We start from the raw sequence: 72,089 nt of genomic DNA on the forward strand, positions 1-72,089 counted from the left end.
AATGAAGAATTCACATGCTAAATATCCAAGGAAACCAAGTGCAAAGGATGAACAAATGACTTGAAAGAATGCAAAATCTGTAGCAGAAAACAGTATATTTTGGTCCGACCGAAATCATAAAAAACTGTTTAGCAAGAAATCAGGATAATTCAGTCCGACCTAATCTAACTTCGGCCCAAATGAAGCACTTCTTCTGGAGTCACTCTGACCTAAATTTGAAAGATTTTATGCACAAGATTTTTCAGCATCAACTTCGGTCCAATCGAAGTCAACTTCGGTCTGACCAAAATCGTATAGAATTGTCCAACAAGAAAGTGTGATTTTCAATATTAATTTGGTCCAAACGAACCCATCGGTCTAACTGAAGCGTAATGTGGAAAAGTTACGGACTGTATAAATTAAGGCAGTTTCGCAATGGATTGTGAAAATTCCAAGTCGATGTGTAAGGTGGAACTTCACAACTATAAATAGGAATCCCTACGACGTTCCTAAGCATCATCTCAGGTTTAAGGAGTGGACCAAAAGGGTGGAGAGCCGCTGTCAAGTGTTTTTTTTTCTTCTTCCTTATTTATTTTTATGCTTTTCGTAAGAGTTCTTAATTCAATCATGTATATGGTTGGCTAAACCTCTTAGCCAGGGCTAAGAGGTGAAGCTTGTAGTGTGATTGGGATGTTTACTTTGCTTTGATCCATGTTTATATTGAACTTCATTTATTTCTAGTAGATTTTAAGGAATATTTTTAGTTTTTAATGGTTTGTTGTGACTCAAATTACAGTAGGCTTACAATATCTTTGAATATTAAGATTGATGGATTGGTAAATCCTATTGTTCGCCATTGTCTCCAGGGCATGGTTGGGTGATGGAATCCCTTCCAATCTCCACATTCCTCTTTCTTTGAGGCTAGATCAATGAGAAGTTCAGATACCTGATCATCACTCTTTCCAATTGGATAAGATAGGACTTTGGTACCAGTTGGATCTCTTGAATCAAGTAAGGTAGCATCCCAAGAGCTACAAGTGAAATCTTGGCACCATAGTTCCCACCTTTAAATCTATAAGTTTCAATTATCTTATTCAAAATTACTTTCTCAAATATTTCAGATTTAGATTTACATCTTCATCTAGTTTTATTTCTAGTTACTTTCAGAAACATACGAGTTTAGTCACTATGGATTCGACCTCGGTCTTACCGAGATTATTACTACATTGAGACCTTACACTTGGGTGTGAATAAGTTTTTGGCGATGTTGCCAGGGTCTACGGTTGTGTTTTTCTAAATTTAATTAGTTTTAGAATTATGTTAAAATAAGGAATTAACTTTCTGTTTTATTTTAGGCTAGGAATTTTTCTACTTTGTTTTTAGAAACTGTCTTTATTCTCTATTTTGTAGGAACCTAATCTAGCATCTTCTATCTGGTAACTTCGTCCTAACTCTCTTGCCTTTACTTCTTATTTACTATAGTTTTAAATTATTAGATTTTAGATTAGATTTAGTTACTTGAGGGCTTCGAGTGTTTCATGCCCAATTGGGTTTGTGACAATACTAGACGTCTCTTAAGTGAAGGAGGATTAGTCGAAGGGTTGCCTATCCATCACAGGATTAGACACTACTAGAGATCCTCAGAGTCAATAAAAGTGATGGATGCTAATCAACCTAAACCTCTAGTAGTGGAAGCCCGAGATGAGAATGAGGTGCATCATGCACCCCCACCCGCACTTTACGAGACTATTTACAACCGGCGGGGGTGAGCACACCTTCCTGTATGATTTTTCCAGAAAATATAGAAAATATAGATATCAAGCAAGGAGTGATCCAATTCCTTCCAAAGTTCCATGGACTCGAATATGAAAGTCCATATCCATACTCGAAAGAGTTTGATGAGATAATAGCCTCTTTATATTTTCCTGTCTCCGAGGACACGATCAGGCTAAATCTCTTTCCTTTCTCTTTAAAAGAAAAAGCTAAGACGTGGTTGCATTCACTACGTCATGATCTATTAGCAGATGGAATGACATGACAAGGGAGTACATAAATAAATTCTTCCCATATCATAAGACGAACACCATCAGAAAGTTGATCATGAACTTCGCCCAAAGGGAAGATGAAACATTCTTCCAATGTTGAGAGTGGTTCAAGGATCTTCTCGGTTCATACCCACAACACAGTTTTGAAATGTGGCGCATAAGGAATTTCTTCCATGAAGGACTGACATCTTCTATACGTCAATTCATCGAGATAATGTATACTGGGGAATTTATGAACAAAGATGTCGATGATGTGTGGGATTACTTTGACAAACTCACTGAAACTGCACAATCATGGGAGATCTCCCCAAGACCTAACACCACTTCTAAGCCTACTCAATCAAAGGAGAAAGGCAGAATATATCTTTTAAAAGAGGAAAACGATATAAATGCTAAAGTGGCCAATCTCACATGGAAACTCGAGGCCATGAAACTTAAGAAGGATAAGGTTAAGGAAGTTGTTTGCAGTATTTGTGCTTGCAATTTTCATACAACCGAAAATTGTCCAACAATACCTACTTTTCAAGAAATACTGAATGAGCAATCAAATGTCGTGAACAACTACCAAAGGCCTTTTAAAGGACTCACTTCATAAAAAAACAATTCAAGTTGGAGAAATCATCCAATGCATGTTTAGATTTCTTCCACCTTGTCCAATGCATGCTTAGTACCATCCACCTCATCCATCCACTGCCCATACCATACATCACCTTCCACCTCACTTTTAGCACCAATAAGATCTCATAAACTTGCCACATCATCTTGCCACCTTAACCCCCAATTCCCTATATAAGAGTAGGAGCTCTCTTGCACTTATTCTTTTCTTATACTTAGAAAATTTCTGAGATTTTAAAAGAGAGTGAGTGAGAGTGGGGCCAAGTGTGGCCCACCATTAATCAAAGAGGGAGTAGACCACACATCATCATCCAACCATCCATCCATTGAGGTGAGTCTACACCCCTCCTCTTATCCTCCTCATCCTCCTCTTTCTTCCTCTTTTTATATTCTTGATATGTGTGGGCCCCACTAGTGTGGAGTTCTTGTGTGCATGTATTTGTGGCTATGGTGGTCAACAAAGTGGCCCACGTCAGTATGGTCTACCATGATGAACATCATATCCACACCCTTCACATGTAATCCTTTTTTTTTAATCTAGATAGAAAGTTCTGAAAATCATATAAAATTAACCATGGTAAGATTAGAGTTAAAACTTGGAAATAATATGAACTACAGTATGAACTAACTTTGGACCAAATTTTGTAGTCATCCAACGGTCCAATCATCCGTAACATCAAGTTTACTTGGCTACTATCCAATAACACATGTAGGATTCCGATTTGCCTAAAAATTGAACTAGCTTTCCAACGGTATATAATAAGCCTTAATCTGAGTTCGGATAACTAAGATCTTTGCCTTATATGAAAGATGTATTTGGGAGCTTATTATGACTATTCTTGTATGGTCGATATCAGTGATTCCAACGGTTAGATGTATTTGATATTTATTCTTAACTTACTTAAGATAGTTGATAATCATATATATGGTCCTTATGGTTAGATTCTTTCATGATAAAATTTAGAAAATTGTGAACTAACAGATACTTTCATAAGGATAAATCTTAAATTGTTTCTTTTGCACTTTTTGTTTACTGAAAATTTTCAAGTACTTGACTATATTGCATGTAGGCCTTTTTGACACCTAGTGGTGGGCCCCACACTTTGTAGTTAACGGTCCCACTTTGAGGGGTGTTTAATCCTTATATAAGTGAGCTAGGATATCCCACCTTTTTGTTAAGAATGATTCCTAAGTGTTTGGAAATTGGGCCCTAAGTTGTGACAGACCTCATTACTGAAAATTGTCTTAGTATTTGTGTTTTGTAGCAAAATTGGGCTTCTGTAATGGACCACATGCTAGAGATATGAGTAAACCACCACTTGAAACCTTTAACCTACACTAAGGAATGGATAAATAATATTTTACTCGGGCTAAATCAAACCCCACATGATCAAGGAGTGGATCCCAAAATGTGGTCAGGCATGGTTGTGTAGAAAATCAAAGTACCTATATTTGGCCTTATACCAAATATTATGTGTACATAACCAGTTGGTCCCAACTTATACTTTTTAAGGTAGATATATAGTACTACCAAGGGCACTTGATGGAACACTGAAAGGTTGTCCCTTGTAATCTTGGGATATACTTAAAGTCAGGACAAAACTAATTTTGCACTATGTTTCTTGCACATTTCCTCCAAGTACCCATATTTGGGACATCACCGTAAATTGTATACACCAAACCAATGAGGATTGCCTTATACCTTTTAAAGCACATACATAGAGCTACCAGATGGGTCCTTCTTTTCACCAAATGTGGGTCCCACATGATCATAATCTTACTTGAAGATGACCAAAAACCAACATTTGCACAAAAATCTGTTTGATGTAAAATTTATATGAGGCCACGTTAGTGGGTCCACCACCTTCCCAAAACATTTATTATAGCACCTAAACTTTGAAAAATAACTCTCATATATTGTTAAGCTTAAAAACCTTAAGTAGGCCATCTAGTATGGGCCTTACCTTTCATGTAATGCAGTCCACTTGGCATGTTTTGTAAACGGGTGTTGTATAACTTGTAAAATATTTAGTGGATAGATCTTGTTGTCCAAATGTTCTCTTGAGACATAAGTGGGCTTGAGCCCATCTAAATGATACAACCCTAAGGCCCAAGCGGGCCCAACACTAAGAGAAATCATTTGGGAATGAGAAACCCATAATGGTAACCTTCCTTCAACCCGTTGGGTAGGCCTATTGCCTACTGGGCAATGTGATGTGTGCACTACCCCTAGTCAAGTGGGCCACATTTAGCGAGACCTATTTTCGAATGCATAAACTGGATAATTAGGCCTTTTCTTGGTTTATTGTGTATTTAGCTAGTGGGCCCAATATGATATATGACATGAAAGATGTTAGCATGTTATCCTTTATGTTTGAGATTGTGCATTGTTTCTAGTTGCTAGAATGTGTGGGGCCCACTTAGTTGTGAAACTAGATCCACACCATTGAAAGCATTATGGTTGGACATTTATGCGCTTGGGTTGGCCTATTGGTTCACCAAGTGGGACTCACACTTGACCTATACTACTCCATGCCTTGCATGTGGTTCAAGTCCAGTGTGGAAGTCGCACTAGGTAGGATGCACCTAGTAATAGGTGAGATGATGATACATGTGTTGTAACATGATAATAATGATTGCGAGTTGTTGGTTGAAATGATAGGTATAATTTAATGGATGGTGAATTAGAGCATATGCATTGATGATGGATGAATAATTATTTATAACACTTATGACATATTGTGACACCCCGTCTCTGTGGTCACATGTGGGCAGGCACACGTGGGTAGATGCTGATGTGTTGGGGCCTAGCTGGCCTGGGCGAGCTACCAGTGGTTGGCAGACTACTATTGTCACTCCCCAAACTTGAAAATCGGGCTCACAAAATTCCCAATCGCTGAATCCGGTATCGATAGCCTCCGTAGTACCCCATTCTTGGCTCCCAGTGTCCATACGCCAAATTCCAATCTTGGGATCCAACAAGGTGGATTTTCCATCACACTTTTATTTCGTAGTAAGCATAACCACAAGTTTACCCAAATCACAAAGGTAACATCAACATCACATATCCACTAATATAACCATTTGAATACAATGCTGAAAGGGAAAATACATATATCGAAAACCAAACTCCAAAAGATCACTGCACGCTCTAAGCTCAATGTTGCTACAACCTAACATCACCTGCACGCATCTATTGTGCATAAGCTTATAGAAAGCTCAGTGGGTGGTATAAGTGTGTGCACAAGGTAAGTGTCAAGTATTCAATACAATGCCATAATCATGCAATATCGTAAATACTCACAAGATCATGAATCATACGATATTAGAGTACGAAATACAGATCAACTATGCAAATAAGGAGTCATAAAGATCCAAATATTAGATGTCGAGGATGTAATGCAATATATAGTGTGAATGGAATGACCATGCTGGAGTGTAAAGTCAAGATGATAGTGCGTAGTATTACAGGCTATGGGGTCCATGAAAGGGCCGAGCTAAAAGTCCTAAAAGGGGGGGGGGGGGTGAATAGGACTATGCCAAATTAAAAAATTAATAGCGGAATTTAAACAAATAAATAAAGATAGCATATAAACAATTTCACAAAGTTGAAATAAATAACAACCTCAAATGCACAAGTATTGAGAGGTTGATACAGAAGTTGTTCTAAGGATAACCTTACACCAAAAACCAAAGGTTTATGGTAGGACAACCTGATTCCTAGAATGGTCCGTGTATCAAAAACTTAAACTAATACAGAGGAATAGAGAAATAAATAGCAAAGGAAATAACTAAGCTATTACAACATTCCCACACTTGCATAAAAGAAATTACAACATTCTCCACAAATGCATAAAGAGAAATTACAACATCCACAAAATGAAATATTCAATCAATCACCACAAGACTAGAAGTTATAGTGGTTCGTTTGTGTGTACACCAACTGTTTAGAAAAATAGCCACACAACTACTCCACTCTTAATATCCTCACGCAGTGGATATTATCGTTCACTATGAAATAGGTTTTTCAAGGTTCACCTAAAACCCTCACAATTGTGTCTTTCAAGTGGGCTTACATAATTAAAAAAACCTCACACTTTGAGTTTTCTAGATCACCTCAGATAAACCAAAATAGAGATTTTCCTGGCACAATCTCAAAAACCAAAATAGAAATTTACAGAACAGTAAATAAACTTATCTGGATATTCTCCTTTGATACAGCCTGATAGAACCAAATCGAAGTAGAAGCTCAACGTAGAAGTTCAATGTCCACACTCACTTATGAAATGATTTTAGATTTTAAATTGATTTTAAATTAAATTAAGTTAGGCTAGCTCGATTTGATTTTGATCCTAAGAAATGGGAATACTTCAATCTCTCTTTCAAATATGATTGGAATGTAGAATACAAAATCAAATGCAAAAAGCTAATTAAAGAGAATATGGAATAAGAATTAAATAGCTTAAGAATATCACTAACTTATCTCTTAGAGTGGCGTATTGATTTTGCTTGAATTGAATATCAAACTCTGAAATTTGTGCTCTATTTATAAGTACAGAAATTGCACTCTTGACTGGTCTTGAGGTTGGCATGACTGGTCGAAGTACCAACATTCTTTTAAAAATTTGGGCGCAATAAGATAAGGCCGTTCCACGACTAGTCGAAGGGCCTGCTCAATCGGTCGAGTGGCCTCCACGGCCGATCGAGTCCGGTCCACGACTGGTCATGTGGGACTCATTTTAGTTGCTGGACTTTGTGTCGAGCCTACAGGGCTAGTCGAACACTGTTCACACAACCAGTCGAGTAGTCTCCAGGACTGGTCGAGGCTTTAATAAAAAATCCTGAAAATAAGTAACAATTGTAAGACTGGTCGAGGATTTCTTGGACTGGTCGAGCCAGTGCTAGGACTAGTCGAACATAGTCTAAGACTAGTCGAGAAATACTCAATGTACTTATAAAGTGACCCAATTTAAATTATGTAATCAAAATGACCTATTTTAGGTCAATCTAGGGTCATTCATACCTTATACATGATGTATCAACATTGATGCTTCTTTTTCTTCAGTTGATAGTCGTTCTTTGAAGTTCATGAAGCTTGAACTTGAGCCTTTTGAAGCTTGAATATGACTAACATTGAAGCTTGAGCTTGAGGTTCAAGGTAAAGAACTTTGTCTTGACTTAGACGAAGCTTTGAAAACTTGAACTATTGAAGCATGAGAGATTGAATTCACACTTGGTGTTGTACTTGAACATAAACATGTGATCTTGTATTTGAAGTTCTTGACGTAAAGACGTTCGATCTTCTAAATGAGATACAATGTCTTAAATTTGTAGATGAGCTACACAAGACACAAATGCCAAGAGGTTTTAGCACTACAAAATTTGACAATAATATGAGCTAGAAAACATAACACTTACAATCTCCCCCTTTGTCAAATTTGTGACAAGACACACTTCATTCAAAATATGTGTAATATGCATAGTAAAGAATCATGCATCAATCATCAATTATCAAAATAAACCATTTACAACCTGGTTAAAGAATCATGCACAGTTATCTACTCCCCCATCAACACTCCCCCTTACAAAAAAAAATGGATGGCTACTATCCACAATTCACTATCCACATCCACAATCCCATATCATAAACATGATAACATTCTCCCCCTTTTTGACACAATATGACAAAGGAAGGAACAAATAAATGATAATAGAAGTAGATAAATAAGGAATAATAAGAAGAGTAATGAGGAATAAATGAACAAGGTAGACAAGATATTAAATCCATAAACAAGCATGGTTCTAGTATATCAACCATGTTCAACCACATAAAATAAAAGAAGTCCAATTATCATAAAAGTTATGACAAACCAGGTACCCAAATACTAATCAGAACCCGATGAAGGAGCAGGTATGGTAGGATCAAGTTTATGAAGTCCCTTGTTAAGGTGCCGAAGATACTTGCGCATATATTTGAATTACAAATCATAGGACACATTCATGTTTTCTGCCATCTTCTCAAGTGAGCGCAATCACGCATCAAAGTCAAATGGTTGATAATCAGGATCATCTGCTAAATTAGATTCGATCTCATCAAAAATATCATCCATATTGATGTCATCTGGAGGTAAATTGCCTTCTTCTTCATTCGTGGCATCAGCTCCACCAGCACCCACATTGACTTGACCAGGGGCCAACCTCAAATTCATCTTATTAATATTGGAGTTGTTAAATGGTAAGTGATGAATGGAGCTTCTCCTATAAGCACAGCCACTAAACTATGTGTGGCCAACACAATCATAAGATACGCAAAGGGAATGTCACTGTGTCCTGGATGGAGACAGAACTAAATGATACAATGACAAATCAAGGAAGGAAGACAAACAAATGAACCAGAGATGATGGAATGTAGAATACGGACCATGAATGTAGTGAGTTCAGTTTTGTTACCAGAACGGGGATAAACATTCGAAATGAATATCTTATGGACTTTGTATCTGGGTAATAAATACTTTGAGGCAAGGATATTTCCAGTAGTATTTCATTCCGCATCTATATTGCATAAATCTCTAGTAAGCATACGTTTCTCAGTTTTAGATGGTTTTACTACTAGAGTGCTAATGGGAATACCTTCATCATTGACAGGCAAATCCATTAAGCCAGAGATAGGGTGGCGATCGACATTGATTGTACCTTCTCTGGTTGAGATTGTGAAGGTCATATTTTTAGTGAAAAAATCAGTAATGCAAGCAAGCATACATAGCTTGCGTAATGCAGTATGTTATCCCATCCTACAGACTGAAGGAGAGGAAGGATAACAAACGGAGCTAGATGATCAACATTAACAAGTCATTCAATTATAACCATGCACAACCTAATATCTCACACATAAGTGGGATCATCTTCGGGTGACGAAAGGTGGTGCACTGTTATAAGAGTCGATCGAGAACTAGAAGGACCACGAGATCCTTTCTTCTTGTTTCTACCATCCATTTGCACCAAAGATTACAAAGAACAAAGAGCTTACAAAGGAGGTAGAGAGGGTTTTCAATAGATCAGATTTTGGAGTAGAAAATCCCAAAAACAACTATGAATCAAGAAATAAATCATACTAAAAATGAAATGGGAGTGCAAGGAACCTGATTCTACAAGGAAAATGAAAACAAAATACTAACCTTGAAGAAATAGATGATGGGTTCGACCGGTTGACTTAGAAGTCATTGGATAAGACACCCAAAGTGAGGAAAAAAGGATTTCCCCCTAAATAAAGCATCAAACCCGTGCTACACGGCTAGTCGAGTACATGCTCGGCCGGTCGTGCTATGACTGGTCGAGTATGTACTCGATTGGTTATGCATAGCCAAAAATATGTAATTTTCATTAAATTTAAAAATTTAAACATTTAAAATAATAAATATATACATAATGATACATAAATGCATGAATAATCAATTCAAATTGCACATACTAAGATCAAATTTCAATTTAGCAAACCTACTTTTATCGAGCGATTTTGTAAATATGTCAGCAAGTTGAGTCTTGGTCAGAATATATTCCAAAGAAATTGTCTTTTCTTTCACTAATTCACGAATGTAATGATATCTAATGTTAATGTGCTTGGTTCATGAATGTTGGATTAGATTTTTAGATATATTAATTGCACTGGAATTATCACAGTATAAAACCATAGTATCTTGTGCAATTCCATAATCACTTAGCATTCTTTTCATCCACACAAGCTGAGTTACCTACTGCAATGTATTTAGCCTTAGCAGTTGAGAGCGATACAGGACTTTGTTTCTTACTTTGCCAAGAAACTAAACAGTTCCCTATATAGAAACAACCACCATTGGTTGATTTTCGATCATTAATGTTACGAGCCCAATCAGCATCTGTGTACCCAGCTAATTACACACTAGTATCATATGGATACCAGAGACCAAGATTAACTGAACTAGCGAGATATCACATAATCTGCTTAACAGCAGTTAAATGTGACTCTTTAGGGTCAGATTGATATCTGGCGCAAATTTCTACGCTAAATGCAATATCAAGTCTACTTGCAGTTAAATAAAGCAAACTTCTAATCATACTGCTATATAGTTTAGGATCCACACTCTTACCTGTAGAGTCTTTTGAGAGTTTTAATGTAGTACTCATAGGAGTATCAAAATTTTTCTCACTCTTAAATCTGAACTTTTTAACTAAGTTCAGAGCATATTTGGTTTGAGATATAAAGAAACCATCAGGTTGTTGTTTAACTTGCAACCATAGAAAATAATTCAATTCTCCAACCTTGCTCATTTCAAACTTAGACTTCATAAGATCTACAAACTCAACTGTCATGTTAGCACAGGTAGATCCATAAATAATATCATCAACATAAATTTACACTATTAAAATGTGATCATTATATTTCTTTGCAAATAATGTCTTATCAGCACTTCCTATTGTAAAGTTATAACTTAGTAAAAACTTAGTCAAATTTTCATGCCATGCCCTGGGAGCTTGTTTCAAACCACAAAGCGACTTTTTTAGGCGGTATACATGATCAGCATTCTTAGGGTCTTCAAAACTCGTTGATTGTTCAACATACACTTCTTCATGTAAATCACCATTTAAAAAAGCACTCTTTACAACCATTTGGTATATTTTGAACTTTTTAAAGCATGCAATGGATGTAAATAGTCTGGTTGATTCAAGATGAGCTACTGGGGCAATGGTCTCATCATAATCGATGTGTTCAATTTGAGTGTACCCTTTTACAACCAGCCTAGCCTTGTTTCTAATAATATTACCAAGTTCATCAGACTTATTTTTAAAAATTCATTTAGTTCCGATGATGTGTTTATTTTTAGGTCTAGGAACTAAGTAACAAACATCATTTTTAACAAATTGATTGAGCTCTTCTTGCATCACAACTATCCAGTTTTCGTCAGTAAGAGCTTCTTTTAAGTTAGTCAATTCTATCTGAGATGTAAAGCACATGTAATTACACATATCTTTCAGTTGCTTACGAGTGCGCACACTAGTGAGAAGGTTTTTAAGAATATGATTAGTTGGATGGTCTTTAACAATCCTTAGTTCAGAGTTATTTTGACTTCATGAAGTATCTGGTTTATCAATTAAAAGTACTTCATCATTATCTGAACTTGAGACAGGTGTATTTAAGTGATCATTAATAACCACATTAATTGACTCTTAAATTACACCAGTCCTCTTATTAAGAACCCGATACGCTCGACTATTCAGATCATACCCTAAAAATATCCCTTCATCACTTTTGGTGTCAAACTTACTTAGATTTTCTCGGTCACATAAAATGCAGCATTTGTTATAAAAAACTCGAAAGTATTTGACAGTAGGCTTTTTATCAAACCACATTTCATAAGTTATTTTTCCATTTGATTTTCTAGTATAAACATGGTTAATTATATAACAAGCAGTATTTATGGCTTCTGCCCAAAGATTTTTAGGGAGCTTCATACTATTTAACATTACGCTTGTCATTCCTTAAAGCACTCTATTTTTTCTTTCTATGATACCATTTTGTTGTGGTGTTTTGGATGTAGAGAATTCATGTGATATTCTCTGATCACTGCAAAACCTCTCAAAACTGCTATTCTCAAATTCTGATCCATGATCACTACGGATCTTATAGACTTGAGATCCTTTTTCTGTTTGGATACGTCTAAGTACCCTTTTTTACTTCATCAAGAGTTTATGATTTGTCCCTTAAGAAGACTACCCACGTATATCTGGTAAAGTCAACAACAATTACCAGTATATACTTCTTATCACCTCGACCCTCCATTCTAGTTGGTCCAATAAGATCCATGCGGAGAAGTTCGAGCTGTTTATATGTGGTATTGGAGTTCACTTTTTTATAAGTACTCCTAGTTTGTTTGCCAATCCAGCATTCGCCACATATCTTATTAATTTTCTGTATTTTGGGTAAGCCTCTTACCAACTCTCTTTTGCTCAATCGATACAAGTTGTGGTAGTGTACATGTCCAAGGCGTTTATGCTATAACTCGGTCTCATCGGTATGGACCATGTAGTATGATAGATTAGATGAGCTAGAATCACTTACAATATGGCAATTTTCAGAAGTTCTATGACCAGTTAATATTACAGAACCATTTTCATTTAGAATTTCACATCTTTGGTTAGTAAATTTTATACTATAATTATTATTACATATTTGAGAGATGCACAACAAGTTATGTTTTAACCCTTCTACATATAAAATATTCTCAAATAAAGGGAGGTTAAAGAGTTGAACCGTACCTTGGCCAATAATTCTACAGTTGCTACCATCACTAAATGTGACTGAACCATCAGTCATATCTTTAAGATTGGTGAACAGACCTTTATCGCCTGTCATGTGTCTAGAGCAACCACTGTCTAAGTACCACTTTGAATAGCTTGAAGCTTTAAAAGCAGTGTGGGCAACCAAGCAAGTGACCTTAGGAACCCATTTCATTACAGACTTGGGTTTAAGAGTATAATTGGTCTTCTTGTGTTTGTAGTTGTTATAAGACAGACCCACTGAGTTAGATTTTAAGAGCTCCTTAAGTAAATCAACAATTTTATCAGCTCAAGGATTATGATTCTGATTTTTATAGTTGATATGGTTGCTTTTAGGTTTTAAGGTTTGAAAAGTCTTAACATTTTTAGAACAGTTTTGATTCAGACTTTTCCCTTTGGAGTTTGAAGACTCCCCTTTCACAAATTTAGGTGGAGTATTCTTATTTTTAGGAGGAATACTTTTGTCATAGTCCAATCCAGATCGGTTGCCATATTTTCTGGATCCAAATAAGAGTTTTTCTAACTTAGGATCACCTTGGGCATACCTCCATGTGTCTTTTAAACTCAAAAGTGAAGAGACTTCAAGTTTTAGTTTTTCATTTTCGGATTTTAAGTTTTCAACTTGGGAGGTTTTGAAATCTAAGTCACACTCAGTTTTTTCAAAACAGTCTGAAATATGAGATTTTTCTAAAATAAGATTATCAAAATTTTCTCTAAGTTTTAAAAACTTTTCTTTTTAAAGTTTTAGTTTTACAGCAATTTTACAATTTTCCTTGTATAGGGCATTATAAGCATCTTGAAGATCTTCTTCATTTTCATGATCACTATTCAGATTTTCTGCACTAGTTGAATCATCATGATTTGAAAAAGTGAACTTGGATAGATTCATAAGGGCTGTGACTTCATTAACCGACTCGGTTTCAGAATCTTCTGACTCAGAAGAGACTTCAGAGCTGGAAGATTCTTCCCAAGTAGCCAACATTCCTTTCCTTTTAGGTTTATCCTTTTTAGGACATTTGTTTGCTAAATGCTCATATTCATGGCAGTTGTAACATTGACTATCTTTTAAAGATTTCTAGTTTTTAGATTTAGATCTTTTCTTTTCAGTAAGTTTTTTTAAATCAACCCTCTTTTTACTTTTGAAAATCTTATAAAACTTTTTACCTAAAAGGGTCATATCATCTTTAAAATTTTATAAATTAGAATTATTACTATTTTCTTGAGAAATACATTTAGAACATTTAAGGGAGATCGATTTACCTTTAGGAGCTTTAAAAGCTAACTCATAAGTCTATAATGAGCCAACTAATTCTTCTACCCTCATATTATCCATATCACGAAGTTCATGGATCGCAGTCACCTTTGAATTGAACCGTTCAAGTAGTGAGCATAGTATCTTTGCACAGACTTTATTTTCTGGGATTCTATCACCGAGACCCCACATAGAGTTAACAATATCATTTAATCTTGTATAGAAGTCTATGAAAGTTTCACTTTCTTCCATACGTATTTCCTCAAATCTAGTTGTGAGGATTTGGACTTTACATTTCTTGGCAATTGTTGTTCCCTCGTGTGTCATTTCTAAAATATCCCAGGCTTACTTTGTAGTATCTTGGGATATAATTTTCTTGAATTCATCTGGTGATAGTGCACAAGTAATAGCATTTAGAGCATATGCATTGGCACTACTCTCACTTTTTTGAAGAGTTGTTTAAGAAAAATAAGGTGTGACTTTTATAGATTTGGATCTGTCGATAGCAATTACTTCAATGGTAGGAGGGGTCCAATTAGTCACTGTGGCTTACCACATGCTCTCATCCATGTATTTTAAGAAAATTCTCATCCTGGCTTTCCAATAGGTATAATTGGAGCCATCAAATGGTGGAGGCCTAGTGACTGAAAGGCTATCAAAATTTGACATCTCAAATAGCTCAAATCGATTGGCTTAGGAAATAAATCTAAAAGAAATAATAATTAAAGTGAGCTATTAGGCTCTGATACCACTTAAAAAGGCTGAGCTAAAAGTCCTATAGGGGGGGCGGTTGAATAGGACTATGTCAAATTAAAAAATTAACAGCGAAATTTAAACAAATAAATAAAGATAGCACATAAACAATTCCACAAAGCTGAAATGAATAACAACCTTAAATGCACAAGTATTGAGAGGTTGATACAGAAAGGACAACCTTATACCAAAAACCAAAGGTTTATGGCAGGACAACTTGATTCCTAGAACGGTCTGTGTATCAAAAACTTAAACTAATACAGAGGAATAAAGAAATAAATAGCAAAGGAAATAACCAAGCTATTACAACATTCCCACACTTGCATAAAAGAAATTACAACATTCTCCACGAATGCATAAAGGGAAATTACAACATCCACAAAATGAAATATTCAATTAATCACCACAAGACCAGAAGTTATAGTGGTTTGTTTGTGTGTATACCAACTGTTTAGAAAAACAGCCACACAACTACTCCACTCCTAATATCCTCACGCAGTGGATACTAGAATTCACTATGAAATAGGTTTTTCGAGGTTCACCTAAAACCCTCACAATCGTGTCTTTTAAGTGGGCTTACACAATTCAAAAAACCCCACACTCTGAGTTTTCTAGATCACCTCAGATAAACCAAAATAGAGATTTTCCTGGCACAATCTTAAAAACCAAAACAGAAAAGTAAATAAACTTATCTGGATATTCTCCTTTGATGCAGTCCGGTAGAACCAAATCAGAGTAAAAGTTCAACGTAGAAGTTCAATGTCCACACTCAGTTATGAAATGGTTATAGGTTTTAAATTGATTTTAAATTAAATCATGTTGGGCTAGCTCAATTTGATTTTGATTCTAAGAAATGGGAATACTTCAATCCCTCTTTCAAATATGATTGGAATGCAGAATACAAAATCAAATACAAAAAACCTAATTAAAGAGAATATAAAATAAGAACTAAATAGCTTAAGAATATCACTAACTTATCTCTCAGAGTGGCATATTGATTTTACTTGAATTGAATATCAAACTCTAAAATTCGTACTCTATTTATAAGTGCAGAAATCATACTCTCGACTGGTCCGGAGGTCGGCACGACTGGTTGAAGGACCAACAATCTTTTGAAATTTTGGGCATAATAAGATAAGGCCGTTCCACGACTGGTCGAATGGCCTGCTCAACCGGTCGAGTGGCCTCCACGACCGGTAGAGTCCTGTCTACGACTGGTCATGTGGGACTCATTTTAGTTGTTGGACTTTGAGTCGAGCCTACAGGATTGGTCGAGCACTGTTCACACGACCGATCGAGCAGTCTCCACGACTGGTCGAGGCTTTAACAAAAAATCTCGAAAATAAGTAACAACCTTAAGACTAGTCGAGGATTTATTGGATTGGTCAAGCCAGTGCTAGGACTAGTTGAAAATAGTTTAAGACTAGTCGAGAAATAGTCAATGTACTTATAAAGTGACCCAATTTAAATTATGTAATCAAAATGACCTATTCTAGGTCAATCTAGGGTCATTCATACCTTATACATGATGTATCAACATTGATGCTTCTTTTTCTTCAGTTGATAGTGATTCTTTAAAGTTCACGAAGCTTGCGATCTTGAAGCTTGAACTTGAGTCTTTTGAAGCTTGAATATGACTAACATTGAAGCTTGACCTTGAGGTTCAAAGTAAAGAACTTTGTCTTGACTTGGACGAAGCTTTGAAAACTTGAACTATTGAAGCATGAGAGATTGAATTCACACTTGGTGTTGTACTTGAACATGAACATGTAATCTTGCATTTGAAGTTCTTGACGTAAAGACCTTTGATCTTGTACATGAGATGCAATGTCTTTAATTTGTAGATGATCTATACATGACACAGATGCCAAGAGGTTTTGACACTACAAAATTTGACAATAATAGGAGTTAGAAAACATAGCACTTACAGTCTATCACAAGGGACTTCTATCCAAACCAGTCCCATACCTAATTTGGATAGTTAGACTCAATGTGGTAAACTCCTGATCTCATGTTAATTGTGTGCCCCAACTAAAATCCTGGCCATTACGAAGGTACACGTAACAAATAGTTGCGCACCACTAGCCCAAGTGGATAGTGAATGAATAAATAAATGAGTATGCAACTCCTATTCAATAAGTCCACATGTCAATACTGTTCATCTCTAAGATCATCATTGGGGTCTAGTATACTCTATACCAGCTTGTCGCCTCATCAAGCACACAACTGGATAAGTGGAAGAGACCTCACTATCCGATTGGCCATTAGTTAGTCAATATCTACCCGACACGTCGATAGCGGACCCATTCACTTGCTGGTCAAACTCAGCCTAGCTATTCCTACTCCCTCAGGCAGGTAAGGCCACACTCCTCTCAACTGACCACAATACAGTGGGAGATGCGGCCTACTAGTATACAGCCCTTATGCGCTCATATGTATCCACTCGATCTTGACGTGGGGCGTCCTCTGGTACCAATAGGGTTTAGGGATTTTTTTCTAGGGCCATCTATGGCGGCTTGATGCTAGTAACAGATTTTTGATGTCCCATCTAGCTATCCACGATATGCCTGTGGAGGCTACCACCCTGATGTCACTAGGGCATACAGTAATCACAACACTTAATGTAAGATGCATGAGTCATACTCTCCAGTCATGCATCAATCCCGCGCATACTGTGCGCTCATGTGAGACGATCTCCGCTTATCAGGGAGTCTCATAACAATCTACCCCGTGACATATGTAATGATCAACTACATCTCATAACAAACATGCAGATGATGCGTATGGGCATGTATCATGATGCTATGCTGTCACATACTCAAAATTGGTATCAATAACCGGCACCGACAATTGGCTTCGAAAATGTGGACGTTTAACCAACATTACCCCCAAGGAGTGGCCTTTATAGGGCCAAACATGTAGTGGGCTCATGGCCTCACACAAGAGTCTAATATACAATACCATGGGCCTCACTCAATAGCTTAATACACCTCAAGATAGGCCTCTCTCATGGGCCTAATATACATCACAATGGGCCTCATCATATAGACCTCATATTCATCACAATAGGCCTTAAACATGAGCTGAATACACATCACAATTGGCCTCAAATACAAGCCACATATACATCACATTGGGCCTCGACAATCAAAATCGGCCTCATCATTCGGCCTTGAAAATCAAAATCGGCCTCAACAATCAGCCTCGATAATCGGAACCGGCCTTAACAATAGGAATCAGCCTCAACAATCGGAATCAGCTGCAACAATCAGCCTCGACAAACGAAATCAGCTTCGACAATCGGAATCAGCCTCAATAATCAGAATCGGCCTCGACAATCGGAATCGGCTTCAACAATCGGAATCAGCCTCGATAATCAGAATCAGCCTCAGCAATCAGAATCAGCCTCGATTATCGAAATCAGCCTCGACAACTGGAATCGGCCTCGACAATCAGAATCAGCCTCGACAATCAGCCTTGATAATCAGAATCGGCCTCGACAATCGGAATTGACCTCGACAATCAAAATCAGCCTCGACAGTCGGCCTCAACAATCAGAATCGGCCTCAACAATCAGAATCGGCCTTGACAATTAAAATTATCCTCGACAATCGGCCTCGACAATTAGCCTTGACAATCAGAATCGGCCTCGATACTCGGAATCAGCCTCAACAATTAGCATTAACCACGATAATCAGAATTGGCATCAATAATCAGAATCGGCCTCGACAATCAGAATTGGCCTTAACAATTTGCCTCGACAATCGGAATCGGTAAGAATGGGCCTAACAAGGCCTAAGAGGAGGTCATAATGTGGGCATTCAACCATCATTACCCAACAATGTAGATATTTAACCAACATTACTCCTAAAGAGTGGCCCAACTAGAGCCAAATGTATCGTGGGCCCATGGCCTCATCATACGAGTAGAAAATACATCACAACGATCCTCAATGCATGGCTCAAAAATTATATCACAATGAGTCGCTCATACCGGCCTAATATACATCACAATGGGCTACGGCCCATGGGACCCGAATACATCACAATGGGCTATGACCCATGGGCCTCAATATACATCATGATGGGCCGTAACCCGTGGGCCTCAATATACATCAAGTGAGCCACGTATCTGGGCCTCGAATACATTAAATGGGCCACGCGACATGGGCCTAACTCACGTCACAATGGGCCACACGATAAGGTCCTAATACACATCATGATGGGCCTCCTGTACACCAAGTCGGGCCTCATCATATGGGCCTCATATATGCCAAGTGGGCCGCATTGACGGGCCGCACCAATGGGCCTCATACACATCAAGTGGCTCCATCAATAGGCCGCACTAGTGGGCCTCATGGACGGGCTACAAATTCATTGGGATCTGCCTCATGGATGGGCCATAAATACATTGAGGTAGGCCTTCAAGATGGCCACAAATACATTAAGGTGGGCCTCATCACATGGGCCGCCCCAAAAATTATTTCAATAGTTGTAGGTGTAATATGTGAATCACTGTACACTATTATTCCATGGGGTATATAGCTCACGAATGACGATCAACACTGTTCAAACATTGTCCAGGTAACTCAGTACCATCCAAACATTTCCCATGCAAATCAGCACTGTCCAAACATTGAATAGCACCGTCCAAACTCTGTCCAGCACCATCCAATACAATATGGACGGTGTGAATGAAATAAATACATCAGGGTGGGTCCCGCCCGCTGACAAGGAAAGACAGATGGGCGTGTGAATATACAACACGTCATAAAAGTGGGCCCTGCCCGTCAAGAATATAGATGGACGCCGTGGCTGTGAAGTACATCAAAGTAGGTCCCACCGTCAAATGGATGGTGAGAATATAACGCATACATCATGGTGGGCCACACCTGTCCAATAAACGAAATGGACAGCGTGACTGAAAATACATAGCATCAAGGTGTGCTCCACGGCAGACAGACGATGTGGAATACATTACATAATCAAGGTGGGTCCCACTTGCCCACACATGTCACACACATGGGGTGGGCCCACTCCATCAAACAGATGGACAGTATGAATAAAACACATACCCCAGGTGGAGTTCCACTGTCCTTTGCTGGTGGACGGTGTGGATATACTTCCCATACATCATGGTGGTTGGTGGGAGATATTCTAGCTAGTCCACTTCTGATCTAGGTGGGTCCCATGTGGGGCCCACCACATGCATACATATAATTATATATAATATCATATTATAAAAAAATGCAATGTCCAGAGGGTGAGAACGCCTAGGACAGACGGTTTGGATTTAAGCCATACATCAAGGTGGCTACTCAAAGCTCATGCCCGTCCCTGCAAATAGGATGGACGGTTCGGATGGAAATCATCCATCATGGAGGTCCACGTGCTACACTCAGCATGTCCCTAGGTGGCCCCACATCCCCTTTTAAAATAAAAGGACGGTGTGGATAGAACTCATCAGAGGTGGGGTCCCACGCAGTACCTATCTAACTAAGTCCAGCATCGTCCAGTACTATCTGGACAGTGTGGATTAATACATACATTCAAGGTAGTCCTCACAACACCGTCCAGATGGACGATGCATATAAAACATGCATCATGGTTGGGACCCACATGGATATGGCCCACCCGTTTGGGCATCAACTGCTATTGAGTGCTGTTGGACGGTCTGGATGACCCAAATATTAGGGTGGGCCCATGATCAGGTAAAACAGATGGACCTTTGGATGAAGCACATACATCAGCGAGACCCATAGAGTGGCGACGTCAATACAACAACTATATAGCTGGTGTGCGGCAGCCCAGCCAACCCACTTCCCACTGTTCAATCCCTGGATGGTGAGGATTCACATGCTGATATAAGGTGGGCCCCACACACTGCTATGGTGGGGTCCACGTCCAAATAGATGGACAGTATGATGAAACACATAAATCAAGTGGGCCACACAATCATTAAAAAAGGAGGGGAGAGAGAGAGAGAGAAATCGTTATGGGAGGGACCCCGCCACTATGGGTCCCTCTAAATATAATGCATACATCAAGTGGGTCCCATTACAAGTGGGCCCTAAATAAAAACCGAGATGATGAACACCCACCTTAAGATCCCTTCTTCCTTCTTCCATCAATGCATTCTATAGCTCTAAAGAATGTGATCAAATGGCTGAGATGATGCTTGGATGGTGGAGATGTGAGGTAGGAAGGTGGGCCACATTAAGCTCTCATGGAGGTTGGACAATTGCTTGCTTGAGAGAAATGAGAGAGATGAGAGATGTGACTGATGGGTGAGTGAGTGATGGGAGTACTTATGTAAGAGAGATAGTTGACTTTGGGGATGGGTAGTTGTACTTAGGGATGGGTGTGAGTGATGGCAGTGATGTGTACTTAATTGATATGATTGATGGGATTGATGTGATGGATTCTCTTGGGATTGTAAATGCACGGCGTTTTTCTCGAACTGAACGCGTGCCCACATCTCCTGGCCCGGGTATCGCTTCAGTGTACGAGATGTGACATCGGAACAGCGGCGACGGCGCTGTCGCTAGTGTATAAGTGTAGCATCCTGGAAAATTTTATGCAAGGACCCAAGCACCACCTCAATTAGGTTTCTCTTAGGACTTAAGCCTTTAGAAGTTAAATGTGAATTAACTAGCGCTAAACTCGATTGCCTGTGAAATTAGTACCAATCACTTTAAATTTGATCTGCAAGACCTAAAACCCGTAGAATCGTTAGCGCTATGTTACCCTGAAATCTAGGATTCAGCGCTAAATCCAGTTGCTCTCGGGAGTACTTGAAAACTTTGTATCAGACCTGGGCCGCACGTCAAAAGTCCGATAGTAATGATTTTAGACAATTATGATCACCTTGTTGGGCTTGACAATCACCTCAAAAATCAAGTCCAGATGATGTCCTGAGATGATTTACTTGAGTCCAGAGTAAGGAGTGTGAGAAAGGTGAAATTATTTAAAAATTAAATATGAATTTAAAAAATCTGAGTCGTGTCGCTTGCACACTGATTTTAAGCATTCTGACCCTTAGAATCTGACCCAAATTTACCCTCGGATCAGGGAAGATGGCTCATACATGTCAAAGTTCCTGTGGACCTGATCGAGTTTCGGTGACCGTTGAATTGAAATTGGTCCTCCATAAGCGATCTAGAGACCCGATCGGACTGAAAACTTAAGTTGCTTAAGATCCAATATTAGTAAGCTTAAGTCCGACCGCACGTGAAAAAGGGACCACCAGAAGTGCTCCGTTGGACCGAAATGGACCCGATTTGGTTATAACCTAAGTATACCTTGGCTCTGGGGCTATTTCCATCAATATTAGGCCTATATAAAGGCCTTAAACCCTCACTCTCAAATTCCATACGAATTTTCTAAACCCTAGCTAAGAGAGAGAGAGGGAAAGAGAGAAGTTGGTGAATCATCTTGAGATTCTTCCCAGTTACTCTGCGTACCTAATCCATCACATCTGAATCATTATTCCGGTGATTCTAAATTCATTCTTGGGTAAGTCAATCAAACCCTAACCTGTTTTGGAGCTTAGAATAGTCTAAGTGTTGATGTAGCTAATCTAATTCATGCCTTAGGTTATCTAGTCGCCGTTGACGAAGACTTATCATCTGAATCAGATCTGTTGCGCACTTTCTGGTTTAAGGTGCGGACTATATTCATAAAGGTTAAAGTTTTCAAGGCTTTCAATGTCGGTTAATGGTTTATTATTGTTGTGGGTGAAATTTCACATGCCAAATGCGATGTTTGTATTGCGTTTCTGATATATATGAACTATTTTGAGATTTGTATATTCCATGTAGATGTAGAAAGTATCGTATACGTATGCAATATGAGCATGTGGTTGCCATGATTAATTGTCGCATGTTTGTGTTAGTTGTATGTGTAACAACTCCTTGGCAAGAGGAATTGCCCTAATGTGAGCTATCACCAACATACGTCATGTATGTTGGAATATGTAGCCTAAGTGTTTGTAGAAATGTCTGAATGAATAAGTGTGTTATATATTGTACTTTTATGGGCGTTAAGAAGAGATTCTCAACTATCTTAATGATGTGTATGATTTCCTTCATGCAATCTATTTTCTTTGTCTGTTTAAGTTAGACGTTACTTACGTGTGAATTCGTGTTAAGTTGATATTCAACAAATGCTCACATGCTGTATGATTAGAATTGTTGATCCATTACTGTTCTGAATTGCTGGTATAAATATTTGTTATACTTGAATGTGTTTGGGACTATGAAATAGTCTAGGGAATGGGTAACAAACCATGAGTTCATGGCCGAGGTTGTTTTCACCACGTAGGACGTGTTTGACCCGAGTCGTATTAGGGTTGTCGGCAGTGGTTTGGGCACACGGAGTGTTTGCGCACTTCATGTCGTTCAACTCAACGTGTGCTTATGCTAGTCGAGCTCATCAAGTAACCTGATTTTCTCGGTGGATGTTCACCATGTATGGACGCTATTGTTTGAATCTAGGGTACCAAACTTACTAGTGCAATTCCGTTAACTATGGTACCTCGATCGGCTAAGACTCATGAGCCGAGCATGGTCGTATGGGACACCTGGTCGAGCTGTCGGCCTACACTGGGGTGATGAGCCTCCCCGTAGTGACCAGTGAGCAATTCAGATTCGTGAGATGATTATGATGGTATGGGACACTATATTCGTGCTATCGGCCTACATTGATTGGTGACGAGCCCTTTGTAGTGACCTCGAGCATACCTTGATACTGCATTGAGGCGACGTGCCTTAAGGTAGTAACTAAGGTATGATAGGCATGCATTGATTGGTGATGAGCCCTTTTGGAGCGACTTAGAACCACAATATCGTATGAGATTGTCTAGGACTGACGACCCTAGAATGGATTACCGTTTAGGAATTGATATAAGGAAGGTACCTTAGCTTCCCAATCCTGTTGTATGGAAAAAGACTATTAACAACTTGGTAATCATGTTCATGCATCGCATTGCATGTGCCTTGGCGTTGTGGAGCACTACGGGAGTTTGTCATGCGTACCATAAGATGAAGACGCTGAGGGAGTGCAGACGAGAGCATGCATCATTTCTACATAGATCCTTGCATTAACAAGAGCAATTAGAACATGTTTGATTGTATTGCCTTATCATTACTACTTGATTGAATTGATAATATGTTAACTTTTACTGTATAGTTCCACTGAGTTGATCACTCACTCTCAAATTCTGGGATGGTGTTTCAACACCAACCAGACTCTGTCTTAGATGCAGATGATGATGCAACTCCCGAGGCAGAGTAGGAGTATGAGGATGACGATGACGCATTTTCCTTTATGCAATTCTCAGGTGGGTTCATGTGAGTCGTGTCTTGAGCTACGGGAATTCTGGGTTTATTTTGTAATGGGTGATCTCATTTTGATACTTATATTTTGAAATAAACACTTGTAATTATGACCTGGCAGAGCATACTATCTCAGAGACTTATATATATGTGTGTGTGTGTGTGTGTGTGTGTTTCTTCAGTCTTTCGCTTGTAGATTTCACCTATCCCTGGATTATGTTTGTAGTTTAGCTTAATCTACTCCATGTTTTATGCACTCATATAGACAACATACATTCATCATTTCATATGTTGCATAAGTGATGTTTCTGAAACTCGGGAGCTGAGTTATGCTCGACCCCCGAATTTTAGGGCGTTACAACAAGTCTCGTGTTGAGCCGATTTTGGAATACAGGATATGACTCAGGGTCACGTGCAAACGCTGATAACAGATCGTAGGTCATCGAAATTTGACTGGGAGGACCACGGAAGCCTATGGAATAGTACGAGCTAGGATACAGGTCTCACAGCTCTCCCCTCCTAATAAAAATTTCATCCTCAAAATTTACTATTACGCAAGATAAATCAAGGGAAGAAAAAACTTTGACTTATACATATACTAATCAATGTCATACAAGGCATAATCAATTTATAAACAAATAGTGCTCTCTAGTCTGAACCTCGTGCCCTCAGGATACCTCATCAATTCCATGATGACCCCACTGATCCTCGAATTTTGGATCAGAAATAATCAAAACCGGAATACTATGGAGCCTCATAATCTCGACGGTAGAGAGATATATCAGAAAATTTCTAAGTTATTTGAACCTGGGAATCTAATCATTCTAAGTTCTCAACAATTATACAGTGAAGGGTAATTTTCAACAAATATGAGATGTTATCCTCAGGCATTCCCAAGTTATGCTATGATACCAACTTCTGTCACGCCCCAAACTCGAAAACTGGGCTCATAAAATTCATGATTACCAAATCCGGTGTCGACAGCCTCCGTAGTACTCCATTCTCGACTCCCAACATCCATACGCTAGATTCCAATCCTGGGATCCTACAAGGAGGATTTTTCATTGTACTTTTATTTCATAACAAGCATAACCACAAGTTTACCCAAATCACAAAGGTAACATCATCATCACATATCCATTAATGTAAACATTTGAAAACAATGCTGAAAGGGAAAATACATGTATCGAAAACAAAACTCCAGAAGACCGCTGTATGCACCAAGCTCAATGCTATTGCAACCCAACATCACCTGCACACATCTATAATGCATAAGCTTATAGAAAGCTTAGTGGGTGGTGTAAGTGTGTGCACAAGGTAAATGTCAAGTATTCAATACAATGCCATAATCATATAATATCGCAAATACTGTTAAGATCATGAATCATACAATATCAGAGTACGTAATACAGATCAACTATATAAATGAGGAGTCATAAAGAGCCAAATATCAGATGACGGGGATGTAATATAATATGCGGTGCGAATGGAATGATCATGCTGGAGTGTGAAGTCAGGATGACAGTATGTAGTATCGCAGGCTATGGGGTCCATCACAAGGGACTTCTAATCTAACTAGTCCCATACCTAATTTGGATAGTGAGACTTAATGTGGTAAACTCCTAATCTCAGGTTAGTTGCGCGCCCCAGCCAAAATCATGGACATTGTGAAGGTACACATAATAAATAGTTACACACCATCAGCCCAAGTGGATATTGAATGAATGAATGAATGGGTATGCAAGTCCTACTCAATAAGTCCATATATCAGTACTGTTCATCTCTGGGATCATCACCGGGGTCTAGTACACTCTACACCAGCTTGCCACCCCATCAAGTGTACAACTGGGTAAGTGGAAGAGAGCTCACTATCTGCCTGGCCAGTAGTTAGCCAATATCTACCCGGAACGTCGATAGCGGACCCATTCATGAGCTAGTCAAACTCGGCCTAGCTATGCTTACTGACTTAGGTAGGTAAGGCCACACCCCCTCCCAACTGACCACGACATAATGGGAGACATGGCCTACTGGTATATGGCCCCCATACGCTCATATTATCCACTCAGTCTCGACATTGGGGCGTCCTTTCGTACCAAGAGGGTTTAGGGATTTTCACCCAGGGCCATCTATGGTAGCTCGATCCACGATATGCCTGTGTAGGCTACAACCCTGATGTCGCTAGGGTGTACAATAATCACAACACATAATGCAACATGCATGAGTCATACAATCTAGTCATGCATCAATCCCGCACATATCGTGCGCTCATGTGAGATGATCTCCACCTATTAGGGATTCTCATAACAATCCGCCCAATGACATATGCAATAGTCAACCACATCTTATAACAAACATGCAGATGATGCAGATGTATCATAATAATATGTTGTCCCATACTCATAATCGGTATCAATAACCAGCACCGACAATTGGCCTTGATAATCGGCATCAACAATCGGCCTTGACAATGTGGACATTTAACCAGCATTGCCCCCAAGGAGTGGCCTTTATAGGGCCAAACATGTGGTGGGCTCATTGCCTCACGCAAGGGCCTAATATACAACACCATGGGCCTCACTCAAGAGCTTAATACACCTCACGATGGGCCTCTCTCAGGGGCTTAATATACATCACAATGGGCCTCATCACATAGACCTCATATTCATAACATTAGGCCTTAAACACGGGCTGAATACATATCACAATGGGCCTCAAATACGGGCTGCATATTGTTGAGGGTCAAATATTGTATGCTAAACTTTAGTTATTGCCTGGATTTACGAGCATGATACTGTTTAATGCCTTACTTTAATCGTGTTTTTGATGCAAGGTGTATTTAGGAGCTTGGACTGGAAAAGGGTACTAAAAGAATGGATTTAGTGCTCCAAAATCACCAAGGCAAGGAATAGACCCTAGGGGACTAGGATCGACAGATTTACATACCAGAGACCTGAGAAAATCGAGAAACTGAAGTTCAAGTGGCCCGAAATTGGTCCAGAATGCAAGATCACAGGGTTCAAACCATCCGTTCGACTTAAAACTTCATATATGGCCTGAGGGCCATAAATTAACTGTAAAAATCAAATTTGAACCGTTAGATCCTTGTGAAAGTAACCCAATGGACAGATCATCCCATAAAATGCTAATTTGGGGCCGCCTGGTATATGAAAATGCTCCAATTTTGTTCTCAACCCCTTAAATTATATGGAAAATAGGATGGACGGAGTGGATTCAGCGAAACATCATAGTGGACTTCACAAGTACACTACGCGTGCATAACGTGCACGTGCACAGGTCGTGCACCACTACGCCTAACGTCGGTCAGCACACGCTGACTGACCAGTTTCTTAAAACCCAAAAAAAGCCACAGCGGATGGACGTCCGTCAGTCGGTTTCACGCAGTGGGGCCCACACTTCATCCAGATCAGCCATCTGGACCATTAATATTGTACAGGGGGGGTATTAACCTCACCTAGGTGTCCTTCCTCCACCATGAAAGTAGACGTATGAAGATCTCAGCTGCACGTAAGATGAACGGTAGCACAGAAGATCGTATGGGCCACACCGATTTTATTTCAAAAACATTCCTTCCCGAATGGTTTTTTGAGAGCATTCCAATTAACAGAATGGATCCCTCATCTGATACAATCACTGGCCCATGAGTTTCACAGCGTCATACGTACAATGCTCTGTTACGAAACAGAACTGCATACGAACATGGGTGGGCCACCATTGTTGATCAGTTGGAAGATCCAAACCATCCATCATGTTGCTCGTCCAAAAATGCCCCGGGGTATGCTGTTCTTTTTGATAGAATTAAGGAAAATACCGTTTTCTTGGACTGTTTTCTTGACTGCGTAACAAAGCTTACGCAGGGAGTGCGTAAGACTTTCACACTGACTTCATGCGCCTGCTGCGTAAAACTTCTGCATGGAGTGCGAAAACTCTCCACCGACCTTGTTGACGTTTATAAAAGGGAGAGAGAAAAGGAACCAGGGATCATCATCCACGTCTGGGAAGCTGGGCATCAGATTCAAGGAGTTGCTGTGGACGTCAGTAAAAGGGAGAGAGAAAGGGAGAAATTTAGAGCTTTTCTTTGGTTTCAGTTAATGTTTATTTTCATATGATATTTGAGAGATCTAGTCCTATCATGTTGGGCTAAACCTCTTAGCTAGGGCTAAGAGGAGAAGCTTATAGGAGATGGGAGACTCTATTTTATGCCTTTAATTTAATTTATGAACTGAATTTGATATTAGTTTGATTATTAGGGGAATGTTTTTAGTTTTTAATGGTCTGTTGTGACTAAAATTATAATGGGTCTGCGATAGCTTGAGTATGTTCCTTTCCTTTTTATGTTTATGACGTTAGGAAGCCCTATTGTTCACCATCGTCTCCTGGGCATGGTCGGATGACGGTACCCTTCCTAACCTTCATATATTGTTGATTAGTTAGTAATTAGTTTAATTCTGTTGTTTACTTTGTCTCATAGGCATGGTTTGGTGATGGAATCCATTCTAATTCATATACCTTTTATCTCTTAAAAACTATATCAAAGGAAGTTCAGTCTTGATTTTCATGAAGATGGGACTCTAAGTTCAGTTGAGTTCTTGAAACAGGCATAAGATCTCCCTGATCTCTACAAGTGGATCTTCTAAATCCCTAGTTTCCTACCTCTAAATTTCTTAAGTTTTACATTAATACTTCACCATTATTCCTCAAATTATAATCAATTTAGATTTCATCTTAGTCTAGTTCTAATTCTACCTAGTTTCAGATAACGTACAGGTTTCAGTCCCTTGGGATTCGACCTCGGTCTCACCAAGTTTATTACTACATCACAACCCTATACTTGGAGAGTGAATAAGTTTTTGGTGCCGTTGCCGGGGATTGACGGTTACATTTTTTCTGAAATTAACTAGTTTTAGGATTAGTTTAAAATTAGGATTTTTCTAACTTTAAGTTTAGATTTTATTTTTTTTTCTAGAAACTAACCTGTTTTCCTATTTTGTAAGATCCTGACATAAACTTCTAAATTGGTAATCCATTTTTAATTCCTCTACTTTTTCTATTTTTAGAATTAGGGTTCAAGTTTTAGAAAATTTCTAATTCTAATATTTTTCTATTTTTAGGAAATAGTTTATTTTTAGAAACTTTCCTCTCTTGTTTTTAGAAACTAGGTTAGTTATTTCCCTTTTTAGAAATTCTTTCTAATTTTATTTTTAATAACTTTCTAATTCTAACTCTTTTAGAATCTAACTTTATTTGTTAATTTTTTTTTTAAAGAAATTTTCTACTTATAGACTTTCTGTTTAGAAACTAACCTTCCTATTTTGTAGGCTTTTAAGATAGAAATTTCTAATTCGGTAAGCTCTTTCTCTACTTTCTATTTTTTAGATCTCTTTTAGTAACTTACTTTCTAGTTTAAAACTTTCCTAATTTATTTTAGAAATTTTCACTTTCTTTTAAGAATTTCTTCTTTTAGAAACTAGTTTACTTCTATCTTTCTTTTTAAGGATTTTCTAATTTTAGACCTTCTCTTTAGAAACTGACTTGTTTTGTTTTCTTTTGCAGGTTTTTAACTTAAGGACTCCAATTTGGTAACTTCTTTCCAGCCCTCTCTTTCTTTCTAGATTTTCTTTTCCGTTCTTAGGATTAGGTTTCGAATTTGATTGAGGGCTACGAGTGTTTCATGCCCAAGTAGGCCCGTGACAACACTCGACGTCTCTTAACTGAAGGAGGATTGGTCAAGGGGTTGACTATCCATCGCAGGACTAGACACCACTCAAAATTCCCTAAGTTAATTGAAGTAATGGCTGAAAACCAACCTCTTCTACCCCAACCTAAGGTGGAGGACATTCAGGATGAGAATGAGGTGTATCAAGCACCCCCGCCTCGTACTTTACAAGATTATTTATAACCAGTGGGGGTGAGTATGCCCTCATGCATGATTTTTCCTGAAAATACAGGACATATGGACATCAAGTCAGAGGTTATCCAACTCCTTCCTAAGTTCCATGGGCTTGAATCTGAAGAACTATATCTTCATTTGAAAGAGTTTGATGAGATCATAGATACTTTATATTTTCAAAATGTGTCTGAAGACACAGTCAGGATGAAACTCTTTCCTTTTTCCTTGAAGGAGAAGGCTAAAACGTGGTTACATTCACTGCGTCCTAGATCCATTGGCACATGGAATAATATACAAAGGGAATTTATAAAGAAATTTTTTCCACATTATAAAACGATTATCCTTAGAAAAGTAATCATGAACTTCACCCAAAAGGAGGATGAAACATTTTACCAATGTTGGGAAAAGTTCAAGGATTTAGTCAGGTCATGCCCACAACACAGCTTTGAAACATGGCGCATTACAAATTTTTTCTATGATGGACTGACATCTTCCATGCGCCAAATGGTCGAGACAATGTGTAATGGAGAATTCATTAATAAAAATGTCGACGAGGTATGGGATTACCTCGATAGTCTTGCTGAAAAAACACAATCATGGGACTATTACCCAAAATCGAACACCATGTCTAGGCCGACTCAATCTAAGGAGAAAGGTGGATTGTATCTCTTGAAAGAAGAGGATGATCTCAAGTATAAAGTGACTACGCTCATAAGAAAATTTGAGGCCATGGAAGGAAAGAAGGATAAGGTTAATGAAAGTGTTTACGGCATCTGTGATTGCAACATTCACACAACTGAAAATTGTCCTACAATTCCTACCTTTCGAGAAGTGTTGAATGAACAATCCAATGCTATAAATACTTATCAAAGACCTTTTAATGGACCGACCTCTAATACGTACAATCCTGGTTGGAAAAATCATCCAAACTTTAGTTGGAGAAATGGACAAACTGCTACCCCTCAAGGTTTCTTCAATCAAATTCCAAATCAAAGGAAACCTCAAGAGGATCCAGTTTAAAAACATATTCGAGAACAAGAGCTACTTAATCAAAATTCGGCACAAGCATTTCATGATGTCCACACAGCATTAGGAATGCTTGCGTCGTGTATTCAAAGGATAGAGTCATAATTAACAAGTGGAGGGAAGGGGAAGCTTCCTGCTCAGCCTCTCCCCAATCCCAAACCGTAATATGAAATAAGTGACCCTAGCTCTTTAAATCAAATGAAGCACGCTAAATCCATCACCACTCTTAGGAGTGGGAAGATCATTGATAAAACTCTTCCGGTTAGGCCCGAAAAGCCTCAAGAACCAGAAGAGGACAACAATGATGGACCTAGTGATGCCCCATAAAAATTAGAACTGAAACTTCTAAAAAAGCCAATTGCTCCATTTCCCCAATGGTTGGTCACACTAAAACCTCTCTCTAAGTCTCAGGATATCCTAGAGGTGTTAAAACAAGTGAAAGTCAATATTCTTCTACTTGATATCATAAAACAGATACCTTCATATGCCAAATTCCTGAAAGACTTATGCACGACCAAACGACGGCAGAGTGTTTAAAAGATCTTCTTGACCGAGAAAGTGAGTGCCATCCTAAAGCAAGACGTGCCACAAAAATTCAAAGATCTCGGTAGCCCAACCATATCATGTGTAATCGGGGACCATCGAATTGATCATGCACTTCTTGACTTAGGAGCGAGCGTTAATCTGATTCCCTACTCGATATACAGATAGTTAGGTTTAGGGGAATTAAAACCCACCCTAACCACATTACAACTTGTCGATCGCTCTGTTCATGTACCAAGAGGGATAATTGAGGATGTGTTGGTCCAGGTTGATAGATTTTACTACCCTGTAGATTTTATCATCTTAGACACTGAACACATCAATAACATGAACACTCAGATTCCTGTGATTCTTGGTCGCCCATTCCTTACCACTTCAAACGTAATTATCAATTACAGGAATGGAGTCATGATTATGTCTTTTGGGAATATAACATTGGAGTCAAACATCTTTTTTAATAACGGTAGAAACTTAGAGGATGATGACAACTTCCATGACATTAACATGATTGACTCTTTCGTGGAAGATACGACACCTCTGACCTTATCCTCTGACCCTCTAAAGACATGCCTGGCCCACTCCCATGATTTTGATGATGACATGATTAGGGAGACGTGTGCCTTACTTGATACTGCACCGGTACTTGAAGTTAACAGGTAGAGGCCACAATATGAAGAGTTGCCCCAAACTGATGTAGTGCCTCTACCGTTTAACCTCAAGCCACCGAAGCTTGACCTAAAACCTTTGCCCTCTGATTTAAAATATGTCTATTTAGGTCAAAATGAGATATGCCTGGTGGTGATCTCTGCCCACCTGGAGAAAGAATGGGAGAGTATGCTCATATCTACTCTCATTGAGCATAAGGGAGCCCTTGGATGGACGATATCGGACCTCAAGGGAATCGACCCCTCGATTTGTACTCACCGCATATGTCTTGAGGATAATGTGAATACCGCTCGGCAATCACAACGTAGACTAAATCTAAACATAAGGGAAGCAGTTAAGGTCGAGGTTCTTAAACTATTGGATGTGGGTATCATATACCTCATATCTAATAGTCAATGGGTGAGTCGAACTCAAGTAGTTCCTAAGAAGTCCGGGATCACCATCGTAGCCAATGCCAATAATGAACTCGTGCCAACTAGAGTTACTACTGGTTGGAGAATGTGCATTGACTATAGGAAGCTGAATACCGTCACGAGGAAGGACCACTTTCCTTTGCCCTTCATTGATCAAATCTTGGAAAGGCTAGCTGGTCATTCCTATTATTGTTTCCTTGACGGGTATTCAGGCTACAATCAGATTGAAATCACCCCTGAGGATCAGGAAAAGACCACATTTACATGTCCCTACGACACCTTTACCTACAGAAGAATGCCATTTGGATTATGTAATGCCCCTGCCACCTTTCAGCGATGTATGATGAGTATCTTTTCTGACATGGTGGGGAAATATCTAGAGGTCTTCATGGAAGATTTTTCTATTTTCGGTTTATCTTTCAGCAGTGCTTAGAAAGTCTTAAATGTGTGCTGAAAAGATGTGAAGAGAAGAACTTAGTACTTAATTGGGATAAGTGTCATTTCATGGTTCATAAGGGAATTATCCTTGGATATATTATCTCGTCCAAAGGAATCGAGGTGGATAAGGCAAAAATTGATCTTATCTCTAACCTACCTCCACCCAAGAACATACAGGATGTACGATCCTTCTTAGGACACGCTGAGTTTTACAGAAGATTAATAAAGGACTTTACTCCCATCTCTCATCTTTTATGTAATCTACTTCAAAAGGATGCACCATACGAGTGGACTGAGCCATGTTAGGAAGCCTTCACTAAGCTTAAGGGCATGTTGACTAGTGCACCCATCATACAACCACCCGACTGGAGCCTTCCTTTTAAGCTTATGTATGATCCTTCTGATTATGCTCTTGGAGCAGTTCTAGGTCAGAGAAAAGATAGGAGGCTTACGCCATTCATTATACGAGTGGGACTCTAAATCCTACCCAAGTGAACTACTCGACTACGGAAAAGGAACTCTTAGCTATAGTGTTCGCCTTGGACAAATTTAGGTCCTACTTGATCGGATCCATGATCATTATCTACATAGATCATGTGACACTCAAGTATCTTCTTTCTAAGAATGATTCTAAGCCCCGCTTGATGAGATGGATCCTTCTACTCCAAGAATTTGATTTGAAAATTAAAGATAAAAAGGGAGTAGTGAACATAGTGGCCGATCACCTTTCTCGCCTTAATACCTCTGATTCCCTTGAGGTGACCCATATCAATGATATGTTACTTGATGAACAACTGTTCAGAGTCTCCTATTCACCTTGGTTTATTGATATCGCTAATTATCTTGCCACAGGTTCCATACCGACACATTGGATTGCACATAATAAGAAGCAATTCTTTACCAAGGTACGTAACTTTTTCTGAGACGATCCATATTTGTTTAAATATTGCCCAGACCAAATCCTGAGGAGATGTGTGCCAGACGATGAGCATCAAAGTGTCATCTGCTTTTGTCACTCACAAGCTTGTGGTGGTCACTTTTCTGCTAAAAAGATCACGGCCAAGATTCTACAGTGTGGCTTTTATTGGCCCACTATGTTCAAGGACACTTATGAGTTTCGCAAGGCTTGTGAGCATTGTAAAAAATTAGGAGCATTGTCCCGTCGTAATATGATGCCTTTGAATCTCATCCTTATCATTGAAGCCTTTGATTGTTGGGGCATTGCTTTCATGGGACCATTCTCCCAATCCTTTGAAAATTTGTATATTTTACTCGCTGTAGATTATGTCACTAAATGGGTCGAAGCAATTTCATGCTGAAACAATGACCATCGCACGGTCATTAAATTTTTAAAAGCAAACATCCTTTTACGGTTCGGAATGCCTCGATCCATCATTAGTGATGGGGGCTCACACTTTTATAATAGACCATTCGAGAGCCTAATGAAGAAATACGGTATCTCTCATAAGGTGAGTACCCCATACCATCCACAGACAAGTGGACAAGCTGAGATTTTCAATAGGGAGATCAAACATATCCTGGAGAAAATGGTTAACCCTGATCGTAAGGATTGGTCAACCCGATTGACCGATGCCTTATGGGCGTACTGTATTGCTTTTAAAACCCCTATTGGAACGTCTCCCTTTAGACTTATTTATGGGAAGGCTTGTCACTTACCTGTGGAGTTGGAACATAAAGCGTGCTAGGCGATCAAAAATCTAAATTTTAATCTAGACAACGCTGGCTCGCTACGCAAACTTTAGTTGAATGAACTTGAAGCAATTCAGAATGACGCATACGAGAACTCGAGAATTTACAGGGACAGGATGTAGGCGTTTCATGATCAACATATTCTACGAAAAACATTAACCCCATGTCAGAAAGTCCTTTTGTATGACCCTCTACTATATCTTTTTCCGGGTAAGCTTCGATCTCGTTGGACCGGCCCTTACATTGTTGTTACTGCTTATCCTCATGGAGTTGTTAAGATAAGAGATCCCGACAATGGCAAGGAGTTTAAAGTAAATGGACATCGATTAAAACCATTTGTCGAGAAATTTGATTCAAAGGACATGTCCATGCCTCTGACTGCTCCTGTTTACCAGGATTGATCTCCTAGTCTGATGGAGGTATAGGTAGGTTTATTGCTTTCATAGGACTAGGTTAGTTTGCTTCCTGCATTGCTTTAAGATAGTTGCTTTTGTTGGTTTCTCTCTTGTGCTAACTTGCTTTTACGCTGATATCTTTGGAACCTCTTGATTCTTTCGTCCAGGTACTATCTTTCCATGACTCCTCTTTTACTGTCGTTGTCCCATGTGCATTGCATACTTATTCCTTTTACATTGATGATAATGTAGCTTTCAGGTTGGGAGTGGGCGATTAGGTGACCTAATCAGTATTTTCTCGGTCTTGAGCAAAATTTGTGAATTGTGAAAATTTTGTGAATTGTGAAAAATTGTGAAAATTTTTAAAATTTTTCTGGAAATTCTTGTGAATTTGAAGTGATTTTGATGGCTATCATTGATCTAGAATTATAAGATATGGAGTGTTAGGGATTTATAACTCTTGGATTCAATTATCTGTTAGAATTCACAGTTAAGTTCGAACTGTTAATCCATGATTAGAAAAACATTAATTGAGTCATGATTTTACAAGACACATCTCGCTTGCACATTAAGGTTTCAGTTCGATATTGAATTGTAACTTGGTAGTCACTAAGCATGTAAGGAACCAGCCTGGAAAATTTGCCCAACATGATTAATTGAAGAAAAAAGAAAATACCTATGAAAAAAACAGATACCTTTGGAAAGGGTTGGGCGAATAATCTTCACCATAGGTTTGCTCCCAATAGGTGTAGATTTAATTCCCCATGGATGATATGTGAAAAGGGTTAGGCGTACAATCTCCACCATAGGTTTGCTCTCTATAGGTGCAGATTCGATTCCCCTCCCCCTTGATGGAAAAATCAAAAGCCAGAAGAATGAAAAAGAAGAACTGTAAGGCAGGTTCTGGTTTAGGTTTTGATTGTCCTAAATACTCTTTTGATTATCAATGTTATCATGGAAATTGACGATTGGATCTCTTAATGATGGTAAGTCAGGCTTACACTATACACATATGGATCTCAATGTTTAGAATTTTTCTCATTGATGGATCAATACTTTGAACTCGATTATGAAGTTTATCGTGTGCTTGAGTTTATGAGAATTAATTCCCAACATTCATGAACCTTAGAATTTTGGGATTTGGATAGTTTTTCAAAAATCGCTCGAGAAATTCTCCTATAATTCTCAACTTATTTTTCACATACTTTGCTTGGGACTAGCAAGATGCTAGTTGGGGGTTGTGTTGAGGGTCAAATATTGTATGCTAAACTTTAGTTATTGCCTGGATTTACGAGCATGATACTGTTTAACGCCTTGCTTTAATTGTGTTTTTGATGCAAGGTGTATTTAGGAGCTTGGACTGGAAAAGGGTACTAAAAGAATGGATTTAGCACTCCAGAATCACCAAGGCAAGGAACGGACCCTAGGGGACTAGGATCGACGGATTTACATGCCAGATACCCGAGAAAATCGAGAAACTGAAGTTCAAGTGGCCCGAAATTGGTCCAGAATGTAAGATCACAGGGTTCGAACCATCCGTTCGACTTGAAACTTCATATATGGCCTGAGGGCCATAAATTAACCATGAAAATCAAATTTGAACCATTAGATCCTTGTGAAAGTGACCCAATGGATAGATCGGCCCATAAACTGCTGATTTGGGGCCCACCTGGTATTTGGAAATGCTCCAATTTTGTTCTCAACCCCTTAAATTATATGGAAAACAGGATGGACGGAGCGGATTCAGCGAAACATCACAGTGGACCTCACATGTACACTGTGCGTGCACAACATGCACGTGCACAGGTCGTCCAGCACTACGCCTAAGGTCGGTCAGCACACGCTGACCGACCAGTTTCTTTAAACCCAAAAAAAGCCACAACGGACGGACGTCCGTCCGTTGGTTTCACGCAGTGTGGCCCACACTTCATCCAGATCAGCCATCTGGACCGTTAATATTGTACAGAGGGGGGTATTAACCTCACCTAGGTGTCCTTTCTCCACCATGAAAGTAGACGTATGAAGATCTCAGCCGCACGCAAGATGAATACATCACATTAGGCCTCATCAATTGGTCATCAATACATTACATTGGGCCATACCACCTGGGCCTCAAATACATCACAATGGGCCTCATCACTTGGGCCGTATGTACATCTCATCGGACCTCAAGCACGGGCCTCATATACAATAGGTGGGCCTTAGACACAACAGTGGGCCTCACACATACATCATATTAGGTCGTATTAAAGGGCCACACAAACATCACATTGGGCAGCACTTATGGGCCACACAAACATCACATTGGGCCGCACATATGGGCCACACAAACATCACATTGGGCCACATTTATGGGCCACACAAAAATCACATTGGGCCGCATCTCATGGGATTCCAATACATCAGGTGGGCCCTACACAGCCAGCAGGTGAGGTGGGCCCTACACCTAATAGATGGGCCCCTCCAAATGGTCGGCGTAGAAGTAGAATACAAACATTAAGTGGGTCACACGCCCCACGGGCGGTGTGGATGCATCATATTGAATCATGGTGGAGGTCCACATATGTTGGGCAGCGAGGACAAAATACATCTCAGTGGTCTACTGGACCGTTGAATGGCGCGGATGAAACACATCATAGTGGGCTTACCTGCCTTGGACATCGTCTTGCTAACAGACGATGTGGATGATGCACATGTGCCCGGAGGGTCCCACGTCCCAGTGGATGGTGGGAATAAAATACTTACATCATGTGGGTCCACACGCATACATCAGATGGGGTCCACACGTGTGGTTGAAACAAATACAACAAGTAGACCCCACAGCTACTGGACGGTTATCCAACAACGTCCACTGATGGACGGTGTGGATCAAAACACACATCAAGGTGGCGTCCAACAGATAAATGGTAAGATGAAACACCTATATCACAATGGACACACTGTCCTCAGCTGGACGGTGTGGATAATACATACATTAAAGGTGGGTCCCACATCCCACAAACGGAGGACAACTAGGATATTGAGCACATACATCAATGGTTGGCCCACATGGCACCGTTCGAATATGGATGGTGTGGATAAAGAATACATACATCAAGGTGGGACCCACATCCACACGTGCAGCACGTGTGGGGTGGGTCCCACACCCAAAAAAATGGACGGACGATCTGACATATAACATATACCTCTTCATCAGACCCACGGAGCATGTAGACCTCAATACATCAGCTACATCCCACCGTCCAAGGTCTGGATGGTGAGGATGATACACATACATCATTGTGGGGTCCACAACCCATGTCTAGGGACTGGACGTCCTGGATAAAACACTTACATCCGTGGGTCCCATGTCCCACATGTGGATAGCCCACATATATCAAGGTGGTCCATACAAATGGACTGTTGCGATAAAACACTCACCATGGTGGTCCCACGTACTAGATACATCAAGATGTGCTCCACCTAGGATTTGCATCTGCCTCATTCCCAGGCCCATGGCCCGAGAGGCCTGGATGGACGGCGTTGATAATACATCAAGGTGGGTTCACACTAGACTGGCTCACCATCCTTGAAGCAGGCTGATATTTGTGTTGTCTCTTTGTCCAGGCCCACTCGAAAACGGGGAGCAAGGTGGGCCCTGGGATGGACAACTGCGTGGATAAAAACATTCATCATGGTGGGCACCAAAAAAATAGGGAAGAGAGAGATAGAGATAGAGATGGAGAGAGAGAGATAGTGTAGTGGAGGGTCCCCGCCACTATGGGCCCCTCTTTGATTACAACACATACATCAAAAGGAGTCCTATCACAAGTGGGCCTTACATCAAAATCAAGATTTAATCCTATGAACACCCACTGATTTTGTTCCTTCTTGGCTCCTTGGAATGCTAAGCTTCTAAGCTTTCTCTTTGATGGTGGAAAATAAAGATTGAAGGGTGGAGATAGGAGGTTAGGGGGTAGTGTAAGGCCTGTATCCTAGACTGTACCATTCCGTATATTCCTACGATCCTTCCGGTCAAATTTCAGCAACCCGCGACCTATAACCAATGTTTGCGCTCGATCCTAAGCCGAGTCCTGCATATCTGAGTTGACTCGACCGAGACTTGTACCAGTGCGACCGCACCGTCAACGCGGTTCTGATGTCACGTCTCGCACGCTGAGGCGATACCCTGGCCAGGAGATGTGGGCTCGCGTTCAATTCGAGGAAAACGCCACCGATTCAAACCCCAAGAAAATATGTCCCATCAAATATCAAGTACACACCCCATCACTCACCCCCATCCCAAAGTACAACTACCCTCCCCAAAGTCAACTCTCCCCATCACCCATCACTCTCTCACCCATCCCTCCCTCTCTCTCTCTACATCACATCTCCCACCTCTCTTATCTCTCTTACCTCTCATTTCTCCCAAGTAACTCATGTCCTAACCTCCATGAGAGAGAGTTTGGTGTGGCCCACCTTCCCATCTCCCATCCCCACCATCCAAAGCCCACCTCAACCATTAAAAACGTCCCCTTGGAAGCTCTAGAGGTTATAGGCGGAAGAAGGAAGAGGAGATCTTGAGGTGGGTGCTTCTCTTTCTTTCTCTTTCTCATTTTTATGTGATGTGTGGCCCACTCCAATGGGCCCCACCTTGATGTATGTCTTATCGAAACCATCCAAGTCATGTGGACCCTACCTTACGGTGGTAGAAAAACACAAGTATCTAATGGATTCAAATCGAGTGGGCGAAGTTCATGTGGGACCCACCTTGATGAAATGTGAGCCACGTCCATGTAGGACCCACTATGATGCCCATGTATATCCATGCCATCCAGCCTCCCTAGACATTGGACATGCAGCAGGGAGCGGCTAACATGGAGTCTGTGTATTGATATGGGCGAGTACTAATAGCTAAAAAAAATCTTTGAAGTTAGGGGTAGGTTGCTCATGCAGGCCCCACCTGAATGTATGTAGATAATTCACGCCGTCCATTCTATTGCTCAGCTCATTTTAGGTGTTGAGCCAAAAAATGAGTCCAATCTGATAATTGAGCAGGCCATACCATAGGAAATATTGGTATTACCATTAAAACCTACATTGATTCTTCTATTCATCAAAAATACATCGTATATTAGTCTCATTTGGTCGATCAGGGGCAGTAGAATCTAATGGCCGGGTTAGATTTTTCAGATGCGGGCCCTATATGTGAAAATCCATGGAATAAAAAAATAAATAAATAAAAAGATTTTTTGCAGCAGTTAGCGCTACTGCTGTCAGAAGGCACGCAGGCAGCGCTTGCGCGCTGGCGGACGGACGGATGGGCTGGGACAACACGTCCAGCTCTGGGCCTCACCATGATGAGTATCGAACATCAAAATCGTGCATTTCATGGGGCCCCTTTTTAAGCAGTGGGCCCCCAAAAATCGGTCATGTACCGATGCTCAGGTGGCCCACACGGAGAAAACTGTGAGATTGAACGGCTGCCATTGAAACCTTTTAGTTGTCACTGAAGTTTTGGATCGTTAAGAAATTTGTTTTTCTAGTTCATTTGGGTCCGTGTGACCTTATTAATGGGTTGGATTGTAGGTAAACATTATGGTGGGCCCCATGTGGGACCCAATGATACATGTGTTTCATTCGCACCGTCCACAGTAGTGGACGGTGGAACCCACCACGGTGTATGTGTTCTCCCCACACCGTCCACACCCCTAGACGGTGGGACCCACCGTGATGTACATGTTCTATCCACTCCATCCAGCCATTGATCAGGTGGCCACGTCACAGGAAACAATGTTGATGAACCATCTGCCATTGAAACCCTTTCCACGTAAGGCTTGGGTCAATATGAAAATTTGTTTTTCCTTTCATCCAGGTTCATGTGACCTTATCAACAGGTTGGGTGGAAAATAAACATTTGGGTGGGCCCAGGTCCATGTGACCTTATTAACATTTGGATGTCAGATAAACATTCTGGTGGGCCCCATGTGGAACCCCTAATGGGGTATGTGTTTTATTCACACCGTCCACAACAGTGGACGGTGGGACCCAACAATGATGTATGTGTTTTTCGCACCATCCACAGTAGTGGACGATGGAACCCACCATGATTTATGTGTTTTATCCACACCGTCCACACCTGGACGGTGGGACCCACCAAGATGCATGTGTTGCATCTAAACCGTCCAACCATTTGGTCAGCTTGTCTTGCAGGCTTGAGAGTAAAAAATGAGGCAGATCTATCCGGATCAAGTGGACCATATAACAAAAAGTAGTGGGGATTGAATGTCTGCCTTTGAACCCTTTTGTTTCACAGAAGTTTTGGATCATTAGAAAATTTATTTCCTCTTAATCCAGGTCTTTGTGACCTTATGGCCAGAGGGGATAGAAAATAAATGATACAGTTGGCCTTGAGCATTTTAATGGTGGAAATCATTGTTACCACTTTTATTTGGAGTGCGGTCCAGTTGATTTTTTTGAGATGATTCATATATGTATATATATATATATATATTGATCTACTTGTGGCCATCTGTTGAGGCCCACCTTGATATTTATAAGGCCCATTTGAGGAGGCCCATCTTGATGTATTTGTGGCCTATTGTTGAGGCCCACTTTGATTTATATGAGGCCTATTAGTGCGGCCCATTGATGCAGCCCACTTTGATTTATATGAGGCCCATTAGTGCGGCCCATTAATGCAACCCACTTGATGTGTATGAGGCCCATTAGTGCGGCCCATTGATGCAACCCACTTGATGTGTATAAGGCCCATTAGTGCGGCCCATTGATGCAACCCACTTGACGTGTATGAGGCCCATTAGTGCAACCCATTGATGCAACCCACTTGATGTGTATGACGCCCATTAGTGCAGCCCATTGATGCAACCCACTTGATGTATATTGAGGCCTATGGTTACAACCCATTGGGTGTATTTAGGGCACATTTGATGAGGCCCGATGTAATGTATTTGGAGCTCATAGGTAGAGGTCCATTATGATGTATTTCTGAACCATTTGGCAAGGCCCATTGTGATGTATTTAAGGCCCATGGTTGAGGCCCAGTGTGATGTATGTATGACCCATTAAGTTGTGTATGAATCCCTTGTATGGGCCACTCCTTGGGAGAAATATTGCTTAAATGTCCACATTGATGGGCAATAATGGTTAAATATCCATATTGTGACCTTCCCTTAGGCATTGTTAGACTGATTATCGTGATCGATTACTGATTTCGATTGTCATGGCCGATTGCCGATTCCGACTGTCAAGGCCGAGTATCAAGGCCGATTCCGATTTGTCGAGGCCGATTTTAATTGGCAAGGCTGAGTAACAAGGCCGATTTTGACTGTCGAGGCCGATTCTGATTTATCGAGGCCGATTGTATAAGTCGATTTTGATTGGCGAGACCGATTGTTGAGGCCCAATGTGATGTGTGTGAGGCCTATGTGATGAGGCCCATTATGATGCATTCGAGGGTCAGGCGATATAGCCCATTGTAATGAATGTTAGGCCCATGTGAAAGGCCCATCGTGATATGTATTAAGCCCTTGAGTGAGGCCCATGGTGTTGTATATTTGGCCTTTGTTGTGGTCATGGGTCCACTATATGTTAAGATCAATGAGGACCATTCCTCAGGGCAATGTTGGTTAAAAGTCCACATTATCGAGGTCGATTGTTGATGTCGATTATTGATACCGATTATAAGTATGTGACGGCATAGCATCATGATACATGCCCATACGCATCATCTGCATGTTTGTTATGAGATGTGGTTGATCATTGCATATGTCATTGAGTGTGTTGTTATGAGACTCCCTGATAGGTGGAGGTTATCTCACATGAGTGCACAGTATGCACAGGATTAATGCATGATTGGATTGTATGACTCATGCATCTTGTATTATGATTACTGTACGCCCTAACGACATCAGTGCCGTAGCCTCCACAGACATATCGTGGATGGCTAGACGGGACACCGAAAATTTATTCTAGCATCGGGCCGTCATAGATGGCCCTAGGTGAAAATTCCTAAACCCTCTTGGTACCGGAGGACGCCCCAACGTCGAGACCGAGTGGGTACATGAGCGCCCGAGTACCGAATACTAGGAGGCCGCGTCTCCCACTGTGTCATGGTCAGTTGGGAGGGGGTGTGGCCTTACCCGCCTGAGAGCAGGGGGCATTCCTAAGCTGAGTTTGACCAACTCATGAATGGGCCTAATATCGATGTGCCGAATAGGTATTGACAGGCTATTGGCTAGGCGAATAGTGAGGTTTCTTACCCTCACTTGGACTGTGCGGCTGGGAGAACAGCAGTGCCATTTGGAGTGTACTAAACCCCGGTGATGATCCTAGAGATGAACCATACTGATATGTGGACTTAGTGAGTAGGAGTTGCATACTTATTCATTCATACATCATTCACTATCCACTCAGGCTGGTGGTGCGCAACTAATTATTACATGTACCTTCACAATGGCCAGGATTTTAGTTGGGGCGCACGTTAACCTGAGATCAGGAGTTTACCATATTGAGTCTGACTATCCAAATTAGGTATGGGACTAGTTTAGATAGAAGTCCATTGTGATGGACCCCATAACTTACGATACTACGTAATACCATCCCGACTTCACACTCCAGCATGGTCATTCCATTCACACTGCATGTTATATTACATTCGCGGCATATGGCAATTTGGGTTATTGTATTTCTACATTTATATGGTCTAGGTACGGCTGACGCTATTTGTGTTATTCATTAAGAATGTATATTGCATTGCATCCTCTGCATCTAATATTTGGCTCTCTATGACTCCTCGTTTGCATAATTGATTCATATTGTGTATTCTAATATTGTATGACTCATGGACTTGTCAGTATTTTTGCTTACTTTGTTATCATATGATTTGTGACCTTGTTAGTATATCTGTTTATTCTGATAATTCTTAATCTTGTCAGTATTTCTGCTTACTATGATAATTCATGATCTTTTCAGTATTTCTGCTTATTTCTGACGTTGTATGATTTATGGATTACCAGTATTTTTGGTATTGTATGACTATGGCATTGTATTGAATACTTGACACTTACCTTGTACACACACTTACACCACTCTCTAAGCTTTCTCTAAGCTTATGCATGATAGATGTGTGCAGGTGATGTTAGGTTGCAGCAGTGTTGAGCTTGGAGCGTAGAGTGGTTTTCTGGAGCTTGATTTTCGGTTTATGTATTTCCTTTTTAGCATTGTATTGAAATAATTATATTAGTGGATATGTGATGATGATGTTGCCTTTGTGAATTGGGTAATCTTGTTGTTATGCTTATTATGAGTTAAATGTACCAAAAAAAATCCTCCTTGTAGGATCCCAGAATCGGAATCTAGCATATGGACGCTAGGAACTGAAAATGGGGTACTACGGAGGCTGTCGGCACCATTTTCGATGATCGGGATTCCTGTGAATCCAATTTTTTGGTTTGGGGCATGACATGTAGGAAGTGGGCCACACCTATCTTCTCCTTGGGAGGCTTGGACGGTTGCTCTCTCTTGGTTGTTGGGAGTGAAGAGCGAAAATGAGAGAGAGGATGGGTTGTTGTAAGGGAGATGGGATGGAGGGTATGTGTTCTCTTGACTTTTGGTAAGAAATAAATGGCTAGGTATGGGTGTTGTTGACTTTTGGATGAGAGAGGGATGGGTAGGGTATGGGTTGGTACTTGACTTGATTAATGTGATGGATTGTAGAGATTCCCTTGGGATTTGCAACGCGTGGTGTTTTCCTCGAAATAAATGAGGGCTCACAACTCCTACCCTATAATCGCTCGGTGCGTAAGACGCGGTGTTAGAACTTTGGCAACGATGCATTCGTAAGGGTACAAGTCTCAGATCGAGTCAACTCGGGTTGACAAGGTGCGACTCAAGGTCATGCGCAAATGCCGACTATAGGTCGCGAGTCACTGAAATTTAATAGGGAGGATTGAAGAAGTCTAAAGAAGGGTACAGACTATGATATGGTCCTTAGAAAAATCAAGTTTTGTCACTAGACAAATTGGATACATTCTTCGATGACATGAAGGTTGTTCAATGACATCGAAGACTTATGCAGAATTATTGCGATGTGCATAAATTTGATGTGGTTTTGCGAATCTATGAAGATAACGTTATAAATATGGGTTCCCTATAGACTTTTTGGAATATCTAGGGTTTGGAGGAGTAGAGTAAAAGGGTAGGGTAGAGCTGCTTCCCAATGGTTTTTCTTCCCTTCTTCTTAGTTTTTAAGGCTTTCTTCTAGGGTTTTAGATCCAATCATGTCCATGGTGGGCTAAATCTCTTAGCTAGGGCTAAGAGGTGAAGCTTGTAGTGTGATGAGATGTTTCTCTTGCTTTGATTCATGTTTATAATAAACCTTCTTTGATTCTAATTTAATTTTAAAAGAATACTTTTAGTTTTTAATGGTTTATTGTGACTTAAATTATAGTAGATTTGCAATAGCTTTAAGTATCTTCTTTTACTTGTTTTGAGATTGTGGGATTGGTAAGTCCTATTGTTGGCCATCGTCCTATGGGTATGGTTTGGTGATGGAATCCTTTCGAACCTTTACAATTCTCCATCCTTTGAGAATTAGGTCAATGAAAGTTCAATTTGATCTTAATTGCTACATCTTCCAATTGGATAGGATAGGACTCCAATTCCAATTGTGTGACTTGAATAAAGTAAGACGGCTCCCTGATCTCTATAAGTGGATCCTTAGAAACCCTAGTTCCCACTTTTAAATTATTAAGTTTTTAAATTCATCATCTCAGAATTACTCTATACTTTCCTGATTTAGGTTAGATCTTTTCCTAGTTTTGATTCTAAATACTATCAAAATAAGTACACAAGATTAGTCCTTGAGGATTCGACCTCGGTCTCACCGATACTATTACTACATCATGACCCTATACTTGGGGTTGTGAACAAGTTTTTAACTTCGTTGTCAAGGACTAATGGTTGCATTTTTCTGAGATTAAATAGTTTTGGAATTAGTTTAAGATTAGGGTTTGTCTATTTTCTATTTTTAGGATTAGGGTTTTTCTAAATTATTTTAGAAACTAACTTAACTTTCCTGTTTTGTAGGATCCTAATATAGAAACTTCTAATTTTTCTTTCTTTCTTTCTTATAGATAAGGGTTTGTTTGTTGTTTTTAGAAACTTTCTCATTATAGGATTTTTTTTCTATTTTTAGAAACTTTCTAATTTTAGAATTTCTTTTTTTTTAGAAACTGATTTGTTTTGTTTTGTTTTACAGAATCCTAAATTAGGAACTTCCAATTTGGTAACTTCTTTATAATTCTCTTCCCTTCTTTTTTTCAGATTTTTTTTTCCTTCTTTCCCTTTTAGGTTTAGGTTAGAATCTGAAATTAAGGGCTACGAGTGTATAATGCCCTGAAAATCGGGGGTCAAGCAAAGCTCAATTCCCGAGTTCTAACGCATCACTTATGTAACATAGATAATGATAATTAATTATTGTCCATATTAGTGCATTAAACATGAGTGGGATTATACTAAAACAACATATCATACTCTAGAGATAATTAAATTAATCAATCGGAAGACTGAGATAGGTATATCAAATATGAAGGTGTTTCTCAATCCCCTGAGTATGAGTATGATACCAGGATGAATATATACATGTATGATTCTAAAATTTATAAAATATTAAAGTGTAACTGTCCAACTAATCCATGTAACCCTATAATCCCGTCGAATCAGAACAAGGTCTATAAAGACCCACCTGATAGCTGAACATAGAAGAATTTCTCCTCGTCGTCCATGATGTCCATTTCAGCTGCATAGACTCCGCCATTACCTACATCTACAACAGAGTCTGGTTGGTGTTTTAAAACACCATCCCAGGTGGGAATGAGTAGCTAATTCAATGGAACTATAAAGCAAAGGTTAACATGTTATCAATTCAGTCAAGTAGTAATGATAAAGCAATACATCAAACAGTCCTAGCTACTCTTATTAATGCGGGAATGATATGCATAATGATGGAAGCCCTCGCCTATACTCCCTCAGCGACATCATCTCATGGTCACACATGCTAAACTCCCACTATGCTCTTCCTCACCAAAGGCACATGCAATGCGGTGCATGGTCGTGTTAGCCAAGTTTTTAATTAGACTTATTCATACAGTAGATTCAGAAAGCTAAGGTACCTCCCTTTATATCACTTATCCAAACAATGATCTATCTAGTGTCATCAATCCTAGTTAACCACATATGATAGGCAAGTTATAGAGCAACATCACCCCTTGATTTAATAGCAGTGGATAGGCAAGTTTAATTGGTTATACTCGAGGTCACTCCACTAACGCCTTACTGACTGGAGCGCTATTTTCGAAGGGGATTCAGATCAGAAGGTACACCCAAACCTATGCTAGGACCGTAGCTAGGCTGCGCCGGTGTAGGTCGACAACTCAAATACAGTGTCCCATACGCCACCATATTTAGCTCACGAGTTTTGGGTTGCTCACTAGTCACTATGGGGAAGCTTGTCACCCTAGTGTAAGCCGACAGCTCGACCACGATGTCCCATACACCACCATGCCTGACTCATGAGTCTTAACGGATCATGGTACCATGGTTGAAACGGGTTTCCATTAGTAAGTGGTACCTTAGATTCAAGCAGTAGCGTCCATACATGGTAAACACACATTTTGCCAATCGGGTTATTTGACAAGTTTGATTGATACGAGCACATGCTAAATTAATGGACATGGAGTGCATAAGCACTCCTCGTGGCCTAACCATTTGCGACAATCACCATACGACTCGGAATCACCGAACGTATCCCTTGTGGTGAGACTAGTTCGACTACTCGATCACAAATAGTTACTGATTGCCAGGACTACGTAGTAGTCCCAATCACACATAAATGCAACAAGTAATCACATGTGATGGTCATAACAACATTTAACAACCAAATCATATATGATTCTCATTTGAACATTTTAACAAACATATTGAACATGTTATCATACATACGCATTTCATATATAAGTCACGTACTTGAAATTTAGGTTACTTGAAGGAATTTATACATATAGGTAAGGTAGTTGAGAATCCTATCTCAGCACCCTTAATAATCTCAATTTATCAAATAATTACTCATTTAGACATTTCATCAAACACTTAGCCTTCATAATACTATATATAGATTAAATTAGTTATAGCATATATTATGGCAAATCCTTTCACAAAGGAGTTGTCATCTACACAACAAATATGTATTCTAGATTAATAGTCATGGCAAGCATAAATCATAATCTCACTTTCATTCAAACATTTTAACAAACAAATGGAATGCATTTTATATTCACATAGTTCACACACACGTATAGTTTATCAAATACATTGTAACTAAGATCATATGGCAGTAATCAAGTCAGACATAAATCATTGCTGACATTGAAAGCCTTGAAAACCATAACCTAAACATTTATAGTCCGTACCTTTCATCGGAAAACTCATTTGGAACTCAGTTCGAATCCTACGCTTCCGTCTACAGAACAATTACTACCTAAATCATGAAACAGATTAGCTATTACGTCGATTACTTTATTTAGATTCTTAAATCAATATTATAGGCTTTCTTACCCAAATCGAAGTTGGAATTGATGGCATAGCGATGTTGGGGTGGCGATTGGGCGTATGAAGTCATAAGAGTGAATCCCAGTAACGATCTCCCTATCTCTCTCTCCTCTCCTCACTCTTTCCTCCTATTTTCTCTCCTCTCTTACCTAGGGTTTGAGAAAATCGTATGGAATGAGAGAGGGTGGTTTAGGGCATTATATAGGCCCAGAACTGATGTCAATGGCCCCAGGGCCATGATATAGTTAGGTTATAGCCAAAAGGTGGCTGTTTCGGGCCAACAGAGCGTATTTGGAGGTCCACTGTCATATATGGTCTGGAGAAAGTTCCCTGACAATGGATCTACACCAGGTTAAGATTTTTGTTCCATCAAATTAGTGGATCGATCGTGGAGGACCCATTTCAGTTCAACGGTCATCGTCACTCAATCAGGGCCACAAGTATAATGACATGTGTAGGAAAATTTTTCTGATCCAAGGGTATAGTTGGGTCAGAATCTGATGGTCTGAAATCTTAAATTTAGCCTACAAGCGAACGGCCCAATTCACTTAAGTTTTAGTTCATTTTCTAAAGATATTTGTGTTCCTTACACTCTTCGCTCCAAGCTCGAGTTGTGCGTTTATGAATACAATAACTCAATTCCTGTGATGGTTGTCAAACCTAATAACGCAGTCATAACCTTATAGTTTCATTGTAATCATACTTTCAACGCACGGTCCCGATCCGATACAGAATTTCAATGTGTTCCCGCGAGCAACTGGGTTTTGAGATTGCTCCTAAGTTTTCAAGTAATATTGAGTTAGTGATTTTAATGGTTTTGGGTCTTATAGTTTGTATAGAAAGTGGTTCAAGCCAAATTTATCGATTGATCAATTTATACTTAACTAAATTCTGCCCTAATTACGATAGAATAAGGTCGTAGGTTAGTTCTATATTCATTTTTAGCACTTTTACTTGGTATATTATTTTAATTATTTTTTTAGTAGTTCATCATCAAGTCTAATTTATCTCTACCAAATTTCATTAGATTTCATATTGTAGAAAATTCTAAAAATTCTAGAAGTAGCGGCTATCCGAACTAATATTTTTGGACAGTTCTCACATCAATCGAGATTCATATATATTAAAATTTTTATTATATTTTTCACTTATTTTTATATGAAACTAGACTTATCAAGCTTCAATTTGGATTTTGAATCACCTAAATTAGAGTTATAGCGAGCGAGATTTGACCTTTTGAAGTCGGTCGAAAACTGTAGAAAACTGCAGCGAGGGTGCACCGAATTTTTGGTGCACCGGCGATGCCTCGTGGTTGGCGCGATGGCATCGCGGTCTGCTGTCCTGTCTGGTGGTGGTTTCGCCACCCGATATTTGAAACAGGCATATCTCTCAATCCAGAATGAGTTACGTGATGTGCCATATATGAATTTGGGGTAGGAGAAGAAAATCTATCTAAATAACATATTTATTTTGTGAGATTCCATAAATTTAATGGTAAGTAACCAAATTTATTTATATATTTCCTATTTATAGTAAATTTTAGTTTAAGTATTGTACTTGTAACGCCCTGAAATTCGGGGGTCAAGCATAACTCAGCTCCCGAGTTTCAAAACATCACTTATGCAACATATGCAATGATGGATGTATGTTGTCTGTATGAGTGCATAAACTTGCACATATACACATTTATTTCTTTAAGTCTTCTGCTTACAACTTCCACTTATCCCTGGATTATGTTTGCAGTTTGGCTTATTCTATTCCATCTTTTATACACTCATACAGACAACATACATCCATCATTACATGTGTTGCATAAGTGATGTTTTGGAACTCGGGAGCTGAGTTATGCTCGATCCCCGAATTTCAGGGCATTACAGTTCTTCATCATTTAAACTTTAGGAATAGTGTTTCATATGAAAGCACTTAGAAAATTTTGAAGAATAAGGTAGTAAAAGGTGAGATTTTGAAGGAAGTGGGTTGAGAAGGGGATTTGTGACTTTGAGATTGAGTTCTGAGAAGTAAATAAGGTGTTATGATAGACCCATTACCCAAGGATGTCTAACTCCAAGTTGGCAAAAATTCGGGACGTTGCAGAGTGTTTCATGCCCAAGTGGGTCCATGACAACACTCAACACCTTTTGAGTGAAGGAGGATTAGTTAAGGGGTTATCTATCCATCATAAGATTAAACACCACTCGAGATTCTCAGAGTTAATTGAAGTGATGGCTACCAATCAACTGGTTAATCAACCTCAAACTCGGGTTGAGGAAGCCCGAGATGAGAATGAGGTGCATTAAGCACCCCCACCTCGTACTTTACGAGACTATTTACAACCGGCGGGGGTGAGTACACCTCCATGCATGGTTTTTCCATAAAATAAGGGACACATAGATATCAAGCCAGGGGTGATCCAACTCCTTCCAGAATTTCATGGGCTTAAATTTGAAGATCTGTATCTACACTTGAAAGAGTTTGATGAAATCATGGCCTCTATATTTTCCTAACGTGTCTGACGACACTGTCAGGCTGAAACTCTTTCCTTTTTCTTTAAAAGAGAAAGCTAAGACATGGTTGCATTCACTACATCCTCGATCTATTGGTAGATGGAATGACATGACAAGGGAGTTCATAAAGAAAAATTTCCCATACCATAAGACGAACACCCTTAGAAAGTGATCATGAACTTCACCCAAAAGGAAGATGAAACATTCTTCCAATGTTGGGAATAGTTCAAGAATTTTGTCAGTTCATGCCCACAACATGGTTTTGAAATGTGGTGCATCATGAATTTCTTCTATGATGGACTGACATCTTCCATGTGCCAATTGGTCGAGACAATGTGTAATGGGGAATTCATGAATAAAAGTGTTAATGATGTGTGGAATTATTTTAACAAGCTTGCTGAAAACACACAATCATGGGACATCTCCCCAAAATCAAGCACAACATCTAGGCCGACTCAATCCAAGGAGAGGAGCGGAATGTATCTTCTGAAAGAGGATGATGATATCAATGCTAAAGTGGATAATCTCACCAAAAAACTTGAGACTATGGAATTAAAGAAGGATAAGGGTAAGGAAATTATTTGCAGTATTTGTGTTTGTAACATTCACACAACTGAAATTTGCCCAACAATATCTACTTTTCAAGAGGTACTGAATGAGCAATCTAATGCCGTAAGTAATCACCAAAGACCTTTCAGTGGGCCCACCTCTAACACATACAATTCTAGCTGGAGAAATCATGTAAACTTCAGTTGGAGAAACGATCAAACTGCTACACTTCAAGGATTCCCTAATCAAATTTCAATTCAAGGGAAACCACAGGAGGATCCATTTTTAAAGCATGTTCAAAACTAAGAGCTTTTCAATCAAGGTATGTTACAAGTCTTTCAAGACCTCATAAAGGCTATACAAAGACTTGAAACTCAAAGTGCAATTCGGAACAAGGAGAGCCTTCCAGCTCAACCTCTTCCCAATCCAAAACCACAAGATGAAGTTAGTGACCCAAGCTCTTCAAATTAGATGGAGAAAGCTAAATCGATCCCCACTATTAGGAGTGGGAAGACCATTAACAAAACCATTCTGGTTAAGGTTGAAAAGCCTAAGGACTCAGAAGAGGACAATAATGATAGATCTACTCATGCCCCATAAGAGTTAGAACCAGAACCTCGAGGGAAGCCGATTGCCCCATTTCTCCAATGGTTGATTGCACCAGAACCTCTCTTTTACTCTCAGGACATTCTAGAGGTGTCGAAATAAGTGAAGGTCAATATTCCTCTACTTGATGCCATAAAAAAAATACTTTCATATGCTAAATTTCTAAAAGACTTACGTACGACCAAAAGACGGCAAAATATTCAAAAGAAATCTTTTTAACTGAAAAAGTGAGTGATATGCTAAAGCAAGATGTACCACAGAAATACAAAGTTCCCGGTAACCCAACCTTCGCTTATGCAATTGGGAACTACCGAATTGAGCATGCACTTCTTGACTTAGGAGTGAGTGTAAATCTGATTCCTTACTTAGTCTACGAACAACTAGGTTTGGGTGAATTAAAATCTACCCGAACCACATACAACTTGCTGATCACTCAGTTCATGTACCGAGAGAGATAATTGAGGAGTGTTGGTCTAGGTTGACAAATTCTACTTTCCGTTAGATTTTATCATGTTAGATACTTAACCCATCATAGACATGAGCACTCAAATTCCTATCATTCTTGGTCGCCCATTCCTTGCCACATCAAATGTAATCATTAATTGTAGGAATGGAGTCATGAGTTTGTCTTTTGGAAATATGACATTGGAGTTGAATATCTTTTTCAATACGGGCAAACAAGTAGAGAATGATGATGATGCCCACGATGTTAAATTGATTGATTCTATCATGGAAGATAAAATACTTCTGACCTTATCCTCTGACCCTTTAGAGACGTGCCTGACCCACTCCCATAATTTTGATGATGATATGATTAGTGAGATGGGGACCATGCTTGATACTGTGTCAGTACTTGAGGTTAACTGGTGGAGGCCATAAATCAAAAAATTGCACCAAACTGATGTAGTGCCTCTACTATTTTACCTCAAGGCACCGAAGCTTGACCTAAATCCTTTACCCTCTCATTTGAAATATATCTATTTAGGTCAAGATGAGATATACCTGGTAGTCATTTCTTCCCACCTGGAGCAAGAACAAGAGAGTATGCTCATTTATACTCTCATTGAGTGTAAGGGAGCCCTTGGATGGTCGATTGTAGATTTCAAGGTAATTGAACCTTTGATTTATACTCACCGCATTCATCTTGAGGATAATGCAAAGACCTCTCGACAAGTACAACATACAGTAAATCTAAACATGAGGGAATTGGTTAAGGTCGAGGTTCTTAAGCTATTGGATGTGGGTATCATATAGCCTATATCTGATAGCCAATGGGTGAGTCCAACTAAGGTGGTTCCCAAGAAGTCTAGAATCACCATAATAATCAATGCTAATAATGAAGCTGTGCCAAATAGAGTTACTACTGGTTGGAGAATGTACATTGACTACAGGAAGTTGAATACCATCCCGAGGAAGGACCACTTTCCCTTGCCCTTCATCGATCAAATCTTGGAAATGCTAGCTAGTCATTCCTTGTAACGACCTTGGAATTTTTGTGCTAATCTTTCCTTAAGTAGTTGTTTTGGAGTAATTAGCGCTTTACTCGATTGCTTGTGAAATCCGCATCAATCACTTTAAATTGTATCTGCATGGCTCAAAACGTGTAGATTAGTGAGCGCTACGTTACTCTGAAATCTGGGATCCATCGCTAAATCCAGTTGTTCTGGGGAATTTTTGGAAGATCTGGATCGGACCTAGACCGCGCGTCGAAAGTCCGATGGCGATGATCTTAGGCTGTTGCGGTCACCGAGTTAGGCTTGATCTTCACCTCGAAAATCAAGTCGATCTGATGTTCTGGGTCGATTTGCTTGAGCTCGGAGTGAAGAGTGTGAGAACGGTTGGAATTTAATAAGCTTTTTATGAAATCTGAGTCGTGTCGCTTGCGCGACGATTTTAAGCATTCTGACCGTTGGATTCTGATCCAATTTCGCCCTCTAATCAGGATGGTTGGCCCAAGCATATCCTAGTGCTTGTGGACCTGATCGAGTTTCCGTGACCGTTGAATTGAGTGTGGTCCGCCACGGCTGATCTGAAGAGCCGGTCGGTATGAAATCTCAGCTTGACCTAGATCCATGGTCAATGAGCTTAAGTCCGACCTTTCGTGGTTATAGGCCCACCAAAAGTGCTTCGTTGGATCGAGAAAGGCGTGCTTTGGTTATAACTTAAGTATACCTTGACCCTGGGGTTAGTTCCATCATTTTAAGGCCTATATATAGTCCTCAAACCCTAGCTCTCATTTCCATACGATTTTCTCTAACCCTAGCTTGGAAAGAGAGTGGAAAAGAGAGAGAAAGTGAGAGAGATAAGTTGGTGAATCATCTTGATTCTTCCTTGTTCTTCTTCATCTTCGAACCTTCACTTTGAATCGTTCTTCCGACGATTCCGAGTTCCTTTGGGGTAAGTTAACCTAACCCTAACCTGTGTTAGAGTTTAGATTAGACTTGGTGTTGTTGTATCTCATTTCTATCCTTATTTTAGGGTATTCTAGCGCCGTTGACGAAGACAACTCGTCTAAATCAGCTCGGCGGTTCTTTCTTCGCTTAAGGTGCAGACTTTAAGTGTATAGGTTATGGTTTTCAAGGCTTTCAATCCCAATTAGTGATTTATTCTTGCTATGGATGAGATTTCACATGCCAAATGTTATGTTTACATTGCTTTCCTGATATGCATGTGCTATATTGAGATTTGTGTATTCTAAGTGTATTTATAAAGTACCGTATACGTATAAAATACGCACTTGTGTTTGCCATGATTATTTATCATGTATGTATGCTAGATGCATGTATGATGACTCCTTGGTAAAAGGAATTGTCTAAGTGCATGTATTTCAACATGCGTCATGTATGTTGTTCCATGTATGCTAAGTGTTTGTAGAAATGCATGAATGATCTAAGTGTAACTTATTATGCTTGTTGGGGGCGTTGAGAAGTGATTCTCAATACTCCTATGGATGCGCATGTTTTCCTTTATGCAGTTACATTCCAAGTTATTTAAATTCAAGCATCTCCTATGCTTACATTTATGTTAAGTTGATATTCTTCAGATGTGTATGTACCATGATTTGAGTTGTTGTTCCATTACTGTTTTACATTCCATATGAATATCTATAGTTGTGTAAAGTGTTTGGGACTATGCCTTAGTCCAGGAAATCGGTAATTGACCCTATATACATGGTTGAGATTGCTTTCGCCATGTAGGACTATTAGACGAACCCGAGTTGTATTAGAGTTGTCGGCAGTGGTTTGGCCACGCGGAGTGTTTGCGCACTCTATGTCGCTCAATTCGACGTGCGCTCGTGCTAGTCGAGTTCGTCAAGTAACTCGATTGTCTGATGTATGTTAACCATGTATGGACGCTACTGCTTGAATCTAGGGTACCGAACTTACCAGTGAAATCCTAATAACCATGGTACCTGATCCGCTAAGACTCATGAGCCGAACATGGTGGTATGGGACACCGTGGTCGAGCTGTCGGCCTACGCTGGGGTGACGAGCCTCCCCGTAGTGACCAGTGAGCAACTAAACTCGTGAGCCGATTATGGTGGTATGGGACACTATATTCGTGCTGTCGGCCTACATTGATTGGTGACGAGCCCTTTGTAGTGACCTCGAGCATACCTGGATACTGCAAGGAGGTGACGAGCCAAATTGTGGTAGTAAAGGCATGAAAGGCGTGCATTGATTGGTGACGAGCCCTTTGCTACGACCTCAAATGTATGATCGTATGAGACATCTAGGATTGACGACCCTAGTATGGATCACTGTTTGGATGGTGATATGAGGAAGGTATCTTAGCTTCCCAATCCTGTTGTGTGAATTGGACTAATAACAACTTGGTAATCATATCCATGCACCGCATTTGCATGTGCTTTGTAGATGTGGCGCACTTTGAGGCGATGTCATGCGTAACGTAAGATGAAGACACTGAGGGTGTACGCGTGAGGGCACGCATCATATTGCATTCATACTTGCATTAACAAGAGTACTTAGGATTTAATTACTTATCCTGCTTTATCATTACTGTTTGATTGAACTGATAACATGTTAACCAGTGCCTTATTGTTCCACTGAGTTGATCACTCACTCCCACGTTTCTGGGGCGGTGTTACACACCCACCAGACTCTGTCTTAGGCCCTGATGTTGCAGATGTGGATGCGACATCTGAGCCAGAGCGGGAGCTGGATGACGACGAGGCTGCCTTCTCCTATATGCAGTTTTCAGACGGGTTCTAGCGAGCCTCGGTCTGATGCGCGGGATCTCTAGGATTATTGTGGGATCTGAAATGATGTAATTTGATACTTATAATTTTGTTAAATAACACTTTTACATGATCTGGTTGTATATGTAATTCAGGGATTTACACTTGTACACATTTTACTATAAGTCTTCCGCTTGCTTTATTCACTTGTCCCTGAATCATATCTGTGTTTTGGCTTAATCTATTTCATGTTTTATGCACTAATACAGTCAACATACATTCATCATTAAATATGTTGCATAAGTGATGTTTTGGAACTCGGGAGCTGAGTTATGCTCGACCCCCGAATTTCAGGGCGTTACATTCCTATTACTATTTCCTTGACGGATATTCGGGCTACAATCAGATCAAAATATCCCTTGAAGACCAAGAAAAGACCACGTTCACATGTCCTTTTGGCACCTTTGCTTATCGAAGGATGCTATTCAGACTGTGTAATGCCCCCGCCACCTTTCAACGATGCATGTTAAGTATTTTTTTGACATGTTGGGACAATATTTAGAGGTCTTCATGACGACTTCCCTATCTTAGGTCCATCTTTCAGTGATTACTTGAAAAATCTTAAATGTGTGCTAAAAAGATGTGAATAAAAGAATTTGGTACTCAATTGGGAGAAGTTTTATTTCATGGTTCATAAGGGAATAGTCCTTAAACATATCATTTCATCTAAAGGAATTGAGGTAAATATAGCTAAAATTGATCTTATCTCTACCTTAACCCCACCCAAAAGCATACGGGTGTGCGATCCTTTTTAAGACACGCTGGATTTTATAGAAGATTCATAAAGGACTTTTGTCACATCTCTTATCCTTTATGTAATCTACTTTAAAAGGATATTCCATATGAGTGGACTGAGCAGTGCAAAGAAGCTTTTGCTAAGCTTAAGGACATATTGACTACCACACCTATTATACAACCACCCGATTGGAACATTCCTTTTAAACTTATATATTATACATCTAACTATGCTATTGGGGCAGTTTTAGGCTAGAGAAAAGAAAAGAAGCCCTACGTTATTCATTACGCAAGTAGAACTCTAAATTCTGTCGAAGTGAATTACTCTATTATGGAAAAAGAACTCTTAGCTGTAGTATTTGCTTTGAATAAATTTAGCTCTTCCTTAATCGGATCTAAGATCATTATCTACATTGATCATGCGACACTCAAGTATCTTCTTTCAAAGAATGATGTTAAGCATCGCTTGATAAGATGGATCTCCTATTCCAAGAATTTAATTTGAAAATAAACGATAAAAAGGGAGTAGAAAACGTAGTCGCTGACCACCTTTCGAGATTTAACCTACCTGATTCCCTTGAGACGACACCCATAAACGATATGTTCCCTAATGAACAATTGTTTAAAGTCTCCCATTCACCTTGGTTTGCTGATATTGCTAATTATCTTGCCACAGTTTTCACACCGACACATTGGACTATGCAAGATAATAAGAATTTTTTTGCTGAGGTGCGTATATTCTTTTGGGATGATCCTTATTTATTTAAATATTGCCCAAATCAGATTTTAAGGAGATGTGTACTAGGCAATGAACACTAGAGTGCCACCTCCTTTTATTCTCAAGCCTGTGGTGGTCACTTTTCTGCTAAAAGGACCACGACCAAAATTCTACAGTGTGGCTTTTATTGGCTCACCATGTTCAAGGACACTCGTGAGCTTTGCAAAGCTTGTGAGCATTGTCAGAAGTTAGGAGCATTGTCCCATAGAAATATGATGCCTTTAAACCCCATTTTGATTATTGAAGCATTTGATTGTTAGAGCATCGATTTCATGGGACCATTCCCTCGATCTCATTGAAATTTATACATTCTATTAGTCATAGATTATGTCTTTAAATGGGTCGAAGACATCCCGTGCTAGAACAATAACCATCAGAGTCATTAAATTCTTAAAAGAAAACATTATTTCCGGGCTCGGAACGCCTCGGGCTATCATTAGTGATGGAGGCTTACATTTTTGTAATAGGCCATTCACAAACTTAATGAAGAAATATGGCATCTCTCACAAGGTAAACACTCCATGCCACCCACAGACAAGTGGATAAGCTAAGATTTCTAATAGGGAGATTAAACACATCTTGGAAAAGACAGTTAACCGTGACCGTAAGGATTGGTCAATTCGATTAACTGATGCTTTATGGGCTTACCATACCACATTTAAAACTCTTATCGAAATGTCTCCCTTTAGACTTGTCTATGGAAAATCTTGTCACTTACCTGTGGAGTTGGAATATAGATCCTACTGGGCTATTAAGAATCTAATTTTGATTTGGACAACACTGGCTCGCTTCGTAAGCTACAATTGAACGAACTTGAGGAGATCTGGAATGACGCCTACGAGAACTCGAGAATTTATAAGGATAGGATGAAGGTGTTCTATGATAAGAATATCTTTCGAAAATCGTTCTTAACTTGTCAGAAAGTCCTTTTGTACAATTCTTGATTACATCATCTTTTTTTCCAGGAAAGTTCCAATCTCGTTGGTCCGGCCCTTTCACTATTACAAATGTCTATCCTCATGGGGCTGTTGAGATAGAGAATTCGAATAATGACAATATGTTTAAAGTGAATGGACATCGTTTAAAACCATTTGTGAAGAAATTAGATTCAGGGGACATGTCCATACCTCTGACTGATCCTGTGTACCAAGATCGATCTCCCAGTCTGATGGAGGTATAGTTAGGTTTATTGCTTTCATGTTATGTTTATAATAGTTTGCTTTATGCTATTAAGGATAGTTTGCTTATACTCTTTTGAATTATGTTTTATGCTAACCCATTTTATGCTAAGAGTCTTAAAAAAGCTTCAAATTCATTCCTCCAAGTATTATCTTTCCATCACCATTCCATTTCTTTTCATTGCCTCATATGCACTACATGCTTCTTTCTTTTACATTGAGGAAAATGTAGATTTTTTGTATGGGGTGTGGGGGATTAGGTAAACTAATCAGTGTTTCCTCAGTTTTAAGTAAAAATTTTGAAAATTTTCAAAGTTTCAAGTTGAAATCTATTTGGAAAACAAGAAATTGTGCATTTAAGAATACTTTGAGTATGATAAGAAGTGAGATTAGATTTTAAATTGTTGAAGCTTGATCATCTAAGTAAAATATCCATCATAGTTCTTACATTCGAATTGATTAAGAAAAATCTTGAATATCATGTTAATCTAAACCACAAGACACATTTAATTCGCTTTCTTGGAGTGTGCTTGAGTTTCTAATAGTCAGTATGTGGATCGTTGTTAAATATTAAAAATCTAGTCAGGAGAATTTTATCCACCTTAAAAAATGAAAAGCCAGTTAAAAAATAGGAGATCGATAAAAAGCTCATAAAGAATGAAGAATCACAACACCTCTCAGGGGAAAGGAAAATGTCTTTGAAGAGGATGTAATATCTAAAAAAGGAGGAATAAATAATAGTGACTGTTGATATAAAATAAAAAACTAGAAAAGGAATGAAAAGGGGGATAGGTTTAGAATCAGTACTTGAGTTTTCAACTAAGCTTACTATGGCGAACATGACTAACATTACAAAATAAAAAGTAGCCTTCCGAGAAGTAAATTAATTTTCACAAAGCACATTGGAAAATTTGATATTTGAACATCCATTCTGATTTAATTAATAAAGAACCTATTTGATTAATTACATAGTTGATTTGGCTCTAAATTTTTAAGATCTTATTATCTCATTTAATTCTACTTATTCATACTTGATTGCACAAACAATTGTTTTCTAAAAAAGGATTTTGACCATGAGATTGAAGATTATTTATTGTATATTTTTCCCGAGACTAGCAAAATGCTGGTTGGGAATTGTGTTGAGGGTCAAATATTGCATATTATCCCCCATTTATATCTTGGTTTTATGAGCATGATAATACTTAATGGTATATTTTATACATGTTTGTGTTGCAAGGTGAATCTTAGAGCTTAGATTGAAAAGACTATTAAAAGTATGGATTTAATGCTCAAGAATCATCAAGCAAAGAGTGGATCTTTGGATACCAAGATTGAAGATTTCAATACCCCAAGATTCAAGAAAATTAAGTGGAAAAGGAAGGAAGTGCAGAAATTGGTGCGGAAATTAGTGCAGAAATTGATAGGATTTGAGCTTAGATGTCATCGAAAGTCTTAGATGACATCAAAGCTAGCCTTCGATGACATTGAAGGCTAGTCGATGACATCGAAGAATTGCAGAAAAATTGAGTTTGGTTGCTAGACAAACTGGATGCAATCTTTAATGACATCGAAGCCAGTCTTCAATAACATTGAACACAGATGACATCAAAGAATTACAGGAAAATCAAGCTTTGTCGCTGGACAAATCAGATACATTCTTCGAAGGTTGTTTAATGACATCGAAGACTTACGTAGAATTATTGCGGAGTGTGTAAATTTGATGCAGTTTTGAGAATCTATGCGGACAAGGCTATAAATATGGGTACCCTATGGACTTTTTGGGATAGTAGGGTTTGGAGGAGCAGAGAAAAAGAGCAGAGCCACTTCCTAAGAGTTCTTCTTCCCTTCTTCTTACTTTTTAATGCTTTCTTCCATGGTTAAATCTCTTAACTAGGGCTAAGAGGTGAAGCTTGTAGCGTGATGGGATGTTTCTCTTGCTTTGATTCATGTTTATGATGAACCTTCTTCGATTCTAATTTAATTTTAAAGGAATACTTTTAGCTTTTAATGGTTTATTGTGACTTAAATTACAATAGATCTTAAATAGCTTTGAGTATCTTCTTTTACTTGTTTTGAGATTGTGGGATTGGTAAGTCCTGTTGTTGGCCATCATCCCATGTGCATGGTTTGGTGATGGAATCCTTTCCAACCTTCACAATTCTCCATCCGTTGGGAATTAGGTTAATGAAAGTTCAAATTGATCTTAATCACTATATCTTCCAATTGGATAGGATAGGACTCCAAAAACTTGACTTCTTCCTTTTAGAAGTCGCATTTTCAGTATTGAGCAAACAACTGATTCTTCCTGAAAGTATCAAAGACTGCTCGTAGGTGCTCTTCGTGATCCTTTCGACTCTTGAGTATATCAAAATGTCATCTATAAATATGATGACGAACTGGTATAGATACGGCCGAAACACCTAGTTCATGAGGTCCATGAACACTGCCGGTGCGTTCGTATGTTCGAACAACATCACGAGAAATTCATAGTGCCCAAAACTGGTCCTGAATGTTGTTTGCTGCACGTCCTCATCCCTGACGCGCAATTGATGAATTCAGGCTGTAAGTCAATCTTTGAGAAATATTGTTCCCCTTTTAACTGGTCGAACAGATCATCTATCTCGGGCAAGTGATCTTGTTCTTCACTATCACCTGGTTCAACCTGCGGCAATCAATACACAATCCAACAACCTGTCTTTCTTCTTTACAAACAATACCGTTGCTCCCCAACGGGATACACTAGGCCATATAAAACCTGCATCCAACAGATTATCGAGCTGTCTCCTCAACTCCTCTATTTCACATGGAGGCATGCGATACATCAGTAGAGAAATGAGTGTCACACCTGGAATAAGATCAATAGTAAAGTCGATCTTATGCTGAGGAGGTAGTCCAAGTATTATCCTGAACATGTCTGTGAAATCTTGGACTACATGTGTGCCCCCAAGTGTCGGACCGTTAATATTCTCCAAAAAGGAAGCATAACAACTAATGCGATAGGTCCAACTGGCCTGCACTGAGAAAGTAAAGGTCGTACCCTTAGGTGCATGTACTATCACCAATCTGGTATCGCAATCAATATATGCCTTCATTTCGGTGAGCCAATCCATGTTAAGGATGACATCGTAATGATGCAGTAGAGTGACAATCAGGTTAATGCACACTGTTCTGCTCCCTATGTCTATCAGGCAACCTTTACAACACCTAGTAGCATCAGAGTAAGTCCCTATCACGGTAAGGACTCTCACCCCAACCATAGGGGTACTGTTCAACCCCAAATGCTTGACTGTAAAGCAAGATACTATAGAGATGGTGGACCCGCTGTCCACCAATAGGAATACAGGTGTACCTTATATGTGGGCAATGGCTTCAAAGGCTAAAGGTAATGCAGTTGCTGCCTAAGATGCACCAGCTGCTAGTGCATGTACACGTGCCTAATGAGGACGATTTGGTTACACTACCATAGGTCGTTGAGGCAGCCTATTTTGAGGTACAGATGGTCGATAAATTGGTTGTACTGGCGGTGCTTATCGTAGAGGTGGAGCGGCTATAACCTGTGGTGGCTGGCAATTGATCTTCTAAGGTGGCATGAAACCATTGTCCCTCATCTTAGTAAAATAATATGTATCTGAATGGCTTATCCTCTTACAATAGGTGCACCACATATTTGATCGCATAGGCTGTGTTGGTCGAGCCATAAGCCTAAGATGTGAGTCTGCACGTGACTTCTTATTGTGGAACGGTTGGTTCAGTAAATCAGGTTGAGGCCTCGGGGCCATGGGTGTACGTGTGCGAGATAGCCTGTCCCCATCCTGCTCAGCTCGCAGGGACATGTCCACTAGCTCAGCATAGTTGGGGATGCCAACACAACACATCTTCGTGCGAATATCGGGCCGCAAACCATCTAAGAAGCACCACATCTTTATCAGCTCATTTGCTAGGATCAAAGGAGCGAATCTGGCTAGCTCCATAAACTTGTTCTCATATTTCGACAAGGTCATTCCTCTCCGTCGAAGGAGAAGAAACTCACCCTCCTTTTCATTACGGTATGTGAGGGGGAAGTACTTCCAATGGAAGCGAGTCTCAAATGCCTCCCATGTCCACACCTGTCCTGAAGGAACTGTTTGTAGGACACTGTCCCACCATAGACTAGCCTCCGTCTTAAACATATATGTGACCAACTCAACCTGCTCTGCCTCAGTGCAGTACAGTGGCTTCAACATCTTAGAGATGCGATCTAGCCAGTATTCGGCTTCCTTGAGCCTATGAGTGCCTACAAAGGTGGTAGGTCGGAAGAGGTGGAAGGGTTCAAATAGACCGTTGGTATTCATGTTTCAGCAGGCTCCACAGGTGGTGCAAGCGGGACCATATTCATGTTCTGGGCAATGGCCCTCACAATAGTAGCGAAAAACTATTGCTGCTGTTACATCAAAAGTATTATTGCTCCATCCTATTAGGAGGAGCCGATTATGGTACATGTGGTGTCGATGTGGACGCATGGTTCTATTTAGGAACTGGTGGTGTATAAGGTGTTCTCCCATTTGTGGGGCCAGTGGCCGGTTGAGAATCCATAATAGTCTCGTGATTCATGCCCAATAGGGTCCGTCTGGCTATCGTTCAGGGGAGGTGCCTCGTCAATCGTTCCGCCAAGTGCAAGATGTGTGATATTCTGAGTGTTTTTCGGAGGCATTCCCTATCTACAACATAGGGTGCAACAGGTGTAAGATTTTGAATAATAATACTCAATTTTTTAAAGCATTCTACACATTCAAAATTAAAAGAAGCTTCATGCATTTCATTTAACTAAAATTGTCACAATACATGAGATGTAGTCTTACATGGATCATGACAGAAGATGCATGTGAGCTAATCGAACCAAATCTTTAAACACTAAGAAAACCAACACACAACTAAGCCTACCCTACCAAGGCTATTATAAAGGAAAACAAGAAACAAGGAAAATCTAAAGACACCTACAACATATGACTAGTCGTTCGACTCTAGTGATGGTGGAGGAGCACCCTTGTCTTTTATAGAGCACAAGAGGGTCTTCAGAGTGCAAGATATCCTCTTAAATTTCTATTTCAGATAGGCCTGATTCTCCTTGACCTCTTGTCTCAGGGTGGCCTGGTTCTCTTCAATCTGAGCCATGCGGGCATCTAAGGCGGCCGGATCATGGCGGTCATCATGTGTAGCAGTAGGAGGCTCCCTACCCGCATCCTGGGCCTCCTCTTCTTCCTCTTCCTGCTCTTCCTCATCACTTCCCTCTTCATCACTGCCTTCCCCCACACTTCCTTCCTCTATTTCATCTTCCTCCTCTTCTTCATTACTTTCTTCCTTTTCCTCTATCTCATCCCCATAATATCGAGTCGGGCTTGGCGTTGTTGCGGGCCAATTCCCATGTTGTTGAGCGTAGTGTTATTAATGAAGTGGATCGGCGCAAGCTCATCCATGTTAAGTCTATAGCCAAAATTACGAGCAATCTTGCATATAAGTCGTCTGAATGGGAGCAAAGTATCTCCCCTAACAGAGTGTGTGGTCTGAATTATCTATAACAGGGCGAACATAGGTAGACACAGCTTGTCTCCTTGCTCGACTCTATATAGGAAGTCCACCACCAAATGCGTGCATTCGATACAGTTGCTCCACCTATGATACACATTATACGTGAATATGTGGTGGAGTAGGCGGAAGGCTGTCGTTATCTTGGTCGATGGGAGGCAATTGCCTCACTTCTAGTGAACCAATCGGCCACAAAGAAACCACGTGCAGCAATTTCTTTATCGCACACTAGTGAGACGAGATTCACTAGCATGTACCTCACCACGTTCAATTCTCATAATTCGGGCCATCACACCTACATCGACTATGGCTTCCCTCCTTCCCATGGGAATAGTGAACTGCAGAGGCCCTAGTAGTGGATCCTGTATGTGGGCATAGAAGGCTCGGACAGTGCTTTCACAAGCATGAGACTTGCCTTCAAATATGGGACCCCACCCGAATTCCAACAGGAGGTCCATCACCGAATATAGCTCAAATAGCCTTTCATCAACATGTGATTCAAATAAAACTCTACAGCCACAAAACTTACCAATTTCGATGCTCAGCGGTAGAGATCTTTCAAGCAAAATTTAGGGATCAAGATCTCACTTCGTCCTTCACTCTCGCTCGACGCTAACACTAGCCTCAGCGCTTGTCTGCTTCCTTGAATTGGTAGGGCGGCTAGGCCCGACTTCATCCATGGGTGCCCTCTTCTTTCCCATGAGGGAAAGGAGTGCAGAGATGGAGAAAATAGTGGTGACAAGCTCAAAAAGAGCCATGAAGTCGAAAAAGCTTGAGAATATGGTAGATTTATGAAGTTTGAGAGTTATGAGACAAAGATGTATGCTTGGTGCTCAAATGAGTAGGAATAGGGAAGATGGGGAGTTGTATGAGATGTGTTTGAGGAAAATGGTGGGAGGAATGGAAGATATGGAAGAAGATGAAGCTTGATATGTATGGGAGGGAGATTTGGAAGAGGAAATCAGATTTTTGAGGGGTTTGGAGGGTTTGAGACCCTGGAATGGCGAGAAATGAAGCAAAGGGGAGGAAATAGAGTGGCCCTACACATGGGGGGCGACAAGCATGTGTGGAGGGTGGCGAGCCGCTAGAATTGTGGGCCTGTTGCTGCCCACTGGAGGTCATGGCAGTGCCATCGTAGTCTATTAGACTGTGGGCGGTGCCGCCGCCTAGGGGTGGTGGCCAACCCCCTCCCGGGGTGCTGAAAACATGCGGGGGACCCCCTAGGTCCCACCGTATTTTGCAATTTGGGCTCTTATGCCCGTGAGATGTGTTTTCTCGTACCATCTTGCACACATTCATACCTTTTGGTGTGTTTTAGGTTTCAGATTTGCCGGGTAATATTTTAAACCCATCATTTGATGGCCTAAGAAGGAATCAAGATCATTTCAGAGGATCTCGGATGCGTACATGTTAGATTTTGACTATCAATCTCGCCCGTCAGTGAAACTTGGGATTAGACGACCATTTTTACATTTCATCGCCCCCTCCTAAGTCAAAGTATGTCAGTGTGTGTCATGGTACCATAACCTAGGTACAATTTAATCTAAATCATGCTCTAATACCAACTTGTAACGCTCCGAAAATTGGGGGTCGAGCAACGCTCAACTCCCGAGTTCTAACGCATCACTTATGCAACATAGATAATGATGTTTAAATGTTGTTCATATTAGTGCCTTAAACATGAGTGAGATTACACTAAAAACAACATATCATACTCCAGAGTTAATGTAATTAAGCAAGTGGAAGACTGAGATAGGTATATAAAGTATATGTACGAGTTTCATAACCCCCAGAGTATGATCATGTAGCTGGGCTGAATATATACATAATTTGTTTTCAAAATATACAAAATGACAAAATGTAAATATTTAACTAATCTAGTATCCCTGTAATCCCATTGAAGCAGCGCGAGGTCTACGTAAACCTGCCTAAGAGCTACACGTAGGAGAATTCCTCCTCCTCTTCAATGAAATCTAGCTCCGTCACGAAAGCCTCGCTATAATTTGCATCTAAATCAGAGTCTAGTTGGTGTTTTAAAACACTATCGCAGAGTGAGAGTGAGTGATCAACTTAGTGGTACTACAAGGCAAAGGTTAACATGTTATCAATTTGGTCAAGCAGTAATGATAAAGTAGTACAACAATCATATCCTAAGTACTCTTGTTAATGTAGGGATGATATGCTGTAATGATGCATGCCTCGCCTGCACTCCCTTAGTAACTTCATCTTACGATCGGGCATGGAAAACTCCCAAAAAGTGCACTTTCTCGCCAAAGCACATGCAATATGGTGCATGGCCGTGTTAGCCAAGTAATTTATTAGACTTATTCATATAGCAGATTTGGAAAGCTAAGGTACCTCCCCTTTTATCATTTACCCAAGCAAGGAGCCATCTAGGGTTGTCAATCCTAGTTAATCACATATAATAGGCAAGTTGTAGGGCATCACCCCTAATGAAAGCAGTGGATAGGCAACTTCAAGGGTTTACACTGGAGGTCGCTACGAGGAGGCTCGTCACCTCAGCGTAGGTCTAATTTATACTCGAGGTCACTACGAGAGGCTTGTCACCTGAACATAGACCGACAGCTCGAATACATTTTTCCATACACCACCATATTCGGCTCACGAGTTTAGGTTGCTCACTGGTCACTATGGGGAGTCTCGTCACCCCAGTGTAGGCCGATAGCTCAACCATGGTGTCCCATACACTACCATGCCCGGTTCATGAGTCTTAGTGGATCTTGGTACTATGGTTGAAAAAGCTTTTACATTAGTAAGTGGTACCTTAGATTCAAATAGTAGCGTCCATACGTGGTAAACACACAATACGCTAATCGAGTTATTTGACAAGTGCGATTGGTACGAGCGCACATTGAATTAATTAACATGAAGTGTGTAAGTAATCTGCGTGGCCTAACCACTATCGACAATCATCGTACGACTCGAATTTATCGAACGTATCTAATGTGGCAAAACTAGTTCGGCCACTCAATTAGGAGCTATTACCGATTGCCTGGACTAGTACCAAACATACTAAAATGCCATTGGGAATCACATATGTTACTCATAACAACATTTAACGAACAATTGAAACATAATTCTCATTTGATCATTTTATCAAACACCTTGAACATGTTGACATACATATGCATTTCATCCATAAATCATATAGTGGCAATTTACATTATATGAAGGAAATTATAGATGTGGTAAGGTAGTTGAGAATCCTATCTCAATGCCCTTATTAAATATGATTCATCAACAAATTCTCATTCAGTCATTTTATCAAACATTTAGACTACACATTACTACTTATGTGAACTAAATTAGTTATAGCATATATTATGGTAAATCCTTTCGTAAAGAAGTTGTCATACATATAACAAACATGTATTCTAGGTTAATAGTCATGGAAAGCATAAATTAGAATTGCAATTTCATTCAAGCATTTCAACAAACACATGAATGCCTTATATATTCACATAGTTCACACACATGTATAATTATCAAATATATCGTAAGTAAGATGATATGACAATAATCAAGTCAAACATAAATCATTTCTAACATTGAAAGCCTTGAAAACTATAACCTAAACATTTATAGTCCACACCTTTCATCGGATTTCACATTTCAAACTTAGTTCGAATCCTACGTCTCCGTCTACAAAACATGGTTACCTGAATCACGAAATAGGTTAGCTATTTCACTAATTCCTCTATTTAGATACCTAAAACAAGATTGGAGTTAGGATTTCTTATCCAAATCGAAGTTAGAATTGATGGTGTAGCGATGGTGGGATGGTGATTCGGTACGTGGTGAAGTGGGAGTGAATCCCAAGAACGATTTGCTGATCTCTCTCTGCTCCTCACTCTTTTCTCTTCTTTTCTCTCTTCTCTCTCCTAGGGTTAGAGAAATTCGTATGGAATGAAAGAGGGGTGGTTTAAGTCTTTAAATAGGCTCAAAAGTGATGTCAATGGCCCCAGGGCCATAGTATACTTAGGTTATAGACAAAGGGTGCCTGTTTTTGACAAACGGGGCCCTTAGGAAAGTCCATTTCTCACCTAAGTTATGGGGCAAGTTCCTAACAATGGATCTACGCCAGGACTATGTTTATGGTGTGATCTGACAAACTGATCGGCCGCGAAGGACCTGCATCAAATCAACGGACGTCGTCACTCGATCAGGGCCACAAGTATACCAATAGGTGCTGGGAAATTTCCCTAATCCATGGGTGTAGTTGGGTTAGAATCTGACAGTCTAAAGTTTTCAATTTTGCCCGTAAGTGAATGGTCCAATTCACTTAAGTTTGAGTTCATTTTCTAAAGAAATTCACGTTTCTCACACACTTCGCTCAAGGCTCAAGTTGTACGTTTTTGGATACTATTTGGGCTCGATTCCCTTGATGGTTGTCAAGCCCAATAAGGCGGTCATAAACGTATAGTTTTGGGGTAATCGGACTTTCGATGCGCGGTTCAGGTCCGATATGGAGTTTCAATGTGTTCCTAAGAGCAAATAGGTTTTGGGATTTCTCTAAGGCCTTTAAGTAATGTTGAGTTAACGATTTTAATGGTTTTGGGTCTTGTAGTTTGTATGGATAGTGGTTCAAGCAAATCTATTGATTAATTTAGTTTAATACTTAATTAATTTTCATCTAATCTCCACAGTATACGGTCTTCAAGGAATTCTGCGTGAGGTGGTACTCTGGTCTTTGTATGAATTTTTCCTAGACATTATAAAAATATATATCAAAAACTCCAAAGCTCTAGCACACGCTCCTGTCTCAATGCTGCTTCGACCTAACGTCATCTTCACACAACAGTCATGCATAAGCTTGCAAGAAGCTTAGAGGGTGGTGTATGTGTGTGCAATGCATGTGCCAAGCATATGACTATGAGAGTAAGTGGAAATGCTGGCAAGTCAATAAATACCATCAACCTTATCAAGGCTACACAATGCAAAAACATAATAAGCCAATGTCATATACTGAGGAAGCAATGTAGATTGGCTATGCAATGCGGAGACATAGTAAGTCAAATGTCATATACTGGGGATACAATGCAATTTGCAATGCAAAAGAAATGACAAACTTGGAGTGTGTAGTCAGGATGATAGTACATGGTATCGCAAGATGTGGGGTTCATCATAAGGGACTTTTATCCAAAGCAGTCTCATACCTAAATTTGGATTGCCAGACTCAATGTGGTAAACTCTTGATCTCAGGTTGGTCCAGTGCCCAACTGAAATCCTGATCATTACGAAGGTACACATAATGATTTGGTTGTACACCACTAGACCGAGTGGATAGTGAATGAATGAATGAATTAGTCAATTGCTAAGTACACAACTCCTGCTTAGTAAGTCCACATATAACCACCACAGCACTCCGATGTGGGACGAGGTTCTGCCCCATTGTATGTACAGTAGCCTACCAAGCACTGGTATCTCACCCATGCCCGTAAGCCCCACCCACATCAGTGTCCGCTCACGTGTGTAACAGTGATGGGGCATCACAATATTAGTGCCATAGATCTCTGGGATATCACCTGGGTCTACTACACTACACACCAGATTGTCGCGCCATCGCGCAAAACCTGGTGAGTGAAAGAGACCCACTATCCTCCTAGCTAGTAGTCTGTAAATATCTATCCGGCTCATTGATAATGGACCCATTTTTGAGCTGGTCAACTCAACCTAGCTATGCCCCCTTCACCTGGGTGGGTAAGGTCACACCCCTTCTAACTGACCATGACACAGTGGGAGACACGGCCTACTGGTACTAGGCACTCGAGCGCTCATATATCCACTCGGTCTAGACGTTAGAGCATCCCATGACCATAGGGTTTAGGGAGTTTCACCCATAGACACCAAAGTGCCCATATGCTGAATCTCAAACATTTCGAGTGTCTCATCTGACCATCCACAATAAGCCTGTGGATGCCATAGCCCTGACGTCATTAGGGCGCCAAATGATCATGTCACAAAATGTGAGATACATGAGTCATACCATCCAGTCATGCATCAAACATACGCATACCGCGCGATCATGTGCGGCAACTACGTCTCACAAGGAGTGCCATAAACATCTCAGCCCAATGGCATATGATATATAACCAATCATCTCTCATAACAGGCATACTAATGGTGCGTATGAGAATGTACCATGATGTTTTACTAAGTATGTTCTCGGTGTGTTGATGATGTCATGTAAAATGCGCGATGCATGAGTCATACCATCAAATCATACATCAAACCTGTGCGCACCTCGCGATCATGTGGGGGCAACTCCATCTCTCAAGGAGTCCTATAAACATTTTCAGCCCAATGACATATGTTATGATCAATCATCCCTCAAAACAGGCATACCAAAGATGCGTATGAGCATGCATCATGATGATATACTAAGCATGTTTTATCACCATGCATATATATATATATATATAATATCATCATCATTACCATGAGGATCATTTTTTCTTCATGATTAACATAAACAATATCATAAGTACTATAAATAATTACTCATCCATCATCAGTGCATATGCTATAATTCACCATCCATCAAATCATACCTATCATTTCAACCAACAACGTACAATCAACATTATCATGTTACCATACATGTATTATCTGTAAGTGCAATGGTTATTTGTTATCTTGATTGTCAAAATTTGTAGTGCCAAAACCGCAATCTTTGTCTTCTATAGTACGATGTTATATATGTTCAAGGCAATGCATCTCATGCACAAGGACAATGCTTCAAGTCAAGTACAATGATCTACTTCAAGAATTGCAAGATCAAGTACATTGCTCTCTTCTCTAAAGCTTCAGAGTTTTAAAACTATGAGATCTTGTTCAAGACTCAAGGTGAAGTACAACTCAAGAACTACAAGTTTAAGTTTCCAAAGATCTCTAAGTACAAC

General features: G+C 39.8%; 2 non-coding genes across 2 annotated transcripts; both read right to left on the reverse strand.

The window, feature by feature from the left end:
• Positions 1-30,536: 30,536 nt before the first annotated feature.
• Positions 30,537-30,643, reverse strand: LOC131252336 (small nucleolar RNA R71). The gene has a single exon (XR_009174362.1). It is a non-coding gene; the product is annotated as a small nucleolar RNA R71 (small nucleolar RNA).
• A 21,014-nt stretch (positions 30,644-51,657) lies between these two features.
• On the reverse strand, positions 51,658-51,763 carry LOC131252436 (small nucleolar RNA R71). The gene has a single exon (XR_009174457.1). It is a non-coding gene; the product is annotated as a small nucleolar RNA R71 (small nucleolar RNA).
• Between the last annotated feature and the right edge of the window lie 20,326 nt (positions 51,764-72,089).

The sequence above is a fragment of the Magnolia sinica genome, chromosome 7, assembly GCF_029962835.1.
Source record: "Magnolia sinica isolate HGM2019 chromosome 7, MsV1, whole genome shotgun sequence".
NCBI lineage: Eukaryota > Viridiplantae > Streptophyta > Magnoliopsida > Magnoliales > Magnoliaceae > Magnolia > Magnolia sinica.